Raw genomic sequence first — 72,089 nt, forward strand, 5'->3', positions numbered from 1 at the left:
TGAGCAATGTACGATCTTGTACAGATAACAACGAACATCAAACTTCCCACTATTGATGCATATAGCACTCGAGACATCTTCATCCTCTCTGTTTCATTGATAGGACACATCTTAGAGGACAAATTAAAGTTCATAGGAAGAGGGGTCGAAATTGGTTTACTATCTTTTATGTTGAAAAGTTGCAAGACTTTTTTTCAAATAAGTGTTATGAGAAAGCCAAATAATTCTTTTACTTCTGTCTTGGTGAACTTGCATCCCTAGAATCTTATTTGTTGGTCCCAAGTTTTTCATATCGAATTTCCTAGCCAACCGTGCCTTCAATCCTTGGACTTGATCTTTGTAGGGGTCTGCTATCAATATGCCGTCCACATACAACAGAAAAATGATATAATCATCATCAGAGCTCTTGAAATATGTACAAGAGTCTACACTCAGTCTGTTTTATCCAATGTTCATGATATAGAAATCAAATCTCTTGTACCAACACCTCAGCGTCTATTTGAGATTGTACGAAGATTTGTTCAACATGCAAACCAAGTTTTCTTTGTCTTTTTCCGCAAAACCTTCTTGCTGGAGCATATAGATTTCTTCTTCAAGATTTCTATGAAGAAATGTTGTTTTCACATCTAGCTGTTTTAGATGTAGGTCAAACACCGCACATAATGTCAGAACCACTCTGACGGTTGTAAGCCGAATCATAGGAGAAAATATCTCATTGAAGTCAATGCCTTCTTTCTGAACATATCATTTTACCACCAATCTAGCACGATACCGCTCCACTTGGCTATTACCATCACGCTTGATCTTATAGACTCATCTCTTTCCAATGGCTTTCCTCTCTCGTGGTAGTGTAACAAGATCTCAAGTTTTATTTCTGTCTAATGCCTCCAACTCCTCTTGCATTTCTATCATCCACAAAGATACATCCGAGCTTTGAGTAGCCTCGTGCAAACTCAATGGCTCACCATCCTCTGATAATAAACAATATGCAATGTTGCTTTCAGTGATATAATCTGAAAGCCAACCTGGAGGTGTTTTGTCTCAAGTTGACTGCCTCACATTGAAAACCTCATACTCAACATGTTCTTGTTCTTCGTGCTGTGGTACTGCTTCACAAGAATTTTGACTTTCATTCGTCTTATTTTCCACCTGAAATATAGTAGTTTCTGAATTCAGTGTACCTTTGTCTCCCTTTACTTTATCTTCCTCGAAAATAACATCTCTGCTGATGACAAGCTTCAAGCAAAACCTTTTTACTCCATCAGCATAACCCAAGAAGATACATTTTCTGGATTTTGAATCCAACTTCGATCTTTCTTGCTCATTGTACAGAACGTACACAGGACTTCCAAATGTATGCAAATAGAAATAATCTATCGGCTTCTCAGTCCACATCTCCATCAGAGTCTTCAAATCAATCGCCCCTGAAGGAGAACGATTGATAATATAACAAGCGGTTTTGACTGCTTCTGCCCAAAATGACATGTCTAGACCCGCAGTCCTCAACATAAATCTTGTTCTGTCCAACAAGGTTCTGTTCATCCGCTCTGCTACTCCATTCTATTGAGATGTGTAAGCCATCGTTAATTTTCTTTTGATGCCCTCAGTTGACAATATACATCAAATTTGTCACCGGTATATTCTCGTCAATTGTCAGTCCTCAAACACTTGATTTTCTTTTCTGAATCAAGTTCAAACCGCACTTTGAAATCTTTGAAGATCTGGAAAGCGTCTGATTTCTTCTTGATTGGATATACCCAACATCTCCTAGAAAAATCATCAATAAACGAGACAAAATATCTCGCTCCTCCTAGGGATACAACCGGTGCTTGCCAAGCATCTGAATGAATCAACTCCAATATGCTTTTGCTTTTGGCAGTAGAAGTGCCAAACTTTAATTTACGTTGTTTACTGGTAACACAATGCTCACAAAAGGATAATGACACTTTTGTATGTCCCGGCAGCAGCTTCCGTTATGAGAGAATTTTCAACCCTCGTTCTGACATATGCCCGAGATTTCTATGCCATAACATTGTTAATTCTTCTCCTGAACCAATTGATGCAACAGCTAGTTTCGCCTCTTTGTGTGTTTCTCCCAAAAGTACATACAAATTTACAGCAATTTTTTCCGCCTTCATAACCACAAGCGCACCCTCACAATTTTCATGACCCCATTCTCGATACGGGTTTTGCACCCAATGTCATCCAATTGCCCCAAGACAAAAGATTCTTTGTCAGTCCTTTCACATTTCATACATCTTGTATGGTGCAAATGGTGCCATCAAACATTTTAATTTTGATAGTACTGACCCAAGATATTTTCAAGGCATGATCATTTCCCATGAATACAGATCTTCCTGAGACCGGTTCACAATGATCAAACCATTATCTCCGAGACTTCATGTGCCACATCGCTCCTGAATCCATAATCCATGTATCACAAAATTTGTGTCTGCCTTTTGCAACTGTTGCTGTTTCGCTGAATAATATTTCACCACCGCCTGAAGTAATAGCCACGTTTCCTTGATAATTTTTTTCGATACTCTTACACTCTTTCTTGAAGTACCCTTTACCGTCACATTTAAAGCAGTAAATATTTTTCTTCTTACTTCTTGACTTTGATCTACCTTGCCTTTGGCTCCCACTGGAGTCACGGTCCATAAATCTTCCTCTTATCACCGGCAAAGCCTCTGTCTGCTTCAAAGTTACCAACATATCTTCCTTATTCTTGCGCTGCCTTTCTTCACCAAGAACCGCAGTTAAGACATTGTCGAATTTTAAAGCCCATAAGAATATTGTTGGTTATGTTGATGATAAGTTAATCATATGAATTTGGTAGACTCTGAAGTAAAAGCTCCGCACGTTCATTTTCTCCTATTTTATTCCCCATGGAAGTGAAATGAGAAAATAGAGTATTTAGTGTGTTGATATGGTCGGTCATCGATGAGGATTCCGCCATCCGAAGAGTATAAAGCCTTCTCTTTAGGAAAATCATGTTGTGTAAACGATTTGACCTCGTACATCTTTGTCAGAGTATCACAGATAACTTTTTCTGTTTTTATCTCAGAGATACTTGACAATACTTCGTCTGCTATAGCCAAGTGTAAATTGGCAATAGCATTATCGTTCATCCCATTCCACTTTCCATCATTCGTAATTTCCACTTGTCTATCTACAATAGTCACCAAGCAATTCTCCTTTCTTAAAACTTCTTGTATCTTTATTTTTCATAGCATTAAATTGCTTCCGTTGAACTTTGTTATCTCGTACCAGTCCGCCATTATGTCTACAACAATTTTAGTAGACTGGACAAAATAATCTCGTCTTAATAAAAAAAATCTAAAAAAACGTTTCTGATGTGGAAAATCAGTCTAGGCTGCAACCACAGAGCATACTCAGAATTATAAGAAATTTTAAACCAAGGCTCTAATACCACTTGTTGGTTCCACGTACGGCAATTTGAGATAATAAATATAAAAATAAAGAATAAACTTGACACCAATATTTACGTGGAAAACCCCTAAAAATTATTAGGGTAAAAAACCACGGGGAAGATGAAAAATTTCACTATAATATTTTATGGTGTATAACTCACTCACTGTGTTTTCAAAGAGAACACGCACTCTCTTAATACATGAGAACAAAACACCTCACAAATATTATAGAACTAAGCACTCAAATGCTATAAGATGAGAGAAAACTCGAACAAATGATGATTTCAGAATGAAAGGGGGAACTCTATTTATAGAGCCCCTTGTCCGTGTGAAGACGCATATAAAACGCGTCTTCTTTTTTCTATCCGAAATAACTGACCACCATGTTTTTATTCAAAAATTCAGCCAACTTTTGTTAACTTAATGACAATTGTTGATAATTTTTTGTTTCATCATAATTTCTTATTTTTTTTATCAACCATACCAGAATTCAGTATATACACAATTTTCAATTGGGAAAAAGTTTGTCTGCTTTTTATTTTAATCCCACAAGTCATCGAATATGATTTGGTCAATTATTGATTTTTTCTCTTTTAGTCTTTTTCATTGATGTCTTGAAGTGACATCGGGATATTCATAACATTAAAAGATATACGAAAAACTGCAATTTTGGTTATTTTTTATTTATTATTGTCCAATTTTACTTTTAGTCATGTGAATTTTAATTTTTTTTTCAATTTTATTATTTTTTATCATGTCGGAGTTACGTAAGCGTCACATAGGTGCAACATAAGTTTCACGTTGGAAGAAAGGGAGAAAATATAAGAAAAGTAGCAAATCATCTCCAAAAATTCAGAAACATTTACACAACAATCCTCTTTCGTCCAAAAATATCGTGTGTAGGTGATGCAACAAAATCATCAATCTATTTGCTCAAAAAATCAAGATCAACGGATAATAGTTTTTGGAAAAATTCCTGAAACTTGTTTCAAATAGCTACTTCCATCAAGTTTTGTCCTTTTTGAACGATTTTCAAATCTCTAAAATTAAATTTATAGGAAATTATCTTTGCTTTGGATTGAAACCGAGAAGAAAGTAAGCTACCAAGATGATATTTCTCTATCATAAGGTTTCAATCGTCAAGTTCATTACCGGTTTTTCTTCAATTATGGCCATTTTAGCATTCGTCTTGGAATTTACAGTAAAGCTTCATAAACTACTTATTTATTCACATTTTTATTGCATTATTATATCATGTTTCTTTTATTTTATTGGTCATATTATACTTCATATTGAATTTTTAAACTTATTTATTCCTGGCTGGTTATGATTGAATAACTAAATGAATAAGTGACTGAATGATTGGATCCCAGGACAACGGTATATGTATCGGATTGCTTGTTCACTAGACAACACAACTTCGAACTGAAATTGTGAGTCCAATGAACAATGTGTTTCAGACTTGGTATATGGTTCTTCTGAACAACATGACTACGGTTCGGAAATGTAAATTCAACTTGGATTGTAAATGATCGGTTGTACGGATTTTACTTGAGTATGTGAGAAAAGTGATATACCGAATGTTTGTGGGAGACATCTCTTTAGCCCACAATATTCACTTCAGTGTCCTGAAAATATTAATATTTGATTTGTTAACTATATGTAAGCCCAGTTTATTTCCTCATAAGTCTCCAAAGAATTAATTTTTTTGTTTCTATTTATTTTAAATTCAAAATACATGATTTCAAGACTTCGAATAAGATGGAAATTGAGAATTTAAATGTTGGCTTATCAAGACTGTGACTTTAATGTTAAATTCGTATTTTTTTATTTTGTAAAGTTAAGGATGATATGCGCTTTCAATACTGTAAGTTAAATTGATAATAGTGATATTATGATACAGGGGCCCACAAACATAGTCTTATTCTGTGTGTATCAAGCAGTGTTTATTGTTTATGCCCATTACCATTGAGAAATCCAGAATCAACTAGATTGTTCTAGCAACTTCTTTCAAATTTTTTGATTCTTTTTCTCAGCAACACTATTTTGCTGAAGGGTTCTAGCTGTAGAAAACTTATGTGGGATTCCCTAATCATCTAGATAAGATTAAAGAATTTTGTTTGTAAACTCAGTGCCGCGATAACTTCAAATCCTATCAACATTTATCATTTTGAATAAGTTTTAGAAATTTGTTCAGCTAGGCACTAGCATGATCTTTACCGCTTAAGAAGATTACCCATATGAATTTTGAAAATCATCAATAATAACAAGAGTGTGCTTCATTTCTCATAATCTTAGTACTAATATGGTTTCGAAAAGATCCATGTGCGATAGTTCTAAGCATCTAGAGGTCATTTACTCCATTTGTTCTGAAAAATATATCTGAATTGCTTGCCTAACTAACAAGCTGAAATAACCTTATTTTTACAACTTGATATTTGTCAGACCAATAGCCAAATCTTTCTTATACACATTATTAATTTATTTAAAGTTCGAGTGATTAAGCGTCTATCATTATTAACAACTACAAATCAACTCGGTGAGACTAGATAATTGATATTCCAATCAATTTTATATATATTGTCATTTCTGAATCGTGTCAGTAAAGTTCTATTATTAGCATCCTTAATTAATCAGTTATTTTTATGGAATTCAACTAAGTAACCATTATCACATAATTGACTAATAATGGTTAAATTATAATGCATATTTTCAACAAGTAAAACAACATTAATCACAACATTTTTGTGGGTATTCTTACCCTTACCCACGGTCTTACCCTTAACGTTCACCAAAAGTGATCTTGGGTCCCTCATATTTGATCAAATCTATGATCATTTGGGCTTGACTAGTCATGTGTCTTGAACATCTATTGTCCAAGTATCAGACTGAATTTTCTCTTTTTTTGTGGACAAAAATATTATTAACTAGTACAATCATATTTGGGTTCAAATTATATTAGTCTTTTTGGAACACACACTTGAATCAACCTAATTGACTGACCACTCTAGTTGTTCACAAATAGTTGTGCATAAATATGCTCGTGATGTACTCTGTCTGTGTTACTGAGCAAATGTTGTTTCACCATCATCGCCTGATTTTCAGCATGTATCTCCTTTGAACAGGCTTGTTGTTATAGTATTGGTGATGCTTACCCTTCGTAGAGCTGTACCTTGCCAAACTGTACTTGAAACAGACCAGTTAGACTTGGTAAAAGAACTCTCAGGTGTATATCTAATACCAAACTTTCTACCTATGTTCATTAGTTCAGCAGGCTTCTCAAGTTGAGAAGTAGGATCCTAATATTCATATATTGCATAAGATCTTACAAAACTAATGAATTCTGTTTTGTCTTTGTCTACACACACTTGAGATTTACTGCTAGTGAGTTTATTTTCATTACTATCAAAGTCGATACCTGCCCTGTCTCCAAATGACTTTTGTAATTATTGCATTTTCTCAAGATTGACTAAAGACTTGTTCCACATTTTGATCAGTTCAAATAATTTCTTATTCTCGTATGTTAGTTGTTGTTGGAAACTTAATTTCGGTGGTTTGACAAAATTAGAGATCAAATCAGTTAAACTAACTGATCACGAACACACGAAGTAATAAACTAAAGTTATCAGCCGAACTGAATCTACTGACTGATCAGTTGACATATTCAATTGAAAGATTACCCATCGACTTATCAACTGATCATTCAGCTGAACACGTCATCAGTTGAAAAGGACATTCAACCGACAATAGTACAAAGCAGACTGCAACTCGTAGTGGGACGCCGCATATAAGAGAATACAGTGTACGAATATCAAAAGAATGTTGACATGGCAATCAATGGATACAAAATATTCAAATTGTATTTATTATTACCGTTGGAAGAAAGCCTATAAATAAGCAAGAAGAGCAGATGAGATGCAGAGCTAAAAATTACGATTCATCCATTCACTCAAGCTTGCTTTTATTCTGCTAAATTTATCGCTCTCACTTGAGATTCAAAAACTTCACACTCATCAGAAATATTCGTAGCATTTGAGGCTACTTTTTGAGCTTATTAGCACAAACCTCTGTATTACTTATATCAGTTGTGCTAAAATACAGTTGAAGAACTGTGAAAATTGTTGTTAACTAAGAGTTTCAGTCTTGGCAGTGTTAAGTCCAAACTGAAGTGGGTCTGTACAAATTTGTATTGATCAAAGTCTTTTGGTGCATATCCTATCCTTGTGATAGAAGGGGTGACGTAGGAGTTATTCAAATCTCCGAACATCCATAAATCCTTGCATTATTATTTCAGACATTTATTCTATCTTTCAGTCAGTTTATATCCGCAACTATATTTAGTTAAACTTATTGTCATCGATCGACAAGATTTCTAAGTTTCAGTTTATCACAAAACTGATCCTTCATTCGAAGAAGGCTATAAAAATCGTGAGTGTTTATTCAAACCCACCTTTTAAACACTTTTCTACCTATTAGCCGATCCTATCAAGTGGTATCAGAGCTTAGTTGATTCTTGTCTCAGAATATTCTCACTTACATCTGATCAATATGTCTTCATTCAACAAAATACCTATGTTTTCCAGAGAAGACTTCGATGATTGGAAAAATAAGAATGCAGGCTCATCTAGCTGCACAAGTTGATGACATGTGGTATGTCATCACTGATGGTCCAATGAAGATATTAAAAATAAACACTGCAGTTGCCATCACTGACGGGGCACCCCAACGAATAGAAAAGCCCAAAGATGAGTGGACAACTGAAGACAAAAGAAAAGCAAACTCTGATAATATGGCTAAGGACATCTTATACAAAACGCTGGACAAAGTCACGTTCAGCAAAATCAAAATGTGTAAAACAGCCAAAGAAATATGGAAAAAACTTATTCAGCTATGTGAAGGAAATGAACAAACCAAGGAGAACAAGCTATCTGTTGTTGTTCAAAAATTTGATAATACCAAGATGAAAGCAGGAGAGTCTATGCACGAGTATGATGAAAGAGTCAGCTGCATCATCAACGAATTAAATGCACTTGGAAAAGTGTACTCAAATAAAGAAGTGGCACTGAAGGTAGTAAGAGGTCTTCCCAAAGAGTGGGATGTCAAGACCATGGCTATGCGTGAATCAAAAGATCTTAACAAAGCTGAACTACATGATCTATTTTCTGATATAAAGGCATATGAATTTGAGCTACAAACCAGAGAAGGGGAACCTTCTACACCAGCTGCCACAACGGCATTAACTGCTGTCAGACAAGAATCAACTGGTTCAGTTGACAGATCTGCTGATCAACTTAGCAATGATGCCATGTCATTGTTTGTCAGAAAATTCGGAAGGTTCATGAGGAAGAATCAAGGAAACTTCCAAAAACAATACCAGAAGAACCAATCCAAAGAAGAATCATATGTTTGCTACAACTGTGGCAAATCAGGTCATTACATAGCAGACTGTCCTAAGCCTAAGAAGGACAGTCGAGGATTAATTGAAAAAGCAAAGAAGCCATATAAGCACAGGAGAAGGACTAAGGATGACAAAAGATCATCCAAAAAGAAGCATGAAGTGCTCCTGGCTGAGGAAAGCAAATCAAAGTGGGCTGAAACTGACAGTGATGAGTCAGAATCAGAAAGCCCAAGTAGCTCAAGTGATGATGAAGAGGAAATAAAATGCTTGATGGCAGATGATGCTGAACTAGATTCAGTAAGTGAACAGGTATTTGATTTTGGCTCAACTAACTTCATTCGTGAGGAACTCATTACCACATTGCATGACATGGTAAATGAGTATCACAAACTGGCTCGATCATTTGAAAAGGTCAAAGCTGAGCAAAATGATCCCAGTGACAACAAAACTGAAACTGATAAGTCAGTTGAAGTGTTAAATTTAAAAGGGGAGATTGCCAAGCAAAACGCTGAACTGATCGAAAACCAAGCTTTGATATGTCAGTTGAAAACTGAGATTTCAAAAAATTCTGAACTGATTCAAACTTGGAGTAAATCTTCAGTTACATTAACTGAAATACAGAATGCTCAAAAATCAGTTGCTGATAAAACTGGTTTAGGTTTTAACAGTCATGTTGAAAACTCTGCAAGTGACACTCAGCCAAGGTTGAATAATAACAAAGGAAAGTATATTACCTTTGTAAAGTCAACCATGGTAAATGAACATTCAGAACCAAGTAAACCAACTGTTCAATCGACTGAGAATAAGAACAAAGACAAATGATATGGTATTGGATATAACTCAGAGAGTTCAACTGATACAAGAAACTGGTATCCTAAACGATTCAGTAACAAATATCAGTACTCAAGGAATGGCTATTACAACTACTACAATAGTAAGCCAGTTCAAAAACGGTATCAAAAGAACAGTCAGTTGAAAAAGAAAATAACTCATACCGTCTCATCTTCACACCACACACATACTGCTAAAAAGTCGAGAAAAACCATTTGGAACACATAAACTGGGAAGTCAATTAGACCGATCCAAGTCTGAGTTCCTAAAGGACTAATTAGTTTAGGACCCAAATGAATATGAGTACCAAAGTTATATAATGTGTGTGATTGCAGGTAACAGGTACAACAAGAGAATCAACTGGTATCTAGACAACGGTTGTTCGCGACATATGACAGGAGATTCCAATTTGCTATCTCAACTGATCAAGTATAATGGTCCAAACATCAGTTTTGGAGATAACTCCAAAGGTAAAACTGTGGGTAAGGGTAATCTTATCTATGATAACTTTACAATTAAAGATATTTTGCTAGTGGAGAATTTGAAGTATAACTTGATAAGCATTAGTCAGTTATGCGACAATAATTTCTCAGTTCAGTTTGACAGACACACTTGTTTAGTTAGAGACTCAACTGATGAGGTCATTCTAACTAGAAATCGTTGTGGAAATACTTACAAAGTCAGTTGGACTGAACAACCTTATACACCAGTTTGTTTCATTGCTTCCAAATCTTCTAAACACTGTTTATGGCATAAGAGATTGAAAAAATTAAACTTTAAATCTATTGCATATCTGAGTAATCATGATCTTGTAACTGGTTTGCCCAAAATGAATTTCTCTAAAGATAAAATTTGTTCAGCATGTCAGTTTGGTAAACAAGTAAGATATTCTTTTAAAAACAAGGGTTGTAAATCTTCGTCCCGATGCTTAGAACTGTTACATATTGATCTATTTGGTCCTATACCAGTCATGAGCTTAGGGGGAATAAAATACACCTTGGTGATTGTAGATGACTTTTCAAGATTTACTTGGGTTATATTTCTCAAATCCAAAGACCAAACTGCTGCACAACTGATCAAGCTCTTTAAAAGATTACTAAATGAAAAATCAGTTTGAATTGATAGAATCAGGTCCGATCGAGGAACTGAATTCATCAATCAAATTCTTTCAAAGTTTTTAGAAAGCACTGGAATTAAGCATGAGCTCTCAGCAGCTAGAACTCCTCAGCAAAATGGTATAGCTGAGAGAAGAAATCGGACCCTTAAAGAAGCTGCTAGAACAATGCTTGCTGATTCTGGTATTTCTCAAAGGTTTTGGGCTGAAGCAGTAAACACTGCGTGTTATACTCAGAACAGATCAATGATTAATAAAAATCATGTGAAAACACCATATGAGATCTGGCATGGAAGAAAAAGTGTGGTGTCTTATTTCAAAATATTTGGCTGCAGATGTTTTGTACTCGATAATGGTAAAAGTCATTTAAAAGCTTTTGATGCTAAATCTGCAGAGGGAATATTTCTTGGATATTATTTAGTTAGCAAAGCATATAGAGTCTTCAATAAAAATTCGTTAAATGTTGAAGAATCTATCCATGTTGTTTTTGATGAAACTACACTGACTAATAAGCCAACTGATCCAGTTGAGCTAGTTGATAGATTTACAGATATCAGTTTGGAGGATGAAAGTGAAGAAGAAAATCATATCAATCGAAACATCCTTCAAACACCTGAACCAGAAGTGTTAGATCAACCAATGGGACAGGAAGCTGTTCCTAATAATCAGTTGGTGGAGCAAACAGATAATATTCAGTTGCCAACTGATACAGCTCCAACTGAAACTGAAAACATTCAGTTACCAACAGAAGCAGTTGCTGATACAGAAGCAGCAAACACTGAACTCAGATGGAAGAAATCACATCCACCAGAATTGGTGATAGGTGATCCATCTGACCCGGTAAGAACAAGAAATCAAATGCTTAACTTGTTTATTCATTCTGCTTTTGTCTCACAATTGGAACCAAAGAAAACTGACGAGCCCCTTGCTGATCTTAACTGGATAAACGCTATGCAAGAGGAGATAATCAGTTTACCCATAACAAAGTCTGGAACCTAGTTCCAAGACCAATTTCTAAAACTATTATAGGTACAAAATAGGTGTATAGGAACAAACTGAACGAAGATGGTTCAGTTGTGCGCAACAAAGCAAGGCTAGTAGCACAAGGATACAGGCAAGAAGAAGGAATTGATTACGATGAAACATATGCACCATTTGTTAGACTGGAAGCTATCAGAATATTCCTTGCTTATGCATCGTTCAAGAACTTTAAAGTCTACCAGATGGATGTAAAGAGTGGATTCCTGAATGATCAGTTGCAAGAAGAAGTTTATGTTGAACAACCTCAATGTTTTATCAATCACTCTTTTCCTAATCATGTCTATTATTTGAACAAAGCTTTATATGGTCTTAAACAAGCTCCAAGAGCATGGTATGAGACACTTTCAAAATTCTTAATTGATCATGATTTTACCGTTGGATCAGTTAATAAGACATTGATCAAATTTTCTAAGAATGATCATATTTTACTTGTTCAAATTTATGTTGATGACATCATATTTGGGTCAACTAACCCCAAATTATGCGAGAAATTTGCTAAGATTATGCAGGACAAATTTGAAATGAGCATAATGGGTGAACTTACATTTTTCCTTGGTACTGCAAGTGAAGCAACTAGAGACTGGTATTTTCATCAGTCAAACTAAATACACGAAAGAGTTGCTCAAGAAATTTGGCATGAAATCATGATCAGCTGCAAGTACTCCCATGAGTTCATCAGTAAAACTGGACACTGATCAAGGGGGAATATCAGTAGAGGCGACACTCTACAGAGGTTTAATAGGTTCATCATTGTACCTAACTGCCAGTCGTCCTGATATTGTATTTGATGTCTGTATGTGTGCTAGATTTCAATCAAACCCTAAGCAATCGCAATTTTCAGCTGCCAAACGTATTTTAAAATATCTTAAAGGTACGCCAAATGTTGGGTTATATTACTCTAAAGACTCTTCTTTCAATTTAGTTGGATATTCAGATGCAGATTATGCAGGATGTAAGCTAGATCGTAAAAGCACCAGTGGGTCATGTCAGTTTCTAGGAGACAGACTGATCTCCTGGTTCAGCAAGAAGCAAACATCAATAGCTACTTCCACAACTGAAGTAGAATATCTTGCTAATGAAAGCTGCTGTGCCCAACTGCTTTGGATCCAGCAACAACTGAAAGATTATGGAGTTATTGCCAAAGAATCACCCATATTTTGTGACAATACTAGCACGATTGCTATAACTTATAATCCAGTTCTTCACTCAAGGACCAAGCACATAGATGTCAGGCATCACTTCATCAGAGATCATGCCTTGAAGAAAGCCATCAGACTGGAGTATGTTTCAACTGAACAAGAAGCAGCTGACATCTTCACCAAACCACTACCCGAGACTAAGTTTTCTTACTTTCGCAATATACTTGGCTTAACTGATTTAACTTGATTATATCAAGGCCATTACCATTCTCTTTTCTTAACTGAGTATGTTACCATATGTTAATTGTTTAGTAAGTTATTTGCCAGTTTATCACTTCAGTTGAAGTATTTTCAGTTGAATAATATTCATTTAAACATCAGTTTATATGCTGAAAAGTAAAAGACGACGATAAATCAAATATTTCATTTATTATAATTGGAGCGTACATTTTTTATTTCCTTCTTAACAGAAGACAACCACGAGGTCAACCAACCGGTTAAAACCCCTGTGGTAGTCTTCAGGAAACCCTCTGAAATAGCTATGCGCTTCAGAGTCCACTTCTCCTTCTTCAACATCAGCAGGTAGACACCTTCATCTGTGAAGATGTCCACCTCATCAGCCACGCACAAACAGTCGCCGATATTTTTTCATTTGTGCCACCCGTTCGGGGGTAGCAACTGCTCCTTCCTGTTGGAGGAGCTGAAGATCTTGAAGCTTCTGCTCAAATCGGAGAACTTTGTGGAAGACTTCATCTTCCATAGCAGTCTTTCTGGTCTCCAGTGCTGCATCCATAAACTCGTCAGCCATATCTGGAACCTTTGAGCTGCTTGCACCTGCCATTTTGTTCCTTGAAATATTTAGTTGCTAATGTGTTAAAACTTACCAAACTACTTCTATTTATAACACAGGCTTAAAGCAACTGAAGAGACGTAATCAGTACACTTCGACGTTTTATCTTCTGAAGCATAAGATTTATCTTATTACGTCAATATATTTGTCGTTTAAACTTTCATAATTTAAAACATGCATTTATTAAGGGGGAATATCGATTTTAAGAGGTTAACTGAGAAGACAGTAGTTAAGTGAATCTTCATCTGAAATGAATCAGCTTCACAACCTGATCGTTCAGTTGATAATTTAGCTAATCTTCTCATATAAGTTAACTAATTAATCGTGTTTTATTCCAAATCAAGTGACGTGACTGTCAGTTTTCGCATTAAATGATGAACAATGTTTTAAAACGTGGACCCACTTGAACAATTTAAAATTGTACACACGTTTGTAGTACACATACACACTATTTTTCAAATTTTCATGGACTGACACGTGTCCAGAATTTGTACAGTCACTTACATATGTACCTTTCCCCGCTTCAATTAAGTTTTTCCTTACGCGAACTTTACTCTTCAGAGCAAATTCACATTCAGAGTTTTTATCTTGCAAAATTTCAGATTCCCCGACTCGTAGCAATGGCAAACATAATTCCCGCACATATTCTAAATGCTATGGCTGTCGACTTTGAATCTATTCTCTCAGTAAATGATGTCGATGTCAAGAACGTCTTTCTGAAACTAGAAACAGTCGGATTAAAGATATTTCTGGGACAATCTTCTCTGGAACTTTATCCACAAGAGCTTCATGATTTCTACTCAACTGGTTACGTTACTATTGATGGAAACGTCACTGCTACTATCAATGATCAGTTGCTGACCATTTCTGAAGAATCCTTTGGCGAACTACTTCAACTGCCTACTGATGGGCTAATCCATCTCTCTGAGGTAAAAACTTCTGATATTGAAGAAATGCAGTCTCTTCTGTCAGCTGATGGTCGAAAAATCAAAGTTTCTGATCCAAAGAAAGAGCTCAAGCCAGAAATTCAAGTACTGGCACATATTTCAGCAAAGGGGATACTAGCTAAAGCTAGTTCATTTGCTGCTCTTACTCTTGAAAAATTTCCAGTCAGGACGGTGATCATGGCTGAAAAAAAGGTAAACTGGAGAAATATTATTTTCACCATTCTAAGAAATATGCTTCAGTCAACGAAGCAGTCACGGGGATATGCCGTGCAAATCAATTTCGACTGAAAATGAAGGGGCTAGTGGGTGATACTGCTGAGAAATCATCAAAGTTCAAAGTGTCCAACGATAAGATTGTACAGCCACCAAAGGCCAAATTGAACTTGTCACCTGAGCAGTTCATTAAGATAGAAAAGAAAATTGGGACGGGAGGAGCTCCCAAATCGGTCAAGAAAGCAAAAAAGGAGGCCCAAAAGAAGACAATCAAGCGCAAACTGATTGTCAGCAAAACTGATTATGAGAGGACTCCTTCTCCCAAAATAGTAAAGAAGCCATGAACCTTAAAGTCCAAGCCTGCTGCTATAGATGGAACCATCCCAACTGATCGACTGATGCAGTCAAGAGCTGAACAGCCCATTGAGGCTGTCCCACTGAAGGCCATTCCAACTGAACCCTCAACTGAGGATCAGTTGCCTCTCTCTGCCATCCTGCCGAAGAAGAAAGTCACTGAATCTGGTGACAAAAAGTAGCTTGCTATAGTTAAGGCTCCACCAATCGCTATCACTGGTTACACTTCCTTACCTCCTCCCAGACCAAAGGGAATAGTAATCAGAGAACAAATTGATGCAACAACAACTGGGTTGAGCATTCCTCATATTCTAACTGATCCCAAAGGCAAAGGGAAGATGCAAGAACAACCCAAACCAACCAATGCGGTTCAAACGCATATTGATCTCATCTGGAAAGAGATCAACGATTTTGCAGCAGAGAAACTCAAGACCTACAATGAGTGGGTCAAATTCAGAACTAAAGTTTTTGCTAAACAGCTTCAGTCGAAGACTAAACTAAAGAAGTTTATTCAACTAGAGGCTACTGTTCTGAGAGTAGTCAAAGCTTCAACAGTTATTCAGGGTCTAGAACGCAAAACATATCTGTTTGATCAGCTGAGAGCCAAGAAGCTTCAAAAGATTGTTGTTGAGTTGCGTCAATATTTTGATCCTTCAAGTCCAACTGCTGTCAATGACTCAGCAGCATACAATCAACTGGACTCAGATCTTATCTGCTTACAGATGCAAATAAAAGATTGGGAAATGGGTCAAGAACTCATCCTTCCAGCGACTGAACAAGACTTATCATCTGATGAAGAGCTAGCTGGAAAGTCAGTTCAAGAGCCACCCAACGACTCAGCTGTTGAAGTCTCTCAAAAGGCAACTGAACCTTCCACATCAGCTGCTCCACCATCCTCATCTTCACTTCCTCAATCTTCACCTGAAGATCTACCACCATATACTGAAGCTGAATTGTCTCTAGCAAAACTAGATGAGGTCATCAAATCAGTCACATAAGATATTCAGCTAGACACTTCAAGATCAGTTGAAGATTTGCTTACAACTGAAGGACCAGCTGAGGAGCTCAATTTTGATCAACCAGAACAGCCAATTCTGTCAGAAGTTGTGACTGAACAGGAAATTTTGAGTCAAACTGTCAGAAAGTCTCTCAGTTAGCTGCAGAACCAGTTGTTGAACCAGCTGAACAATCATTTGTTGCTCCAACTGGAGAAGCAGTTGTCGAACAAACTGATGAACCATCTTTTACTTCTGCTCTTCCATCTGTTTCGTCTCCTCCCCAGGACCATTTAAATGAAAATATTTCAGAGATAGCTGTGATTATAACAGAACCAACTGACGGTGCGATAGTTGTATTTAATCAAGAACAAAGAGAACAGATCCTAGAAACTTCTGGAGCCATGTCTCCTAGAATTTCAGACACTGATGTCCTGTTTGAAGAACTCCAAACCGTTCAGTCGAACCTACTCAGTATGATGAATGCTGTCTCTGCAATAAAATCTACTCAGCTTGCACATACCTTGAAGCTTGATTCAAATTATGAATTCACAACAGACAGAATGAATCAGCTTAACAAGAGTTTATCTACTCTTTATATTCAAACTGAAGAAATCAAGAAAGACAGATTGTCAACTGAATCGCATTTCCAGACTCAAGCCCTAGTCGGCAGGCGATTTGACTTTCTTGAACAAAAGGTCACTAAAAGAATTGACTTGCTGTAGGACATTATGATAAATGCAGTATCAGATATTGCAGCAGACGTCCGCATATTCACAAGAAAAGTGGATGTGCTTGACAAAAAGGGGGAAATTATTAAAGAAACAGAAGAAGACAAAGGAAAGAATAAGAATGTATGAAGATCAACTCACTTCAGTTGAATGGTTGAAGACTTGAAGATTTTGTATTCTTTATTCATTGTACGAATCTGTACATTGAAAAATGTTATTTTATCTACAATGAAATTGAAGACTATTTCAAGATCAGTTGATCAGTTCATACTTTACAAAGTTTGTCAAACACCAAAAAGGGGAAAATTGTTGGAAACTTAATTTCGGTGGTTTGACAAAATTAGAGATCAAATCTGTTAAACTAACTGATCACGAACACACGAAGTATAAACTAAATTTATCAGCCGAACTGAATCTACTGACTGATCAGTTGGAAAGTGATCAGTTTACATATTCAGTTGAAAGGTTACCCATCGACTTATCAACTAATCATTCAGCTGAACACGTCATCAGTTGAAAAGGACATTCAACCTACAATAGTACAAAGCAGACTGCAACTCGTAGTGGGACGCCGCATTTAAGAGAATATAGTTTACGAATATCAGAAGAATGTTGACATGGCAATCAACGGATGCAAAAGATTCAAATTGTATTTATTATTACCGTTGGAATAAAGCCTATAAATAAGCAAGAAGAGCAGATGAGATGCAGAGCTAAAAAATACGATTCATCCATTCACTCAAGCTTGCTGTTATTCTGCTAAATTTATCAATCTCACTTGAGATTCAAAAAGCTCACACTCATTAGAAATATTCGTAGCATTTGAGGCTACTTTTTGAGCTTATTAGCACAAACCTCTGTATTACTTATATAAGTTGTGCTAAAATACAGTTGAAGAACTGTGAAAATTGTTGTTAACTAAGAGTTTCAGTCTTGGCAGTGTTAAGTCCATACTGAAGTGGGTCTGTACAAATTTGTATTGATCAAAGTCTTTTGTTGCATATCATATCCTTGTGATAGAAGGGGTGACGTAGGAGTTATTCAATCTCCGAACATCCATAAATCCTTGCATTATTATTTCAGTCATTTATTCTATCTTTCAGTCAGTTTATTTTCGCAACTATATTTAGTTAAACTGATTGTCATCGACCGACAAGATTCCTAAGTTTCAGTTTATCACAAAACTGATACTTCATTCGAAGAAGGCTATAAAAATCGTGAGTGTTTATTCAACCCCCCTTCTAAACACTTTTCTACCTATTAGCCGATCCTATCAGTTGTTGATGCTCAAATTATACTCACTCAATCTTGGTTTTCAGCTTTGCAACTTCTGTCCTTAGAATTGACACTTCCCTTATTTGTTCTTAGTTAGGCCCCATTTAGCCTTAACTTTCTCGGACGATTGAGATAGCCTCTTATACTCATTAACCATATCATGAAGTGTTGTAATAAGGTCATCTCGTGTTAATTTAGTTTAGTTAAAATCATATACCTCTTCAATGATGGATTCCGTCTCGGCATCTTCCATTGGGCAGTGGACATATTCTTCATCACTGCCAATATTGGAGCTCTCTGATTCAGATGAATCAGACACAGAGTTCGTCCACTTACTTTTTTTTCTCCTGTACCACCAACACTTTCTAATCCCTGTTATATCAAAATGACTTTTGTGTGGGGTCCCTTAGCTCCTAATCGTTATTACAATGCACTTTGATTAGGGTTAACTAATTACAGCGGAAAACGAGCTTAAAATTTCTTTACAATGAGCCCAAAAATATCTCTTCTATAATTTAAATACTGAAAATAGTATTTAATCTCAAATCATAAAACATGCCCACACGTAATCAAAACCAATCATATACAAACAACTCATATCCTCGGGACATGCCCCAGGTATATAGATACATATACATATATACTGGAAACAAGACATAAACATAAAACCTCAGCCCAAGCTGTGGCTCCCTCCAGAAGTACCCTCTCCGGTCTCCTGATATCCTGGAGTACCTGTCATTGTCCACACACAAAGACAACAACAGCCCCCCTTGGGGGTGAGCAAAGCTCCGTATGGAACAACCAATCATATATACCACAAGTATCTAAACAATGATATATGGTATGCAATGCATGTATGTCGTGGAGGTATCAGGTAATATGCCCATCCACTGAGCACGTGTCATATCCAATCGAATCGCTATCAAATCAATGCTCGAGCTGGCACACCGGCCAATATGGGATACTCGTATGATAGCGTCGGCAAAGCGCCATCAAATCCCAAATCTCATATCCAATCATATGGGGCCACAATTGTCTATGCTTTACGGGTCATATAATACCGGCATAGCGATTGTGTTCACAAACCCCGGAATCCAATCAAATCATATCAGGGTATCCAAGGATCATAGCTCAATGTGCATGTCATGTATCGATGTATGCATAAAATGATGTGTGTTAACAAAACATTTATTTTATACATCGATATCTCAATCTCAATGTCATGTATGCCACATCAATCAACAAATAAGGCATATAGACACATAATCTCATTCCAATCATTCAAATCAATCCGACATATATCATATAATACAGATACCTGTCGTATGTTACCCGATCGCAACATACCTCAATTCTTCGTTTCCAGTTGATGTAGCCTGAAGATATCGATATTACACTTTATCTACATCAATAACATACTCATTCCAATCAATAACATACTCCAAAATCATTAATATGAGTTTCAAATATCATTTGAAACTTCAAAAATTCATATCAAATTCAAATCATATCATAATTCAATTCCGACTTCGAATATGAGTTTCTTGTCGGTTATTCTACTACATATCAGAAATTCAACTTCAAATACATGCTATTCCAGCACTTTGATATTTAGAGCTGCTGGAACTAGAAGAAAATTACCTCAGTCAGAAGCCCTCGACGCGAAGATCACAAATATATAATTTGTTTCGCGTTTAGACAGCGTTTCGAAGTCGATTTGGAAGAAAGAATTTCGAAATCTCTCGAATTCCCTCGAAGTTATCGTATAAGAAATGAAGAAAGAAAGAACAAAATTCTCATTCTTATCCTCATCTCTCTCGGGCTCGGGCGGTAGAATTCTCGCGCCCGAGCGCGAGACATTCTGTCCCCGGCTTTTACTAGTAGGGTGCTCGGGCGGTCACAAACTACCGCTAGGGCGCGGCATGTTCTGTCCAAATGCCACTTGCTCCGCACTCGGGCGGTCACAAACTACCGCTCGGGCGCGAAGTGTTCTGCCCGAACACAATTGTCATATACCCTGGCGCTCGGGCGGTCACTTTCTATCGCCCAGGCGCCACACGTTCTGTAAAGTTATTTGATTTTTGTACTAAGTTGGCGTCCGGCCTCTCCACTCGAGCTCTTACAACGTCAATTCATATTCAATATTCATTTTCTCAATTTCATTGTCATAATATACATCAAATGTATAATCACATATCAAATTCCTGAATTATCGATAATCACATAAGATGTACGATAATACAATACACGGTCCTTACATTTCTCCCCTTCTTAAAAGATTTCGTCCTCGAAATCTCAAACATCTTTATATACATAACATTGGCAAACATATATATGTTATCAGTTATAGTACATGTCAAAGCTAAAATCAGTAAAAGGATCAGAATACATCGAATACAATGGAACAGATGGATTAGCATCAAATAAATGCGGATATGAATCTCGCATTTTGCTCTCCAATTCCCACGTCGACTCTTCAACACCATGTCGTGTCCATTGCACTCGTACTAGAGGAATCGATTTATTACGCAATATCTTCTCCTTTCGATCCATAATACGAACAGGTTGTTCGACATAGGAAAGAGAAGGATCCAGTTCAACCTCGTCAGGTGCAAGTACATGTGATGGATTCGGTTCATATTTCCTCAGCATAGAAACATAAAACACATCATGAATAGCAGATAGAGCTGGTGGCAATGCCAATCGATACGCAAGATCACCAACTCGATCCAGAATCTCGTGTGGACCAACATAACGAGGAGATAATTTCCCTCGCATGCCAAATCGAACAGTGCCTCTAAAGGGAGATATTTTCAGAAACACTCTGTCACCTTTCTGGAATTCCAAGGGTCGCCTTCGTTTGTTCGCATAACTCGTTTGACGATCCTGAGCAGCTTTCATCCGATGCCGAATCAACTGAACCTTATCGTTCATTTCCTGTATCATTTCAGGTCCAGTCAATTGTCTCTCATCAATCTCATCCCAGAATAACGGTGATCTACATCGTCTCCCATATAGCCATACCGATACTCGTCTGAAAGCTATTATTATAAGAAAATTCAACCAATGGTAAGGCATCCTGCCATCCCATTCTGAAGTCCATTACAATAGCACGCAACATATCCTCTAAAGTTTGAATCGTACGCTCAGTTTGGCCATCAGTTTGAGGATGATAAGTAGTACTCATAGCCAAACGCTTACCCATCGCCTCCTGAAAACTACCCCAGAATTTAGAAGCAAATCTGGGATTACGATCAGATACAATCGAGACTGGCACACCATGCAGTCTCACAACATTCTCAATGTATAAACGGGCCATTCTCTTATAAGGATAAGTCCGTTCATACGGAATAAAATGCGCAGATTTGGAAAGACGATCAATAATCACCCAAATAGCATCACAGCCTTTGGGCGAGCGAGGTAAATGAGTCACAAAATTCATAGCAATATGTTCCCAATTCCATTTCGAGATTTCAAGACTATGGAGCAATCCTCCCGGTTTCATTCTCTCGGCTTTTACTTGCTGGCAGACAAGACATTTCGAAATAAACTCAGCAATGTCCTTCTTCATACGTTTCCACCAGAATTGAGCTCTCAATGTAAAATACATCTTTCGACCTCCAGGGTGAATACTGTATTTGCTACAATGTGCTTATCGAAGAAGGACAGATTTAAAATCAGAATCATCAGGGACTACCAGTCGACCATTAAGTCGTAAAGAACCATCAGAAGAAATCTGGAATCCAGATTGATGTCCTGCCGATACCAGTTCTTTCGACTTTTGGATCTGAGCATCGCTTCGTTGGGCCTTTCGTATCTTCGATATCAAATTCGGCTCAATTTGCAATGCTGAGACAGTGACAGAATTCCAATTCGAGTGAAAAGTCCAACCAGAAGTACAAATATCCTCGTGTACTTTGGTGACATTGACAGAAGCTAACACAGAATCATGAACTTTACGGCTCAGGGCATCCGCAGTAACATTCACCGATCCAGGGTGATATTGAATCTCACAATCAAAATCCTTCAAGAGATCCATCCACCTGCGCTGTCTCATATTCAAATCAGATTGAGAAAAGAGATATTTCAGACTCTTATGGTCCGAATAGATAACAAAATTTTCTCCGTACAAGTAATGGCGCCAAATTTTTAAAGCAAACACAATGACAGCCAATTCAAGATCATGAACAGGATAACGTGTTTCATGAGATTTCAATTGACGAGACGCATAAGCAACCACTTTGCCATGTTGCATCAGAACACAGCCCAAACCTTTACCAGACGCATCTGTACAAACCACAAATCCTCCGGTACCTGAAGAAATAGTAAGCACAGGTGCTGTGGTCAATCTCGTCTTCAATTCAAGAAAACTAGCTTCACATTCATCTGACCAAATGAATCGCTGATTCTTCTGTGTCAGTTTAGTAATAGGTTTAGCTATTTTCGAAAATCCTTCAATAAAACGTCGATAATATCCCGCTAAACCCATGAAGCTACGGATCTCAGGAACATTCGTAGGTCTTGGCCAATTCAACACAGCTTTGACCTTCGAAGGATCAACAGATATGCCGTGTTTCGAAATGACGTGGCCTAAAAACACCACTTGTCCATCCAGAACTCGCATTTGGACAATTTAGCATACAAATGACTAGTACGAAGAGTTTGAAGTACCAGTCTCAGATGTTCAGCATGCTCCTTTTTCAATTTCGAATACACAAGAATATCATCAATAAAGACGATAACGAATCGGTCAAGATAATCTCGGAAGACACGATTCATTAAGTCCATAAAAATAGCAGGAGCATTCGTAAGACCAAAAGGCATAACCAAGAATTCATAGTGGCCATACCTCGTACGAAAAGTAGTTTTGGGCACATCTTCGTCTCGAACACGTACTTGATGATACCCAGAACGAAGATCAATCTTAGAGTATACAGAAGTACCCTGAAGCTGATCAAATAAGTCATCAATACGAGGAAGTGGGTACTTGTTCTTCACAGTAGCCCGATTCAATTGCCTATAATCAATACACATTCGCATCGTACCATCTTTCTTTCGAATAAATAAAGCTGGAGCTCCCCAAGGTGATACACTCGGTCGAATATATCCCTTATCGAGAAGATCCTGTAATTGTTCTTTCAATTCTTTCAATTCCAATAGTGCCATGCGATAGGGAGCTTTCGAAATAGGCGCAGTCCCCGGCACAAGATCAATACTAAACTCAACTTCTCGATGAGGAGGAAAATCAGGAATCTCATCGGGAAATACATCCGGGAATTCTTTCGCAACAGGAATCTCAGATAAAGAAGACTCCTTCTTCGAAATATCAATAGCGTAGATAAGATAACCCTCATCTCCGCTAGTACAACAATCGGGACATTTCCAAAGAAGATACCAATGGAATTTTGGCTTGAGAACCCTTGCCATAAAAATTCCACTTGGGTCAATCAATCGGTCGAAATCGAACCACTCCATGACACAATCAACAGTAGCTCGATTTGTCATAAAGATATCCATGCCAACAATACAATCAAAGTCGTGCATTGGGAGGACAATCAAATTCAGAAATACCACATTATCCTCATATATATCAATACACAATTATGCACAACTCTTTCAGACAAAATAATCTTCCCTGCTGGCGTGGCTATCGACAAAGTATCATACAACGGGGTACACTAAATATCGTGAGATGCAACAAATGCATGAGATATGAATGAATGAGATGCTCCTGTATCAAATAAAACACGTGCATGATAATAGCAAAGCTTGCAAATACCTGCAATCACGCCTCCAGGAGCTTCTCTCGCCTGATCCTTAGTCATGGCTTACACTCTCACTTGGGGAGGAACTTGGGCACTCTGACCACCCGATCCTCGATATCGTGGGACACTTGACTGCTGAAACGATGGAACAGGAACAGTAGGTCTCGTCATACCAGGGCCACCTCTAAATCCTGGCTGGGGTTGAGCAGAAGTCGTACCCCTGTTCGGACATACTCGAGAGAAATGGCCTTCCTGCCCACATTGATAACAAGTACCAAACATACCTCGACACTGCTCGATAGTATATTTACCTCCACAATGGCTACAATAGGATGCAATCACAGGACCCCCTTTCTGTGATCCACTAGAGCTCGAAGAAGACGAAGAAACAGAACCAGTCTTCTTGAACTTCTTACCTCTTGGCCTCAAAGTAGGCTGCTGAGCTGACACCGGAGGTGGAAGCCTCGGCTGCCTTGGCTCGTTCAACTGTCTCTGCGTAGCTGGTAGGCAATCCAAAAACAACATAAGTATATAAGACAGGATGTAATCCATTTACAAACCTGTTATATTTTGCCCTCGCATTCCCAGCTACATGAGGTGCATACTTCAACAGAGTAGAAAATTTCGAAGCATACTCCGCAACGGACATCGTTCCCTGCTGCAGATTATTGAATTCATTCTCCTGAGCAGTATAATAGGAAGGAGGGGAATACTGCTCCAAAAACTGGACCTTGAAGACATCCCAAGTGACTTCAATCCCGGCCTCTTTCAATCCAATCTCAGCGGCTTCCCACCAAGATTTAGCTCGGTCCTTCAACTGATAAAGAGCAAGTTTCAGTCTCCGAGCCTTGGAAAACTCAACAATATTAAACAAGTGCTCGATATCCTTCAGCCAGGCCTCAGCTCTTTCAGCACTCTCAGTGCCAAAGAACCTCGGTGGTTTCAGATCCTGGAATCGAGCCATCACAACATCCATGGACAACCCTTCAAATTGCCCAACAATCCTCTCAGTACTGCTACTCGCAGTTTCATTTGTTGGATCCATCTACAAATCAAAAGATGAATATCACAATTCAATATCAATTTCATAATCTCATCATCTCATATCATCAATCTCATCAGATACTTACTCGAATCAAATCAAGTAGGAGCAAGTAATACAAATAAATCAAATACAAGCGCACAATTCATTTGTGCCTATTCAAGTGTACACAAAACTCAATCGAGCATTCCCAGCTATGCACTGATACCATCTAGTGTGGGGCCCTTAGCTCCTAATCGTTATTACAATGCACTTTGATTAGGGTTAACTAATTACAGCGGAAAACGAGCTTAAAATTTCTTTACAATGAGCCCAAAAATATCTCTTCTATAATTTAAATACTGAAAATAGTATTTAATCTCAAATCATAAAACATGCCCACACGTAATCAAAACCAATCATATACAAACAACTCATATCCTCGGGACATGCCCCGGTATATAGATACATATACATATATACTGGGAACAAGACATAAACATAAAACCTCAGCCCAAGCTGTGGCTCCCTCCAGAAGTACCCTCTCCGGTCTCCTGATATCCTGGAGTACCTGTCATTGTCAACACACAAAGACAACAACAGCCCCCCTTGGGGGTGAGCAAAGCTCCGTATGGAACAACCAATCATATATACCACAAGTATCTAAACAATGATATATGGTATGCAATGCATGTATGTCGTGGAGGTATCAGGTAATATGCCCATCCACTGAGCACATGTCAGATCCAATCGAATCGCTATCAAATCAATGCTCGAGCTGGCACACGGGCCAATATGGGATACTCGTATGATAGCGTCGGCAAAGCGCCATCAAATCCCAAATCTCATATCCAATCATATGGGGCCACAATTGTCTATGCTTTACGGGTCATATAATACCGGCATAGCGATTGTGTTCACAAACCCCGGAATCCAATCAAATCATATCAGGGTATCCAAGATCATAGCTCAACGTGCATGTCATGTATCGATGTATGCATAAAATGATGTGTGTTAACAAAACATTTATTTTATACATCGATATCTCAATCTCAATGTCATGTATGTTACATCAATCAAGAAATAAGGCATATAGACACATAATCTCATTCCAATCAATCAAATCAATCCGACATATATCATATAATACAGATACCTGTCGTATGTTACCCGGTCGCAACATACCTCAATTCTTCGTTTCCAGTTGATGTAGCCTGAAGATATCGATATTACACTTTATATACATCAATAACATACTCATTCCAATCAATAACATACTCCAAAATCATTAATATGAGTTTCAAATATCATTTGAAACTTCAAAAATTCATATCAAATTCAAATCATATCATAATTCAATTCCGACTTCGAATATGAGTTTCTTGTCGGTTATTCTACTACATATCAGAAATTCAACTTCAAATGCATGCTATTCCAGCACTTTGATATTTAGAGCTGCTGGAACTAGAAGAAAATTACCTCAGTCAGAAGCCCTCGACGCGAAGATCACAAATATATAATTTTTTTCGCGTTTAGACAGCATTTCGAAGTCGATTTGGAAGAAAGAATTTCGAAATCTCTCGAATTCCCTCGAAGTTATCGTATAAGAAATGAAGAAAGAAAGAACAAAATTCTCATTCTTATCCTCATCTCTCTCGTGCTCGGGCGGTAGAATTCTCGCGCCCGAGCGCGAGACATTCTTCCCCCGGCTTTTACTAGTACCGCGCTCGGGCGGTCACAAACTACCGCTCGGGCGTGAAGTGTTCTGCCCGAACACAATTGTCATATACCCTGGCGCTCGGGCGGTAACTTTCTACCGCCCGGGCGCCACACGTTCTGTACATTTATTTGATTTTTGTAATAAGTTGGCGTCCGGCCTCTCCACTCGAGCTCTTACAACGTCAATTCATATTCAATATTCATTTTCTCAATTTCATTGTCCATAATATACATCAAATGTATAATCACATATCAAATTCCTGAATTATCGATAATCACATAAGATGTACGATAATACAATACACGGTCCTTACACTTTTTGTCATCCTTGTATCTTTTCTTTTTGTCATGGGACATCTTTTCTTTTTCAATTGACCTCTTCTTCTCCTTATTTGGTTTGGGGCATATAGCTATGAAATTTCTGGTTCTTCCGCAGTTGAAACAAACATTGTCCTCCTAAATGGACTCTTTCTTGTGACAATTTCTTTGGTTAGAACTCTGAAAATTGCCCTGATTCTTCCTTAAAAACTGTACAAATTTTTTTATCAATAATGACATTACATCATTCCTCAGTTATTCTATGGAATTTCTTTTGAAACAAGAGACTCAATTTTTTCGACAACCAATGCTTTAGTCACATTCGAAGTGGACTCTCACCATTAGTCCTGATTTCAAGTTCAAACTCATAATCTTTAAGAAATGCAAACAGATCATGCAATTCTAGCTTATTTAAATTCTGATTTCTCGCACGACCATTGTTTTGACATCACATTCTCTTGGGAGTGCCCTCATAACTTTCAAGGTTATTTCCTTGTTTCCATATTATTTCCTAGTGAATCAAATTCAACTATTACGCTACTGAATCTCTGATAAAAATCAAACATTGATTCACCGACCGCCATCTTGATACTTTCAAACTTATGATTGCAATAGAAAGTTTGTTCTCTTTCGTTTGATCATTGTCCTCACATAGTTGAATCACCTTTTCTCAATATCCTTGGTAGTTAAGCACATTTTAATCTTGATGAATGTGTTCTTATCCAGTTTCTTGTATATAATGTCCTTAGCCACATTATTTAAATTGGCTTACTTCTTTTCTTCAATGGTCCGTTCCATCCTTGGTTTTTCAACATCTCTAGCGCACCTTCTGTAATTGCAACAACCAAAATCTTCATTGGTTTGTCTATTTTGACGTACCATATATCATCATCTTGAGAAACTAAATGAGTATGCATCCTTATCTTCTAGTCATCGAAATATTCTCTAGAACATGAGAATCTTGTTGAAGAGACCATTATATATAGTTGATGTTTCGAGACAAGATTTAACCTATCTGATACCATTTACTAGGATCAAGAGATTGATTAGATGTGGGTGAATAAGAAATCTACACAAAATCTCTGAAATTCTGTTGGGTTAGAAAAACTTTGAATTTTTATTTCTTGTCGGTTATGCTTAAGAAATCAGTAAGGTAACTGTACAAAAATAGTCTCACTGAATTTGTTGAAAAATATAATCTGTAATGCTCAAAGATAGTAATAATGGGAAAACTAAAATAAAATACACAACACAATTATTATTGGAAGTTCGGATAATTAAATAATTATACTTCTCCCCTTCTTTCGTTTTCGAAAGGATAACACTAGAAGATTTTGGTCATTACAAACATTTTACTACAACACACTTCAGCAGAGTTTATTTTTGGCTTATTGAAACTCCTAGCTAATCTCACAAGTTGCTCAATCTGGTCAGTAAGATTTTTAATTTCAGTTACAAGTATTTTCGAACAATAAACACTTAGCACAATCGATCTTCAAAGATGGGATATGGACACTTATTTTGTGCTTCAAAATATACTTGATCAGTTAGGCTCTGAAAACTTAGATCACATAATTTACAATTTATACAGGGCTCGTGTAAAAATGTAGAGTCTGAATGTCCACGCAGCTAATCTATTTATAGTCAAAGATCTAACGGTCGACCTTCTAAATCAGATATCCATTCAGATATAGTAAATGTTGTGCCACATCATCGTCCTTTTTAACAAAAGGTACATTCTAGTAGTAAACATGAAATCTGACATTTTAATCGATTAAAAAGCTGTTATAGTACGAAGGATATTTATCTGATGATGTCAGTTGGGCTCTGATCCTCAAAAGGAAAGTTCTAAAAAATTTAGAGAATGTTTCATTAAATGCATGACTGATTTAGTTTGATAGAGCAATCATTAGACCTTGTGAATCAGTGACCTTTGATATTCAGTTGACTACCAATAATCAATTACGTTTTAGTTCAGTTTTGTTTGGGAAAACATTTACTCATGAGTTTTCAGTTTTCTCTTAAGAATTCGTCCGGCTATGTTCTTTATTAAATATCCTTATTAATTTAGTAGCCTTTTTGTTCAGTCACGAAAATTTATTTGGTCCAACAAAGTTGATTAGGGTAAGCTCGTATAAGTGACAAATATTGTTATAAATCACAAATAGTCATGTACCCACAACTAGTTGTATCGCTAAACAATTGACGATAACACAAGCTCTAGTTTCCATGTTTATGTTGAGATAATCAAATTCAAATAGTCGAATTTGGTAATTGAAGTTTGATGTGATCAAATATTTTATCTTGTGAAGGAATCTATGAGAGTTTACTCACTCTTTGAAGGACAAATAATAGGCGTTCAACCGAGTTCAGTGAGCTTGTCTCTGCACATTAAGATATTTGCTAACTCACTACAATCAAGCACGACTAAGATAACTTTTATTGCTGCGAAAATACATTGTTGATCCTAACATGGAAGTTCAAATAGTAAGTACGACTTATAATAAAGAGTGCACTTGCCAAAATTATGTGAAAGTGTTCCAAAATAGGCAATTGCCATAAATATAATAAGTAGTTCAGAAATAGATTTTACATCATAATAACGAGCTATTTAAACTCGTTACATCGGTAATATCGGATCTCGATGAAGATTATGATGACACCACTGTGATGGACTCAAGACACAAGGGCTTGGACAGTCCAAGCCAATCAACCTTCTAGAAAGAGTTCTAGATAGAGACTGGGTTACTGTTAGAGCACCCTTCCTTGATCCGATCTAGAGCGGTTACCCGATTACGTAAGAAGACTTCACCGTGGGAGTTTAGAATTTTAGAAGACAGAGAAGAACAGAGATTGGAGTCAACAAATTTTTCGACCCCTTTCTTTCTTTTTATTCCACTATTTATACTTCAGTACAAAGTTGGCTTTACAAGTAAAATCTTGTTTCTTTTCTACGCTTTACAAAACATTTGTTTGCATACACAGTAAGGCTCAATCAATTCCTTCTAGCATTATTTATGGCTAATAAAATCCACCAACTATCTCGGTGCTCCTTTCATACGTGTGGGCCGCTGTTGGTTCCCTCTTTCCAGTATCGTATCATTTCCTTCCCCTTCAAAAAGCACCTTGTCCTCAAGGTGGAATTCCGGGTATAATTGGCGAAAAGAATTTAAATCTTCCCATGAAGTTTCTTCCAACGGCAATCCCGACCATTGCACTAGTACCTGTGAAGACCAAGAATTCTGAAGTCGAACTTTGCGATAGTCTAAAACAGCCAATGGAGTAAGTAAGGGTTGGTTATCGGTGACAGTAACTGGCAGTGGCCAAGAGGGGACTCTCCCCGGATTCGGGCAAAATTTAAGAACGGAAATATGAAAAACAGGATGTATTTTGATTTCCTTTGGTAGATCCAGCTTGTATGCAACCACCCCAACACGCTTGACGATTTCAAAGGGCCCATAAAAACGCTTGCTCAACTTAGTAAATTTCTGGGTGCCGAGAGAAGACTGCTTATGGGGCTGTAGCTTTACATAACACCATTGCCCCACCTCGAAAACCTTATCTGAGCGATGTTTATCAGCGTGGAATTTCATTCTCTCTTGGGACCTTGACAGATTGTTACGTAGGGTGGAAAGTAATTCATCTCTATCCCGTAATAATGCATCTGCAGCCTCAATGGCAGAGGCCCCGGGAACATACGCTGCTATAGAAGGGGGAGGCTTACCAAACACAGCTTCGAAGGGCATCATTTTGATTGAAGAATGAAACATGGTGTTATAACAAAGTTCTGCCCATAACAAGTAGCGAGACCATTTTGCAGGCTGATGCATAACAAATGCACGCAAGTATTGCTCCAAACATCGGTTAAGGACCTCCGTCTGTCCATCCGTTTGTGGGTGATAAGCACTAGACATAGCCAAGGAAGTGCCACTGAACTTGAACAACTCAGACCAAAACTTGCTCAAGAAGATGGGGTCTCGGTCCGAAACGATACTCTTTGGAAAAGCATGATGTTTGACCACGATCTCAACAAACAAGGAGGCCACTGTCGAGGCTGTAAAACCAGACTTAAGGGTGTCAAAATGTGCATATTTGGAGAGTCAATCGACCACCACCAGAATAACAGTAAACCCATTGGAAGAAGGGAGCCCCGTAATGAAATCCATAGAAATATCGTCCCACACGTTCATCGGGACCGGTAAAGGTTGTAGTAACCCCCGAGATTTGTGCGTGCCATATTTGGTCTGCTGACACACAACACATTCTGCCACGTACTGCTGAATATCGGCTTTCATCTTCTCCCAGTAAAACCCAGGAGCAATTCGAGCCATCGTCTTGCGCACCTCTCCATGACCCGCAACCAGGTGTGTTATGGAATTCGAACAACACTTTGGGAATAATGGTTGAAGAAGGGCTGAGACAAATCCTATGGCCTTTATAGACGAACCCATCCCTGATGTAAAATGGAGTATGTAACAAGGTGGAATGGAGTGGAGATAAGGTTTTGATAATAAGGGTCAGTGACCACTTCTGCCTTTAGTTGGTCAATGAACTGAAAAGTGGGCACAGAGAAGGCAAAATTTTGACTCAAGCTAGGATGAGGGGAGGGGTCGGGTTCAAACTTTCGAGATAAGGCGTCAGCCACAATATTAGATTTTCCCGAATGATAGGCAATATCGAAGTCATACCCCAATAGTTTAACGAGGTATTTTTGTTGTTCGGGAGTGTGAATAACTTGGTTTAATATTTCTTTGAGACTATGGTGGTCGGTTAAAATAGAAAAGTGATGACCCAGCAGATATTGGTGCCACTTAAGAACAGCTCGGGTGACAGCGAACAATTCTCGAACATAAGTGGAAGCATTACGCAAATGAGAAGGAAGTTTCTTGCTGAAATAAGCAATGGGATGATCCTGCTGCATTAAAACAGCTCCGATGCCCATGCCCGACGCATCTGTTTGAATTTGAAATGGTAGAGAAAAATTTGGCAGGGCCAAGATAGGGGCATGAACGAGAGCCTGCTTGAGCTGGTCAAAAGAGTTTTGGGCTGCTAGCGACCAAGCGAAATTATCTTTTTTTAAAAGCTCGGTGAGTGGATAAGCAACAGTGGCATAGCCCCGAACAAATTTTCTATAGAACCCCGAAAGCCCTAAGAATCCTCTTAAAGCCTTCAAATTCTTAGGTGCTGGCCAAGAAAGCACAGCCCTGACTTTTGAGGGATCTGGTTGGACCCCTTGAGCAGAAACGATATGCCCCAGGTAGTCAATAGAGGTTTGAGCAAAGGAACACTTGGATTGTTTAACAAAAAAAGAATTATCTCGCAGGCACTGTAAGACAGTGGTGAGATGAATAAGATGATCATGAAAGGATTGACTGTAAACTAAAATATCGTCAAAGAATACGATTACGAATTTACGAAGGAATGGTTTGAAGATAAGATTCATGGAGGCTTGAAAAGTGGCAGGGGCGTTAGTGAGGCCAAACGGCATTACCAGGAATTCAAAATGGCCATCATGGGTGCGGAAGGCTGTTTTGGGGATGTCAACGGGGTTAACACGTATTTGGTGAAAGCCAGCTCTTAAATCGAGCTTAGAAAAGATAGTTGCACCATGTAATTCATCCAAGAGTTCATCTATAGTAGGGATAGGAAACTTATCTTTAATTGTGACATGGTTAAGGGCCCGATAATCCACACAGAAGCGCCAAGTTCCATCCTTTTTTTTGACCAATAGAACTGGAGATGAAAAGGAACTTTGGCTATGGCGAATTATGCCCGATTCGAGCATTTCAGTAACAAGCTTTTCTATCTCAGCCTTCTGCGAGTAAGCATACCTATAAGGCTTAACATTGACTGGTTTGGTGTGAGGGAGTAAATGAATAGAGTGATCAATGGTGCGATGGGGTGGCAAGCTGTTCGGTTCCATGAAAACATCCTGGTACGACTGTAGGATAGGTGCTAATGAATCTGGCATCGAAGGAGTGGAAGTACCAGCAGAGGCTGAAGCCGACATAGCAATTAGTTGGAAACATTGAGCAATACTCTCAGTTTGTGTCAAACGCCGGAGTTGATGTGATTGGACTTCCTCCACCTGTAACAGTGGTTCGCCTTGTAAGCGAACTAATTTGTCGTTATACAAAAACTCCATATAGAGCTGCTTATAGTCCATGATAATGCGGCCCAAGATCTGAAGCCACTGGACCCCTAAAACCACCTCTGCCCCCTGCAACTGTAGCACATAAAAGTCCACCTCAAATGGCTCATCATTCAGGTGAATAATTGTCTTCGGGCAGTACCCTCGACACTCCATGGTCTCCCCATTGCCAATCAAAACCGAAAAATGAGATGAAGCAACAATAGGAATCTTCAAAAACTTGACAAGACGTTCTTGAATAAAGTTGTGTGTACTCCCCCCATCAACTAGTGTTTGCACCGGTAGCCCCGAGATCCTCCCCTTAAGTCGTAAAATCCGAGGACAAATTTGACCAGCCATGGCATGAAGACTAATTTCAGGAAGTTCACGCTCCTGGACCGGAAAAGGTTGTTTAAAGGATACCTCCTGGATGCCACCGTCTTCGATGGTCTCATCTTCCTCTGTCACAAACAAAAACAAATTCCTTTTGCACTTATGACCAACAAAAAGTTTTTCATCACAATTATAACACAGCCCCTTCTCACGTCGAGCAAGCATCTCCACTGGCGTGAGTTTTTTTATGGCATAAGGTTGCTTTGGCCCTGGTTGAATGGGAAGTAGCGGGGGAAGTGCACCTGGTGTTGACATGGAACGGGGAATAATTGGTGGTGCCTTATCACACCCACTAGGATAAAACATAGTGGAATCAGAGAACTTGTCATCATACAACTTAGCCAACCCCATAGCTTGAATTAATGATTGTGGCCTGTAAACTTGAGTTTCCTTCCGAATATCACCTCGTAACCCCGAGACGAAACAGCTAATTAAAACATGTTCTGGCACGCCTAGAATATTGTTAGCAAGTTGTTCGAATTGATGTTGATAGGTAGCCAAAGTCCCTGTTTGTGTGAGCTTACTAAGCTTTCCAAAATGATCTTCATACTCGGACGGACCAAAACGTTTGTTGATCGCAACTAGAAATTCCGACCAGCCGTGAATCAAACCATTACAACTCATCCAATCAAACCAATCCAAAGCATCCCCATCCAAATGAAAAGAAGAAACAATTAAGCGCTGAGGTTCGGGTGTTTGGTAGTAATCAAAGTACCTCTGGATTCGCGCAACCCAAGCGGAGGGATTTTCTCCAGAAAAACGTGGAATATCCACACGCATTGATTTAGAGAATTGTGGAAACTCACGAGCGGTGTCCGAGCGGGATTCAGGATGTGGTTGTGGAGTTGACATGGACATCGAAGAATTGCGTCTCCATTGCTGCTCAACCTTACCGTCGAGTGCTTGCAATCCAACGGTAAGCTCTTTCACTGAAGTCGTCAATGAATCGAGACTCAAATTCTGTTTTTCTATAAGAATCGCCTGCGATTCCTGAAGTGTAGCGAGCTTTGCTAGATTTTCCTCCAGTCGAGCAAACCTAGTTCCTTCCGCCATTGAAGACGAGAGCACCAATGTAGCACCCTTCCTTGATCCGATCTAGAGCGGTTACCCTATTACGTAAGAAGACTTCACCGTGGGAGTTTAGAACTTTAGAAGACAGAGAAGAACAGAGATTGGAGTCAACAAATTTTTCGACCCCTTTCTTTCTTTTTATTCCACTATTTATACTTCAGTACAAAGTTGGCTTTACAAGTAAAATCGTGTTTCTTTTCTACGCTTTACAAAACATTTGTTTGCATACACAGTAAGGCTCAATCAATTCCTTCTAGCATTATTTATGGCTAATAAAATCCACCAACTGTCTCGGTGCTCCTTTCATACGTGTGGGCCGCTGTTGGTTCCCTCTTTCCAGTATCGTATCATTTCCTTCCCCTTCAAAAAGCACCTTGTCCTCAAGGTGGAATTCCGGATATAATTGGCGAAAAGAATTTAAATCTTCCCATGAAGTTTCTTCCAACGGCAATCCCGACCATTGCACTAGTACCTGTGAAGACCAAGAATTCTGAAGTCGAACTTTGCGATAGTCTAAAACAACCAATGGAGTAAGTAAGGGTTGGTTATCGGTGACAGTAACTGGCAGTGGCCAAGAGGGGACTCTCCCCGGATTCGGGCAAAATTTAAGAACGGAAATATGAAAAACAGGATGTATTTTGATTTCCTTTGGTAGATCCAGCTTGTATGCAACCACCCCAACATGCTTGACGATTTCAAAGGGCCCATAAAAACGCTTGCTCAACTTAGTAAATTTCCTAGAAAGAGGGAACCAACAGCGGCCCACACGTATGTAAGGAGCACCGAGACAGTTGGTGGATTTTATTAGCCATAAATAATGCTAGAAGGAATTGATTGAGCCTTACTGTGTATGCAAACAAATGTTTTGTAAAGCGTAGAAAAGAAACACGATTTTACTTGTAAAGCCAACTTTGTACTGAAGTATAAATAGTGGAATAAAAAGAAAGAAAGGGGTCGAAAAATTTGTTGACTCCAATCTCTGTTCTTCTCTGTCTTCTAAAGTTCTAAACTCCCACGGTGAAGTCTTCTTACGTAATCGGGTAACCGCTCTAGATCGGATCAAGGAAGGGTGCTCTAACAGTTACTGCCCGAGTTTTTACTTGGCAACCCGAACGCTATTTTTATGTTTCTGACTTTGTTTCCGAGCTTTTCTTTGTCAATTATCATCGTATCTCAGTCGATATCAACTTTCAGAATATTTTAGGATGCCTTGATTAATTTTTGAAGTAATAGACTCCAATTGTTTATTTAAATAAATTAGATCATAACAATGCGAGTTACTAAAATTGATCCAGTCCAGTATGATTCAGTATTTGTGAGTTATTTTAGCTCTAATATTTACTTTTATATTATCCCAAAATTATCTCAAATGATTGCCAAATTTCAGGGCGTTACACGTCGTGTCTACTACCATCCATTTTCCTTTATAATTCGACCAAATCTCAAATATTAGGACATTTTCAATTAATAAAATCTTAATTAATTCATTTAGCTCTTAATTAATCATCGGGCTCAACTGAGACCACCTCACTTTATATATATATATATATATATATATATATATATATATATATATATATATATGGAGTGTGAAGTAATACATAAATGTAGTGTGAAGCAATACCTTTAACATAAAAAAACATAGATCGATTCAAGTCATAAACTCATCTCACAAAATTTACATGTGAGATGATCTCATAGAAATTTTTATTTTATAATAAATCAAATATTTTTTTATCATGAGATGGCTCGATTCATTCACGTTCGTTGTCTATATTGAAACATCTTTGGACCAATTGAGAATGAAAATAAAAATTCCATTTTTCAAGCATGCATTATAATAATTTCACATGAGATGCTTAAGTAATGTATAAACGAATTGAATCAAGTGAATTTAAATAAAGTTTTGAGGATCGAACTAGGCTAAACTTAGATAAAATCGAGTTCGAGTTTGCTTAAAAGATTGAAAATTTTAATATTTTTGATCGAATTTGACTCAAATTGAGAGTTGAACTTTACGAGTGGTGACTCAAATAAATATATTTTAAACTTTATTTATTTTGGAGTAGCTAATGAACATATTCTAATATTTGGAATCTATCAGGAACCTGACATTAATCTTGGTGGAAATTTGTATGGTCATTGTCAGTTCCTCCTAAGGTTCGGATTTTTTTGTGGCGAGCATTACACAACATTATTCCATCTCGCGCGAACCTGCTGCGGCATCATGTTCCCGTCACAGATCAGTGTCAGTTGTGTGGTTATGGTCATGATTCAACCGAGCACGCTCTGGTTTGGTGTCCATTTGCAAAGAAGTGTTGGAAGGATACAATTTTTCATCTTTTTCTGAAACAGGTAAAAGACATGGATTTCTTGGATACATTCATCCGAATGAAAGCAGTGTTAAGAAAGAAAGATATGAAGGTTTTTGCGATGCGCACCTGGGCTGTATGGCATGATAAATTGCGGATTTTGCATGAGAAGGTGCCTGGATGTGCTCAATTGGATGTGGAGTGGAGCGCCTCCCTTTTGAAAGACTTCAAGGAAGCTCGGGAATCCTTAATTACCGCACCTGCTCCGAAGCCATTACCCCAACTCGAACGCTGGACGAGACCACCGGTCAACACCTTGAAACTTGAGGTAGACGCGGCGGTTAATTTTGACACTGGTGGTTATTCGATTGGGGGCATAGTGCGAGATCATGATGATCAAATATTGTTTGCCTTCGGAAAAAGAATCTCTAAGCCACAGTCGGTGGTCTTCGCTGAGCTCCTTTCAATAAGAGATGGGATGAGGCTGTTGGAGGAACGTGGGATCGAAGTCCATGTAATTATTATTGACTCTCTGCTGGCGGTGCAAGTAGTCATCAACCCAGCAGAAGATTTAAGTTATTGTGGTGCACTGACGTTGGATATTAGGAACTCATTGGACAGCTGCATTGATACCGATCTTAGACAGATTGGCAGATCGGCGAATCGGGTGGCGCATTCACTTGCATTTTTTTCGCTTTCTTCCCTACTCCTTTTGTTTGGGAAAATGGGATTTTTTCGTTTTGGTTGGTGCTTTATGAATAAAATTACAAACTGTTAACATAAAAAAAATCTTAAATCAAATTGAATACGATCCAAAATATTAAAAAATTTGAGCTTCCGATGATTCTCGAACTCGAATATACGTCATTGTAACCTATCAAATAGTTGGTCGATGAAAACAATTCTTCACAGACAAATGTATATTTGATGAGGAAGTGGGTTCTGTCTCCGCCTACTTCATAGCTCATTCATCCCATTTCTTCACAGCGAAGGACGAGAGATCTAATGGCAGAGACTGTGGACAAAATCAAGCTGGGTTCACAGGGATTGGAAGTATCCAAACAAGGGCTGGGCTGCATGAGAATGTCATCTGGTGACGGGCCGTCGAAGCCCGAGCCCGAAATGATTTCCCTCATCCACCATGCCATCAACTCCGGCGTCACGTTTCTTGATACCGCAGACATCTATGGCCCCCACAAGAACGAGATTCTGATCGGCAAGGTTTTGTGTTCTTCTTTCCTTTGCTTTTGGTGTTTTTGCTATTTCGTTTGTTGAAAAGCACATGGTGTTGGGTTTGTTTTATTTTTTTAATATGTCTGATTGTGGGATTATCATCAATTTGCGTATATAATTTAGGTTTGGCTATCAATTTGAAAAATGGGAGAGAGTTGTTTACTTCAACAATGGAGTTATTTAATAACCAATTGGTATTTGAAAAGCTTGATATATAATTCGCACTTTGGTTTGCATTTGTGACACAACCAGGCTTCAAAGTTGCCGTTTTTTGTATGATTTAAACTGTAGTGGTGCAGATTGCTGCATAGAATATTATGATAATTTTTTTCAAGTTTAATCAAGATTAAAAAACGCAGTGCTGCCCAACTTACTTCTTTTTTTCGGGTTTGACTAAATCATAAATTGTTTGAAATTAAGCATTTGTAATAAGTGTAGGCTCTGAAAGGAGTATTGAGGGAAAAAGTGCAGATAGCAACCAAGTTTGGGATAACGTTAAAGGATGGGAAGATGGAAGCACGTGGTGACCCTGCTTATGTTAGAGCCTCATGTGAAGCGAGCTTGAAGCGTCTTGATATTGATTGCATTGATCTCTATTATGTTCATCGGATTGATATCCGTTTGCCTATTGAAGTCACGGTGAGCAATGTTAACTAGATGATATCTTGAGAGGAAAGTTTACGAGTATAATGTGCAATTATTGTCTCTCCCTACTTTTTTGTTATATATACTTGTAAGTAAGATGATTTTCTCCAAGTTATGTGTTTTTTGTTGATAGTTTTCGGTACGCTGATTGAGCTTTTGGATTTGTTGGAAGAACGGAATCTTGCATTGAGCAGGATTGGCATATGCCGAAGTAATAGCATAATGAAGAAATTCAAGATGTCGTATGTGTTTGGGGCTAAATAATTAGTGAAAGAGATGTAGACCCAATAGTTTATACTCAGAGTACCCAACTTTAGCTATGACATGTTTTTGGGGATGAACAAAAACCTTTGCCTGTTTTAGCCACAACTTTGGAATAATTCTACTTATGTTTGTTTTTTGATCATGGCCAATTATATATTCTGTTTCCATTTTTCGATATTTTGTTTCCCATGATAGTCATGTTCTCACAGTTTCACTGATGCCATGGAAAGTGTGAACAAATAACCAAGATAATGATGGGTTATGATTCATAAAAGTCTTGGGATATATCTGGCTTTATAGGCCTACATTCACTCATAAACATCATAGCCCTGGATTAGCAAATTCGAGTGTCAAGGAATTGAAGTTATATGATAGCCGTAATTTAACTTGATATCACAGTGTTTTGTTTTGAAATTTATGGCCAAGTTTTATTCGCCTTGTATCTTGTGGCGGCTCGCTGATATCATATCCTTTTGCGTGTCTTTCAAGATGGGAGAACTAAAGAAACTTGTTGAAGAAGGGAAAATAAAATATGTTGGCCTCTCTGAGGCTTCTGCTTCAACAATCAGAAGAGCTCATGCCATTCATCCCTATAACCGCTGTTCAGAATGAGTGGTCCTTGTGGTCTAGGGATTTAGAAGAAGAAATAGTTCCAACTTGTCGGTGAGTCCCCCCCCCCCCTCCCTCTCTCTCACACACACACACAGACACAAACACACATGTTGTGTGTGCTACTGTGCACGTATTTTCTACTGTTCTAGTGTATAGAAAATAACCTGATTTTGTTTTCTTTCTGTTTTATTAATTCCAGTGAACTGGGAATCGGTATCGTCTCATACAGTCCACTTGGACGTGGTTTCTTTTCATTGGGTCCTAAATTGGTAGAGAACTTACCAGAGAATGATTACCGCAAGGTTAGAGCATTCCCACAACTGTGGGACTACCCTTTAGAAAACCATGACGTTATTGATTATTTAGGCATGAAAAATTTTCCTAGAATCATGGTCTTTTCATCCATCAACTTGTTCCTAATTCTAGCTTCTCTATTGTTTCTTGTTAAATCATTTGAATTCACAATGCTTAGTTCACTGCTAAGGATTCTAGCTTCTCTATTGTTTCTTGTTAAATCATTTGAATTCACAATGCTTAGTTCACTGCTAAGGAACCAAATCTATCTATTGAAATCACAGGGAGGGGGGGGGGGGGGGGGGGGGGGGCTCAAATTTTATATCAGAATAGCTTTTCGGCATACAAGGAGCATGAGTTTGCTCATTCAAGTAATTAATGTGTTAAGATTTTTTCCATTCAGACTTGGAAGAAACCTTAATTATTTGCCTTGTAACAGTTTTCTTCTCAATCCTTAAGTTAACATGAGTGCATGACCTTAAGTAAGAATCATGACTATAAATTGTATTGTGAACCAGTAGACTGACTGTCACATATGGGCGTATTAAACTCTTATAGACCAATTTAGCCCCACTGAAAATGGATTTATCCCTCGTAAACTTTCTAAAATGCACGATTTGGTAGTAAAAATTCAAATTGATGGGTTAAGAATAAGAAGTTTTTGTTTTGATACTTTTACACTGAGGTAGTGTCGAGGGGCCCATCAATGTTCATAATAATGCTACTTTCCTGATCCAAAATGGATGGAAACCATTCTATGAAGTCCATCCATCCATCTTCTGCTTTTAGCGGAGGTACACGATCTATTGGCCTGACAGTGCTATATCTGACTGTAATGGGGGAGAATCAGCCCCCTTCATAATTTAGGGTACTCGGTAAAGGTGGTTTGGTGCAGTAACTCTTGTATAAATCATTATTTCATAGAAATTATTTTACTAGTGCTGTGACCTATAACATGTTCAATGAAATGATGCATTTGATGGAATAATTTGAGTTTATTCATCAACATTTTGATGGGAAAGTCTAATCTACAATTTGATTGTGGTGGGATGTTTCAAGTTTATTCTTGATGTCATATTTCTTTACATTCTTCATGGCCGTGTTAAAGAATAAAGGTAGCTATCCTAAATAGCTAAAACTACCTGCGTTTATAATGTAACATCCTATTATGCAGAATGTTCCAAGATTCCAAGGAGAAAATTTTGAAGCTAACAAGCTTGTATACGAGCGGATTTGTGTGATGTCCACAAGAAAATGTTGCACCCCGTCACAACTAGCATTAGCTTGGGTACAACACCAAGGAACCGATGTTTGCCCTATACCTGGCACTACCAAGATCGAAAACTTCAACGAAAACCTTGGATCTCTGTCTGTGATATTAACTCAACAAGAGATGGCTGAGCTCAATTCTTTAGCTGATGTGGTCAAGGGAGACAGAAGTCCCTTCATGGGAAGCACTTTTTTCAACTCGGAGACACCTCCATTCTCTTCTTGGAAAAATGAATAGGAATCTGTACACGGCATGTTTTTTCTACCTCTTCTAAAGTTGGTGAATCCAAAATATCAGCCGATTAAGCACAGAATATTTGTGGTAAAATGTGAACAAATCGTCCAAGAAGATCTCAGTTTTAGTATGGACTCTTGAACTTTTCGATAATTAGCTTGTAAAATTTCACTTGGTGATATCAGAACCAAAATTGAAAAGTTTAATGTTTGTGTGGCTTTGAATAAATAAAATGGCTAATCTCATTTTCTTTTAGTTGTTTCGTCTAATGTCATGTTGTAAATTTAATATTTGCGAACCACATGAAGTGGATCGTTTTTGCTCGAGAACCATGCTAAGGTCCCTTCGAGCCGAAGTGAACGAAGTGGCCATTCACACAGCCGGTGGCCCAATAATGCTCTGCCCACGATTTCGGTTCACATGGCATGTCACACTGTTCATCCCGTGCGAGTTATCTGATTAGCGTAGTTTGCAAACTATTGTATTATTTTATGGGCTTATTCTGTGTACAACGAAAAGTAATAAAACATTCACAGACATAATATGTTTCAATCTAATTAATTCTTAACATTTTTAATTATTTAATATGATTAATATTAAAAATGAATTGTCTTGTACTTTTGAATTTAGAGAATCTTGAAAAATAAGAATGTTGAGATGTAACGTTTATAGGTGAGTTATAAATATACTAATTTAAAGTTAATTAAATATAGTGATTTTATTGTCGATCCGCTCACAACTACCAAAATAGTTATGTTAAATAACTGATGCATAATGATGTGATCCGGGTGAAATGAGTGAGCCGGGTCGGATGCTCCACCGAATCTACTATCAAGATGTTGGGAAAAATAAGAGCAAGACGTCTGGATTAACAACTTGTTTCCCGGGATAGATGTTAATCTGCAACCAAGAAGGTAACCACGTGAATGAGCGTCGAAGGGGTGTACGGCGTGACCACTCCGATGCTTAAGTAAGTGGAGAACTCAAGTAAAGAACCAATGTAACCAAGTGATGGTTGTGAGATTGATGTGGAAGGTGAGTAGTAAATGCACAATAAATGAGTGTATCCAATATCTGAATAGAGAGTAAATGCAAAGAGTGAACCTGATATTTATAGTAGGAGATGCAATGATGACATCGTTCTTTGTGTTGGAGCATTAATTATAGTAGGGCGGCTGATTATACCCTATTATTCTGACATGTCAAATCTCATACTAGTCACATCCAGCCTACTTGATTTTGTCAACCACTTGCACTGGTGTCAGAGATAGGTCGGCCGCACACACCCTACTTTGTCGGCGTAATTAATTTATCGAAATGGCCCGGGTAAAATTAGGGATGTAAACGAACCAAACCGTTTGTGAGCTATTCGAAGCTCGATTCGATAAAAGCTCGTTTGAGCTCGTTTAATGAGGCTCGTTAAGATAAACAAACTAAACTCAAGCTTTACAGTATTCGGCTCGTTAGCTCGTGAACATGTTCATTGGTAAGTTCATGAGTAATATTTTAGATGAAAAAATAATAGTTTTGATATTTGATTGATTGATTTTTCATATTATTTAAGAAATATATAGAAAAAAGCTGTTAAATTTATTTATTATAATAAATTTACAAATTTTAATAAGAATAATATATATATATTTTAAATATATAATTTACTTTTTCATTAATTTAATGAAAATTTAAATGTATAATTCATATTTATTAAGCTTGTTTAGGCTCGATAAAAGTTTGAATAAGCTCGTGAGCCATGCATATATTCGTTAAATAAAGCTCGAGCTCGGCTCGATTATAAACGAACCAAGCTCAAACATTCAAGAGTTCGGCTCGGCTCGACTCGATTATATCCCTAGCTAAAATGCCTCTCGGGCATTTACGTGAGAGCCCGGGCATCTCATAGGCCGGGTAGTTTAAGTCCGAGTGTTCCAATAGCCTGGCCTTTTGACTAGCCTCCCCATAAAGTTTCCCTGTCAAGTCATTGTCAACGTCCCGGGCAGCTAGAGACCTGGGTCTCCATTCAGATTATCATCTTATTGACCCGAGAATAATCTGCCCTCCTGACCCGGGCATCACGAATGGCTCGGCTCCATGTCCCGGGTTATCTCGGAAAATATCCATGACCCAGGACATCCCGGGATATCATCACTCATTCCTTAAATAGTCAGGCTAGAGTCATACTCGCTGTCCCGATCAGTCCTATGTGCCCGGTCAGGAGAAACACTTGTCGTTTAGTCCCCCGAAACGATAGGGATGATGTCACCCTATCAATGCTGACGTAAGCCCTAGCATTAAAATCTGTCATAAGCTTTTCATATTCCGAGAAGATAAATCATCATGACGTCTCGAGCTTCGCTCTTGTTTTTTCAAATATCCCGCTCAATCATACCGCTCAATTTCCTAGTCTAATTTAATCTGTCGGATTCACTTTTGATCAATGGTGAGGATTAACTCCCCCTCCTATATGTAGTAGTTCACTGGTTTTTCAAAAATCATTTGCAAATTCAAACCAGTGGCCAAACTCTGCCGAATTTCTCTCTCAAGCTTTCCGACGTGCAAGTCTTACTTCCGGTGATCTCTGCCACCACTACCGTCTTTATTTCGTAAGTGCCTCCCACTTCCTCTTTTATCCTTTTTCATCATGTCCAATTCCACATCCTCCACTTCTGGCAAAAATGTCTGGGGTCAGTCGGAGGATAACTCCCCGACTCCTTCTGAAACTTCTGTCCATATTCCCGTAGCTATCCCCATCCCTTCCTCCCGACTCCTTTCACAAATACAACCAAAAGCATCTTCTTCTCGACCTACTGGTCCCCAGGGTAAGGGGAAGGAGAAAACTGCGGGGCCACTGTGGTTTTCCACTGTGACTTTCAACCTCCGCCCCGGGGCTTATGAGGAAATCAGGTCCCTGGGAGCAATCCCCTCCACTTACAAAATTTTGATTCCCAAGCCCAGCGATCACCCGGACACTCCTCCCCCGGGCTTCCAAACCTTCTTCATGGAACAGCTCAAGAGCGGGCTTCGATTTCCTATCCATAATTTCTTTGAAGGGGTTGCCCGATTTTATGGGCTCCCGATCAATCATCTCCACCCAATGCCTTTCGAATTATGGCAGTCACCTTTATTTTATTTCGTATAAAAATTTATTAATTAATTCTTCTTTCTTTCATTTCTTCTATTCCTGTCGCTTTAATGAAGGGGTCCTTTCTTTCATGGCCCGCATAAAATACAGATTTTTGACAGACATCCCTTCCTCTCTGAAGGGATGGAAAATTTTTTTTTCTTTTTGCAACTCCCAAGTCTCCCCGCGTGTGGCACGGGTTTCCTATCCTCCCTTCCCGATCAACCTGAGCTCCCCCGAGACTACAAACTCCTTCCCCCTTTCACCCAGGCTTGGGACGCGATTGAGGGTCAATCTTTCCTTTCCTCAGTGCTAATTGGGGGGGGGGGGGGGGGAGGGGGGGGGATAATCTGGTGCATTATGGGATCGGATCCCGGCCTAAAGACCCTGTGGACCAGATGATCGACGAATTTAGCCAGGCTGGGTCACAGGCCAGTAAATTATTTTCCTTTTCGCTTTTGAACTTCTCTTTTATTTCCTGTTTCTGACTTTTATATGATGCAGCTGAAGAAGAGATGATCAGGGCAAGCCTCTTGGAAGCAGCTGCCAAAAAGAAGGCCGAGCAGCAACAGGCTCGGGCAGAAAAAAGGGCCCGGAAAGCCCAAGAGCAGGAGGAACAACAAGCCCGGGCAGAGGCTGAAGTCCGGGAAACAGAAAAACGCCAGGACCAGACAGAGATCGAAACCCGGGAAGAGGCGGTGTCTACCAGGGAGGAGTCCACCTCTCTGATTGTTGAAGAGGACCCGGCTCCCCTAAATCATCGAAAGAGGAAAGCTGCCCAGGAGCCTGTCCTTGAGACAGTGACTGTGGAGGAGGGGCTCGAGGTACCTGTCCAGCCACCTATTCTTCCCGGTTCCTCTGCCAGTCCCATTCACCTTGGTGGAGCTCCCTTGGACTTGCCAAACCTTTTTGGTGATGAGGTGAGCACGGATCTTACCAGGATGGTGTGAGGTTTTCTTCGTCCCATTGAGGTGGATCATCTTAAGGGACTCCACCCGAACCAGAAATACGAAGGGGTTTCCCGGTCCTTCTCTGTAAGTACCATTCTTCTCCCTCTCTTTTTTTTGGTCATTAACGATTCTTTTTTTGACTAGCAGGGCTTGCAGATGCTCATATCTGCATATGAACAAGTGGCTCTGGCAGCCAAAAAAGCCAATCAACAAGCCTTCTCCTCCCGCGAAATGCATGATAAACTACAAGGAGAATTGATCAGGATGCAGGAGATCCACGAGTATGTCCTGGCCCGGGAGAAAGCTAGCTGGAAACAGCAAGTGGACTTGGCCCATGTAGAACTGGCTGAGGCCCGATCAGAGTTAGAGTCTTTCCGTAAAAAGTTTGACGATTCCAAAGAGAAGGCCAGGCTAGAACTTCAGGCTGCCAGGGAAAAGGTAGCATCTTCCCGGGAAGAAGCAGCATCCGCCCGGGCCCGAGCTGAAGAGATGACATCTGCTCTGGAGACTTTGAAGTCCTCTCAAGATGAAAGGGTGTCCCAGTTTTTGAAGTCCAGGGAGTTTAAGAAGATGGTGGCAGACAAGGCCTTCCCTTACTTTGACCTGGGCTTCAACAAATGCCTTGAGCAATTTCAGGAGGCAGGGCTCGTTCCTCCCGACCAAGAGGACTTCCCTGACTTGGTCATAGCTGCAGCTTCCCTCCCGGAAGAAGAGGAGGAGGAGGAGAAGGCCCCCAAAGTAGATTAGGATTTATTTTTTATTTTTTCTTTTGTCATTCCCGGGCTTCCGGGCACTTTGTCAATTTTCCCAGTATTAATAAAAATATTTTGCTTTTATATTTCTTGCGTTTAATATCTCCAAGTGTTGCAAAGCTATACTTCAAATATCCTTGTAGACTTTAATTATCATTTCACCAAACATATTAATAATCGGGGCATAAGTCTTTTGGGTTTAATAGTCAATCGGTCTTGATATAAGCAGGGTGCGGGTCCCTGGGCTTAGGAAGTGACCTGGGTGCAGGTCCCCGGGTCAGGGTACGGGTCCCTGGACGTAGGAGATAACCGGGGTGCGGGTACTCGGGCCAGGGTACGGGTCCCTGGACTTAGTAGATAACCGGGGTGCGGGTCCCCGGGCCAGGGTACGGCTCCCTGGACTTAGTAGACACTTCCTTGAACAATTTCTTTATTTGATGTATAAGCAACAGATACAAAAGCTTCAAACATAATATTTCTTCAAATGAAATGCATTCCAGGGTCTTATAAGGGTATGTCCCTGAGAGTCTTCTAGATAATAAGCCGCCCCCGAGCTAAATTTCTGAATTACTTTGAAGGGTCCTTCCCATCGTGCTTCTAATTTCCCCACATCACCCACTGGCTTCACCTTTTTCATGACTAAGTCTCCAACCTGGAAGTCTCGTGATCGAACATGCTTGTTATAGGATTTCATTATCCGGTTGCGATAAACTTCCATTCGAATGGCTACCCGGTCTCTTTTTTCTTCAACCAAATCAAGCTCAATGGCCTTTGTCTGATCATTGTTGCTTGGATAAGATTCTATCCAAGTGGAAGACTGTCCGATCTCCAAAGGTAAGACTGCTTTTGAACCATAGACTAAGCTGTATGGAGTTTCCCGGGTAATTGTTCGGGGTGTAGTCCGATATGCCCACAATATACTCGGTAACTCCTCCACCTAGTCTTTTCCTTTCCCATGAAGCCGGGCTTTCATTGCTTGCACAATGATCTTGTTGGTTACCTTAGTTTGGCCATTGGCTTGGGGGTAGGCCACTGAGGTGAAGGATTGAGTGATTTTCATTTCTTGACACCAAGATGTGATTTTCTTTCCCTGGAATTGCCTTCCATTATCTGAAATCAATCTTTGGGGATGCCAAATCTGCAAATAATATTTTTCCAGAGAAATCTCATGACCTCTTCCTCAGTAATTTTGGCTAATGGCTCGGCCTCCACCCATTTAGAGAAATAATTCACGGCCACAAGAAGGAACTTTTTCTGGGCCCGGGCTATTAGAAATGGGCCCATTATATCCAATCCCCATTGATCAAAGGGACAAGATGCTGAGATGGGCTGCATGCCAGCAGCTGGGCGATGATGAAAATTAGAATGGTGCTGGCAACCCTTGCATTTTTTAACAAGTCGGGCAGCATCTTGATTCATTCCGGGGCCACCAAAATCCGGCTAATATAGCTTTTCGAGACAGGGCAGTTCCACCGAGATGTTCACCACAGCACCCTCCGTGTATTTCTCGGAGGACATATTCTACTTCATCTTCTGATAAGCATTTGAGCAAAGGGCCATGATATGATCGCCTGTACAAAACATTATTTAAAAGGACAAACCTGGGTGCTTGTTTTTTGACTTTCAGGGCTTGAGCTTTATCTTCCGGGAGCTTGCCATGGACCATATACTCAATTAGAGGAGTCATCCACGAACTTGTCCGAGTCGGTGGTACTTCCCCATCAACGGAAAGTACTAACCGGGTAAAACACATGACTTTTCGGGTACTTATATCTGACATAGAGGCAGTCAATTTGGCTAAGATATCAGCCTCCTCATTCTCTTCTCTAGGAATCTGTTCAATGCTCCAGTCGGTTAGAGATGCTGCCCGGGCCGTGATGAGCCCTAGATATTTGAGCATTTTTTCATTCTTGGCCTCATACGTCCCTTTTATTTGCTGGGTGACCAGTTGAGAATCAGAATAAATAATGACCCGGGAAGCACCGACTTCCCAGGCAACTTGCAACCTTGCCAGAACGGCTTCATACTCAACTTCGTTGTTGGTGACCCTGGAATCGATTCTTAGAGCCAACTTGATTTTTTATCCTAATGGAGCAACTAAAACCACCCCAACTCCACACCCCGACAAATTTGATGCCCCATCGACGAAGACTCTCCACACTTCCTCTTCTTCCGGTTGAATCATTTCTATCAGGAAATCCGTTAAAGCCTGAGCTTTTATAGCAGCTCGAGGTTTATATTCAATGTCATATTCCCCGAGCTCTACTGTCCATTTGACCATTCTTCCCGATACTTCAGCGTGTGTCATGATTCTCTCGAGTGGAGAATTGGTGAGAACCACAATGAAAGGGGATCGATTAAGGTGCCCGAATACGCAATGGAAGTTTCAAAAATTTGTTTTTCAACAAGAAAACCGAGCACCCTAATTCTATGATGTGTAGCAAATACGAAAAACACCAAGATGTCATACATAGGGTGTTAAGAAAAATATACCTATCAATCTCTTGAGATTGATGTTTGGCTCCAACTAAGGTGTAAACACCTTAGCTCTTGAATGGCAAGACCCTCTACAAGCTCTCCTTGCTCTTGAACTCATTTCTTCAAAATTACGTCCACCACTAACAAAGTAGAACCACCCCAATTTTGCACTAGAAAAATTCGGGCATTTTTCATTGAGAAGTCTAAGCTTTCCTCAACCAAAAAGAAGAGAAAAATAAGGAGAAAAAGCATGCAATTTACGGCCATCATGTGTGGGAGGGAAGGGGAGAGTTTTCTTGGAGTGTGAAAAAGGCGCCTTTTTGGTGTCCCAAAAACATGTCATGCCTTGGACATGAAAAAAGTTGTCTCCCAACTCTTCATCTCCCCATGCACATTCTATTTGGGCTTGTAACAATTACAAGGCCCATGGACTTTTATTTAAATGTCTCAAACACATTTGAGACCATTTAAACTTTACTTGATTTTACTCAAGCCCACTAGTTTAATAATTATTTCTAATTGGGCTCTACAAGGTCCAATATTGTTTAATTAATTCAACACTTGAATTAATTTAATTATTTGGACTCTACTAGGTCCACTAGTGTTTAATTAATTCAACACTTGAATTAATTTAATTTAGTCCATAATAATGTTGATGAAATCACAATTTTCAAATACATTATTTGTTTTGCCAACTTTTAATTTAGGAAAACTTCCTCAAATTAAAATTTACATTCTCCTTATAGAAGTCATAGTTCTATTTTATTTACGCTTATAAACTCCTTTATAAGCCGTTCAACACATTGAACTATTTTACTTCTCAACGGGATCTAAAAAGTTAGCACTTGTGTGACCCTCAATGGTTCATTGATACAACTAGCCGTGGGTTCACATCTCCATGTGATTCGGGACTAAACATGTCCTTATATGAGCATACCCCAATTGCTTCATTCTTACTTATCAACTCCTTGATAATAAGAACGTCAGAATTCAAGTCTGATAGTACCCAACCAATCATGTTAAACGCCTAGCAGCATCGCTTACATGATTCCCTAGGTATTAAATGATAGTGCCTGCAAGAACCATTCAATTATGGTTAGCGTACAGTACGGTCCCTTCAACTCATATATCCCGACTGATTCGACAACCATTGGCATATCGAGAGTTGTCAATGAATCGATACTATGTGTCATGTCGTAGTTGAATCGATGGTGTAATCTATGAAACCCCTTTCATAATTACCACCATACTCTGATCAGAGATTTCATACTACATATACATGAGATCACATAGGATATCCATACCCAAAGGTAAGCGGTGAATCCCCGACTACAATGCATTGACTCCTATATGTTTCGACAAAACACCCAACCTTGCCACCTAATGACCCCATGAGAGTTGGTAAACAAGTCAAAGTGCAATGCTAGCATATAGAGTCTCAATGTTGTCCCGGGTCATAAGGACTAATGGTGTACAACCATAAACTAGGACGTTTCCACTCGATAAGTAAGAACCACTTGGAAAGTCCTTCATGGTGGGTTGTTCAGTGCACTCTACGAGGAGCACTTATCTGCATGCTCGGACATCACAATGTCCCCTACCAATTAAACATGGTACTCACATTGCAGATACTAGTCTCGAACTCGAGCGGCCTATATCCTTCTTAGCGGCGGCTTGAATCGACTAGGAACTGTTTAGAATATACAGTATTCCAAATATGAGTTTCATGATACTCATCATATGAGCATCTCATATTCTTTCTACTATTTGTATATTCAAGGACTTTATCTATGCAACTAGCATGTGTATACAGATAAAGAAGTGCCAAAACAATAATTTCAAATATTATTAAAATAAAGATTGTTTATACATAGAGTTTCATTGTGAACACTCGGCCAACACTTGGCTCGACGGGCACCTACTCTAACACACAATTGGATGTGAGAGGAAATAATGGCCTCAGCTTTCGGGCAGTCATCACCAGAGCCAAGGCTATTTTTTCTATTTCGCTGTATTTAAATTCTGCTCCTCGAAGGGCATGACTGACATAATATATGGGCTTTTGGTCGGTTTCTTCTTCCTTGATAAGTACGGAGCTAACAGCGTGCTCAGTAGCGGATAAATAAATCCACAATTTTTCCCCGGGCTCTGGTTTTACCAAAACAGGTAACTCGGCCAAATGCTTCTTCAAATCTTGGAAAGCTAGCTCACATTTTTCATCCCAGCCGAATTTTTGTGCTTTTCTCAAAACTTGAAAGAATGGATAGCTTCTATGGGTAGACCGAGAGATGAAACGGTATAGGGTCGCAATTCTCCCGGTCAATTTTTGTACATCCCGGACAGATTGAGGGGAAGACATGTCGATTATTGCTTTGATCTTCTCTGGATTTACTTCAATTCCCCGATCAGTCACCAAAAAACCCACTTCTTACCCCAAATACACATTTAGCCGGGTTGAGCTTTATCCCATACAGTTTCAAGGTGGTGAAGGTCTCGGCCAGATCATGAATGAAGCAGGAGACTTCTCGGGTCTTGATCAGGATATCATCCACATACACTTTAAAGTTCCTGCCTATCTGCTTTTGAAAAACGTGTTTCATCAAGCGTTGATACGCGGCCCCAGCATTCTTCAATCCAAAGGGCATAACTACGTAGCAGAAAGTGCCCCCGGAAGTGATAAAACTGGCTTTATCTTGATCTTCAAGAGCTAAGGAGATTTGGTGGTACCCCTGATAAGCGTCCAGAAAGCTTAATAACTCGCACCCGGAGGTTGAATCCACCAGTTGATCAATCCGGGGAAGTGGATAACAGTCTTTGGGATAGGCTTTATTTAGGTCCTGGAAATCTACATACATCCTCCATTTTTCAGTAGCTTTAGGAACAAGGACCACATTTGAGAGCTACGTAGGGAATTGGACCTCCCGAATATGGTCGGCCCGCAATAGCTCTCTCATCTGCTCTTCAATGACTTTATCTTTTTCCGGGCCAAAATGCCTCTTTTTCTGCTTCACGGGCCGGGATCCCGGAAGGATATTTAATTTATGCTCAGCCATCTGTGGTGATATCCCGGCTAGTTCCTGTTGAGACCAGGCGAAAACATTAATGTTAACTTTTAAACAGTTCAAGAGTCTTACCCGGGTGGAAAATTCAAGATCCCGGGCCACCCGGATATGCTTTCCTGGCTCAATCTCTAACGTTTCTTGCTCTTCTTCTGCAACAAAATGTACTTCCCTTTCCTCGGCCGCCTCCCCCACTCGATCCATTACCTTCTTCTTGTCTTCTCTCCTCGCCTTCTTCTGATCCACTCGGACAGTCTCCCCACAACACTTCCGAGAAGAGGGCTGGTCTCCCTTGACTTCCCCGACTTGCCCTCGCACTGGAAATTTAATCTTTTGGTGATAAGTGGAGGCCACGGCTCTCATCTCATTCATAGCCAGGTCTCCCAAGGATGATGTTGTACGAGGACGGGGCATCCACCACTATAAAGATTGTCATGACAGTCTTCCTCAAATCCCCAGTTCCCAGGGTCAATGGCAAGGTTATTTCCCCCTCTGGGTACACTACATGACCCGCAAAGCCAAATAGGACAGTCTCAACCGCCTCTAATTGATACTCGTGTAAATCCATCTGAACCAATGCTTCCTTGAAGATAACATTGACAGAGCTGCCATTGTCAACGAATACTCTCAACACATCGTAATTAGCCACTCGGGCTTGAATAACGAGAGCATCGTTATGGGGTAGACTAACTCCCCTAAGGTCTTCTGGGCCGAAGCTTATAACTGGCTCATTCCTCCCCCTCCCATCAATTTCTAAGCACTTCCCTCCTGCTTCTTGCTTTTTGAGCCCGGTTGGAATCACCATCTGTAGATCCTCCTGAAATCATTTTTATTACTCCTCGGCTCGGGGAAGGGTCCTTCCTTTCGGTTTGTCTGCTTCTTTCTTCCCGGGAACTTCCCTCCTCCCTCCTACTTCCACTCGGGTTATTTGCGGATTTGCGGGGAGTATTAGGTCCGGGACGTCGACATCTCGGGGGGGATGAGATTCTGGCACAAGACGCCTACCAGACTCTTTCCTTAGTGTTCGACACTCATTGGTATTGTGAAAACTTTCTTTGTGAAAGGTGCATAACCCTTTCTTTTCTAATTTCGATGGTGGAGCTGCTAGATTTGGACGAGGAACCATATCCGAGCTACATTATTGGATTTCCCGATCTCGAGCAATTCTCAAAGGGACGTGGGAGAAATGCCCTGGACCATTTTTTTTGTGAGCTCTCTCCTCGGGTCTAACAAACCCGGTCTCCTCTAGCTCTCTTCAAGGCTTCCCTCTTTTGGTTTTGCGCCTCTTCCATGTTGATGTATTTTTCTGCCCGGGACAAGAGATCTTCGAAGTTCCCGGGCAATTTTTTGGTCAGGGATCGAAAGAAATCTCCCTCCCACAATCCTTGCATAAAAGCAGTATCTTTTGTCTCTCGAGCACATGCGGGGACCTCCAAAGCTACTCGATTAAATCGCTTGATGTAAGTTCTTAGAGTTTCATCTTGGCCCTGCCTTATTTCAAACAGACTGAAGGCAGTCTTTTGTATTTCTTGCTGCTACTGAACTGGTGCAAGAATATTTTTTGAAAGTCCTCAAAAGAATGAATGCTCTGAGTTGCCAGCCCTTCGAACCATCTCTGGGCCGAGTCGACCAAGGTGGTCAGGAATAATTTACATTTGATTTGATCTCCATAGCAATGTAACATAGCCATGTTTTTAAATCGATCCAAATGTTCTTCGGGGTCAGAACTCCCATCATAATCTTTGATTTTGGCTGACTTGAAGTGCCCGAGAAGTGGTTCCCGGACAATGATATTAGAGAATGGGCAACCCTTGGCTATTTGAGCGCTACTTTTGGAACCATCTTGTCCCTCCAATAGTCTCACCTTCTTCCTCAACTCTTCTAATTCCTCTGCACAGTAGGGGATTTAGAACCTGCACTTGACTCCCTCTCTTCCTCCCCTCTTTCTTCCTCCTCTCTTCCTCCCGCGGCTGCTCACGCTCTTGCTCGGGGTGGCTGGAATGATGAGTAGGGGTCTTCTTTGCCAGGGCTGCCTTAACAGCATCAGCTACAATCTTAGTCAACTCCTCGGGTGTTAAATGGATGGTCGGCTGGGGACCATTGGGTGGCTGACCACCTATATCAAAGAGACGAGTGTTGTTCTCTTCCTGAATCCGGGATGTGTCTTGGTTTGCTCTCCTAGTAGAAGCCATATCAACGCCTTGTAACTCAGAATTTCCCACAGACGGCGCCAATGATGTGATCCGGATGAAATGAGTGAGCCAGGTCGGATGCTCCACCGAATCTACTATCAAGATGTTGGGAAAAATAAGAGCAAGACGTCTGGATTAACAGCTTGTTTCCCGGGATAGATGTGAATCTACAATCAATAAGGTAACCACGTGAATGGGCGCCGGAGGGGTGTCTGGCGTGACCACTCCGATGCTTAAGTCAGTGGAGAACTCAAGTAAAGAACCAATGTAACCAAGTGATGGTTGGTGTAGAAGGTGAGTAGTAAATGCACAATAAATGAGTGTATTCAATATCTGAATAGAGAGTAAATGCAAAGAGTGAACCTGGTATTTATAATAGGAGATGCAATGATGACCTCGTTCATTCTGTTGGAGCATTAATTATAGTAGGGCGGCTGATTATACACTATTATTCTGACATGTCAAATCTCATAATAGTCACATCCAGCCTACTTTTTTTTGGCAACCACTTGCACTGGTGTCAGAGATAGGTCGGCTGCACACATCCTACTTTGTAGGCGTAATTAAATTTGGCACGTTTATCAAAATGACCCGGATAAAATGCCTCTCGGGCATTTACGTGAGAGCCCGGGCATCTCATAGCCCGGTTAGTTTAAGTCCGAGTGTTCCAATAGCTCGGCCTTTTGACTAGCCTCCCCATGAAGTTTCCCTGTCAAGTCATTGTCAACGTCCCGAGCAGCTAGAGATCTGGGTCTCCATTCAGAATATCATCTTATTGACCCGGGAATAATCTACCCTCCTGACCCGGGCATCACGAATGGCTCGGCTCCATGTCCCGGGTTATCCTGGGAACCATCCATGACCCAGGATATCCCAGGATATCACATAATAACGTAGTGTATATATATATATATATATTCAATGCTTATGTAGAATAATATTTAAGAGCGATTTTATAAAATTAATTTTAATTGGAGATTCAAAATATAAAAGGTGCATTCAGAAATGCACTTTTTAATATGTATTGAACCAATAATCCTCCATATATGTTACTTCTAAATTATTGGCGTTTTTCATAAATGAAACATCTATTTGATACTGTTGGGGAAAATTGAGTGAGTTGGATAGATAATTTATGAGGCAGAGATGTGTTCTATCCCTATACATGTTGGTGACTGGGTAAGATGAACCCGAGCTGGATAGAATCGACGAAGATTAAAAGTTGAGAAGATTGTTAAAATATTCTATAAATGCAATCTAAGATATGGTATGTGTTAGGATCGATGATGGTGTTTGAAAGGAAGGTGAATAAACACATCATAAAATTTTTCTTCTTCTAAATAACGATGATCTTAACTGGTGTTAGCAGCTGAAATTGGATTTTGGTCTTCCAAGTTCAATTGATAACTGAAAATTCAGTGCAGAAAATGTCCAACCGAACTTTGCGAACCAAAGTCAAATCAGTAAACCACGAACAACAAATCACTAAAAGAAAAATACAACTGAAAGTAAATAACACAGAGATTGTTTATAGAAGTTGGAAAGATGAATCTCTTCTACTTCTCTCCTTCTTCTGTTTCCAAAAGATTTTCAATAAATGACTTTGTTTTTACGATACTTGTAAGTGTCTACTTCAGTAGGAACACACTATTTATTGAAAGTCCTAGCAAAATATTTTCACAATTTGACAAGATTCTGAACAGAAAACTATTTTCAGTTACAAAACTCACATAAATACAATACAAACTTTGAAACACTTGGGAGTGAAGATTCAACTCCTCTGAAATACATTGGGTATCTCTTTTATGCATGTGATTTTAAGTTTTTTCAGCAGAACTTTGAATTTCAGATAGAATAGATAACATATCGTAGTAGTGTCGAGAAAATTTAGTGAATTTTGAGATGTCTTTTTATAGATGATTTGCAACGTTCGTATTTAAACGACTATAATTCATTTGTACTAAGGCCATAACAAAAATAATATTGAATCTTACATGTCATTTGTCTTATTCCAAAAATAGTATGCATCAATAAATACTTGGAACAGTGACATCCAACTGTCATAAGTTTTTGTCTTGTATACTCTGAACATCTCTGATATTTGGATTTTTTTATTCTGATAATATGGATTTACCAGCTAAGGAAACAAATATGTGATATTGTACGACTGATACATTCAAATCTTATACAGATTTTAGGGATTTAATTTTATAATATTTGTGTTTATCTCTAATTATTATCTCTAATTATTTGCTTATTTGAATTATTATTAATATATTTGAATAAAAGAGGGAAAATCCTAGCTTTAGAGATAAGATGCTTTTACAAGAATTCAAAGTCAACAAAATACCTCATATTTTATTAACTTGAGAATATTAATTTTGGAAGAAAATATGTGCACATCTTGATAAAGATGAAGCTTCACATTTTAAAAATAAAATATATACAATCTTATAATCAATTTTGAATTTGACATGAGTTTCAAAGATTTGGAGAGTTAGACCCATTAAGTTGAGTAAAAAGAACGTACATGAGGGAAAGAGAAAAGAACATAAGACTAGGCAGAGAAGTGAGCAACAGTGAAAGAGAGGAGAGAGAACGGAAGGGAAGAAGCAGAAGACTACACGGAAAACAGTAGAAAACTTTCCCTTAAGAACTTGGTAGAAGAAGAAATTTAGAATTTGAAAGAGAGGAGCGAGGAAGACAACTTCAAAGGAAGAATCATGTCAACCACGCTAAGATTTTCTTATTCTTTCCTATATTTTATTCTTATGAATTCCAACATTGTGTCTTTGCTTTGTTTTAATTTTATGGAATAAATTTCTTTATACTAAGACAACGATAGGGTCAAATAATAATTTGTCTGATATTTAGTTTATTTTTAATATATTATTTTTTTCGATTTTAATTATTGATCGATGTATAGTTTGATCAACTATTTACATGTTTGTTGATTAATCATGAATCGGAAGATGATTGTTTAAATATAACAACAAAGACATTATCAACACATGGTTAAACTGACTAGAAAATAGTATTTGGTTTCAGTGTGCAATTTTAGATGAAAACTGAAATTCTACAAAGATTTAATGCATTCAAATCTAATTAAATTCAATTAAAAATAATTAGACTGTTAGATTTAAATAAGTTTATTAACTTGATGAATACTTTAATAAATAAATTGAGGATTTCACCGTGATTGTCAAGAATTAAATAATTAATTGAATTTTCACACGTGTCAACATAGTAGAGTTTGATACCGTTGTGTGTCTTAATTATTTATTTGAAGTTGAATTCCTTCTTGATTTTTGAATCCGTTGTTTTCAGTTGCAATTATTTTATTTAATAGTTTAGATTAATAATTCATATATAATCTTTTTTATTTATTTTGTCTTGCTTAAGTTAAGTGATAAAAATTCTAGTAATTAAATATTAGTCTCTGTGAGATCGATATTTAGACTCATCATCCATTTACTATAACTTGATCTAGTCCGCTTACTAGATTTATTCCCAGCCGAAATCATCGGTCAATGACCGATGATGCTATTATATAGACAGCAAAAATATCTTGATAAATCATTAAGAAACAAGTCTTTCTGAATTTGGTAGACCCTAATAGATCTTCTGAAATAAGTGTGGGGGTATGCTGAAATGAGGATTAATAAAATTTCTTATCAAATGAATTTTAATAGTTCATTTTTTTTACTTAGGACACATAACCAAAACTTATAATTACTTAACAATTTCATTTTTTTTTTGTGATGCCGTAATTATGCACAATATAATTTAATGCGCTTTACACCAATCATTAGAAATCAAAGACAACTCAATCTTAAAAATAATTATGGGGGTTCTAGATTAGGATGCATATCCCTGGCATCCCTTGCATTTGAATTTTCAGGTCTTTCCACCTTTTTGGCATAAACCTCCTTTACATACTTAAATAATTTTAAGATCTGAGCAATGAAGGAGGCTTACACATTATCAATCTTCTCAGACAGTTATTGATGATTCTTCTGCTGCCTGTTTTCTAGTTTATTCAAATTAATCACCATAATAGCTTTAGAGTTAATCAAGTTCCCTTGAATTTGACAGATTGTTTTTGTAAGGAGACAAGATCAACATGAATACGATCTATCTAACGAACAATCCGTGTTCTGCGATTTTCATATCAGTGTGATTATTAGAAACATCGAACTTGCTATCATTAATCAGTAGTTCTAGGGTCTTTCCCAGATGTTCAAGATCTGCTAACTGAGCTTCTACTGGAGGGATATACTCCAATTCAAGATAAGCCACTTATGATCTAGCAAATCTTTTCCTCATAGCCTGAAGACGAGAAGATTTAGCTTCTGGAATCTCATCTGGATGAATAAATGAAGGTTCAGGATCAGCAAATAGTTCGACATCAGAAGAAATCAGTGCAAGCTCAGTTCTAGGTTGAGGAACTTTCGAGTAAATAGCCAGTGCTTGAACATGAGAAGAGCATTGGACATTCTCTTACATAACAATATCACTAGCAATCAATTATTCAGGAGGATGAGGAAAATAGATTAGAAAAACTGGCACATCAGTCATCTCCTGTGGATGAGATTCTGAAAATACAGGGATCTCAAAGGTAGAAAAAGTCTGGAGCAGAGTATCTGGAAGAGGAAGTGGAGCTGAAACTTGTGTTAGAGTAGATGTCCTACAAGTCAACTGTTGGTTAGGGATATTATTGACTCAGTTGTAATAAACAATCTTTATTTTAATATAATTCATTATTTTATGGTTTGTTATTTCTTTATCTGTATACCCATGTTATCAAACATAGATAAAGACCTTGATTATAATTTAATACAAATGAATCGTAATTCGATGTTGAAACTCGTTTGTATACACTGTATGATCTAAATTCGTTCCTAGTCGATTCAGCCGTCTAAAACATGGATAAAGGTCGCTTGAGCTTGAGACTAGCATCTGTGATATTGTGTACTGCATTTCTTGGTAAGGGCATAGAGATGTCCAAACATGCAGATGTGTAGTCATATGATGATTATACCGAACAACCCTCCCTCGAACTTTCCAAGTGGTCATCATTCATCGAGAGGATAAGTCCGTGGCTATGATTGTACACCATTAGTCTTTACGATCCGGGACAACACCGAGGCTCTATATGCTAGAGCTGCGCTTTGACTCGTTTACCGGCTCCAGGAGAGTCATCAGGTGGCGAGGTTGGGTACAGTTGCGACACATATAGGAGCCAGTGCATTGTAGTCGGGGATTCACCGCTCACCTATGGGTGTGGATATCCTATGTGATCTGATGAAATAATAGTGCGTGGAATCTCTGGCCAGAGTATGAGATGTACGTTAGAGAAAGAGTTCTCCAATAGTACATGCGATGCCACTATTTATATTTATCACATAGTTATCGAATTATTATGGAACCCTCGATGAACCAATGGTTGCAGATTCGATCGGGATATATGAGATGAAGGGACCGTACTATACGTTAATCATAATCGACTGGCTCTTGCGGGCACTATCAGTGATACCTAGAGAATCATGGGACGATGCTACTAGACACTTTTACCATGATTTGATGGATTTAATCAGAAATATGATTTCTGACATTCTCATGATCAATTGTTGATATATAGAATGGGGCAAATAAGGGTAAGCCCGTATAAAGGATTATGTCCTGAATCACAAAGAGTTGTGAACCCACGGCTAGCTATATCCCTGAACCATTGAGGGTCACACAATGCACTGGATCGTTTGTTTCAGTTGAGAGAATAAATTCAAGAAGTTGAATTTATATTATGATATAGTAAATTCAAGGAGTTGAATTTTTGATAATTAAATTTTGGGAGAATAAATTCAAGGAGTTGAATTTATAAAATTTGAGAATTTAATTTATTAAATTTTGGAGGTGATAAAATTCAAGGAGTTGAATTTATAATTTAAATAATAAATTCAATTGTTGAATTTATAATGGATTTAATTTATTAAACACAAAAGTTGAGTTTATTAAATATTAAATTAAAATTGGTGGAAAGTATGTTTAATGGCTTGTAGGAGTATAAGTCCAACATACTAAATAATTAAAGTTCTTAATGGACTTTGATTAATTAACTAAACTAGTTAGACTAGCCCAATTAATTAATCAAGCCCATTAATGTGAATTATTTGTATCAAGGTAATGGCTTAATTATAAATAGGAGTAATCAAACCATAACCCTAGTCTCCAACCTCACAATTTTCGAAAACTTGGCCTCCCTTCTCCTCAAATTTTCGGCCACCCTTAATCAAGTTTAGGGTTTGAGCCGTCTCTCTTATTTTTCTCTCCAACGTTAAAACTTCTTCCAAATTTTCTAGTGCAATTTGGAAGAGGAACAAATCATCTGGTCGTGGTTCGTAGGGAATTCATCAAGAGCTATCTCCCCTAACCCCGGAATAGTTGGAGCCTAATGATCTATTCACCAAAGGTATAATGATTTACTTCCTATGAATGTTTTAATTGTAAAAACCATATGAATGTCCAAAAGGATCTTGAAAGTTAAGATCTAAAAAATTTTAAAACTTTCGCTGCGTTTGGACACGTAGAAAACCAAGATCCAACAACTTGATCATGCGGAGGATTAACCATAACCTCATCAGTAGTCAATGCCACTTGGGCAAATGAGTTAAAGACATCATCCACAGTAGATAATGTCAGATCTCTGGTGGAGAGGAGAGAGCAGGACTAGTGAGGTTGAGAAGCAGAAGTTACAGCAGATGACGATGGCGCGGGAGTACTAGATGCATTATCTCTTGGTGGAGACTTTGCAACTTCTTCTACTGACTTAGTATGAATGTTCAGTGGAGCTTGTGCCTTGGAAGAAGCTATGGAAGTGAAAGCCACTCCCATCACCAAAATAATTATCACTAGAGTTTAAAGGCCATTGCTGTGTCGTTTGATAACTGAAACATCATGGAAATCAGTGTGACCCTGATGATCATAATTTGCCTTCAAAGTAGTCAAGGATTCACTGAGCTTTGAAACTTTTAATTTTTCCAAAATATAGGCTGACAAACCGAGTAACGGTTCACATCCTTACCCATTCATCAAAAAATTCAATTTATTGGTCAGCAAATTTATTGACTTCTTCCATATGTAGATATATCTGATTATGCGTAGAGTATTTTTAAGCTTCATCTTCATCAACTTCTTCAAAAAATTGTTTGACAACCATTTTTCCTTTGCCCTTTCTAGAAATAGGGAGAAGCAGTCTAGATTGAGTGGTTTCCGGTAGAGGGCCTTTAATGACAACTCATTTAGGTCTAGGAGCGAAGAGAACGTCGGAGGAGGAAGTATCTCTAGGAGGGACGAATGAAATAGACGGTGTTGTGAAAGAGTTTGATAATTTTGGTTCACAATAAGTGAACATTCGGATGATTGGGACATCATCAATAAGATCTGTAGAGACAGGTGGTCTAGAAGAAATTTCAGCAACAATAGTTGTCTTCATGGGGACCTTAACCTTGATAGTTCTTGTCGTCTTCTTGGTCGGGATATTAATAGGTGGATCAGCAGAGACTTCAGAGGCAGTATCCTCAAAATCACTTTGCAAGATAAGATTCCTCTTTGGTTTCTTCTTGGTGACAAATGCTCAGGCTTCACGAAGTTCCTTCTTCACCGATGCAATGAGAACAATAGAATGTTGTGAATGATGTTCTCTTGTGCCCGAATGCAACAGAAGTTTAAAAATTTTTATTTTATTTTAACAATCAAAATTATTGTTTGAGCACTCGTATGATTTTCACAAATAAACATACATAGGATATTTAAACTTTTACCTTTAGTGAATTTTTCAATTGGCTTTAACTACACCGGTATAAGCGAACGTAGCTCTTGTTGTAAATCATACGCACATTCTTCAAATCTCATTTCTTCAATCTTCAAATCAGGTCCACGACTGAATTACTTGTTCATCTTTCAACTTGCACTAGAAAATATAGAAGGATTTTACGTAGATATTGATATGAAGTTGCCGAAAACAAGGAGAGTGGGAAGAGGTGGCTTTTCCGAAAAATCCCTTGGCTTGGAGGCTAGGATTTCGAAAAAATGAGAATGAATTATATTTTTTAACCCTAAGCCTAATACACACATATATAAGCTTAGGGTCCATTAATTAAATTAAATACTTAATAGGCTTAATCAATTAATTATTTTAGTCCAACTAGTTTAATTAATTAATTAATCTTTTAAAGTCCAATCAAGAACCTTAATAATATGTATATTGGTCTTGTACTCCTACAAACCCATTATACATATACCCATTACATTTAATTTAAATCCTTTACAATTCAACATTTGAATTTAATATTTAAATTATAAATTCAACTCCTTGAATTTATCACCTCCAAAATTTAATAGTCATAAATTCAACTCCTTAAATTTATTTCTCGATGTCTTCTATAAATTGAACCCTTGAATTTATTATCTCAACGGGAACAAAATAATACAGTACTTGTGTGACCCTCAATGGTTCAGGGATACAGCTAGTCGTGTGTTCACAACTCTTTGTGATTCAGGATATAATCTTTTATTTGGGCTTACCCTAATTTTCCCAATTCTATGTATCACAATTGATAATGAGAATGTCAGAAATCATATTTCTGATTCAACCAATCCAATCATGGTAAGAGCGTCTAGTAGTATCACCCCATGATTCCCTAGATATCACTGATAGTGCCAGTAAGAACCAGTCGGTTATGATTAACGTACAGTAAGGTCCCTTCATCTCATATATCCCGATTGAATCTACAAATATTGATTCGTCGAGGGTTGCATAAGTATTCGATAACTATGTGACACATATTTGAGAATAAATAGTGGCATCACATGTACAATTGGAGAACTCTTTCTCTAAAGTACATCTCATAATCTGGCCAAAGATTCCATGCATTATTATTTCATCAGATCACACAGGATATCCATACCCATAGGTGAGCAGTGAATTCCCGACTACAATTCACCGGCTCCTACATACGTCGCAACTGGACCCAATCTCGCCACCTGATGACCCTCCTGTAGTCGGTAAAAGAGTCAAAGCCCAGCCCTAGCATATAGAGCCTCAGTGTTGTCCCGCGTCGTAAGGACTAATGATGTACAATCACAACCACAAACCTATACTCTCGATGAATAATAACCACTTGGAAAGTCCGAGGGAGGGCTGTTCGGTATAATCATCATATGACTACCCATCTGCATGTTTCGATATCTCTATCCCCTTACCAAGAAACGTGGCACACAACATCAATGATGCTAGTATCGAGCTCAAGAAACCTTTATCCACGTTTTAGGCGGCTGAATCGATTAGGAACGAATTTAGATCATACAGTGTTTACAAATGGGTTTCAACATCGAATTACGATTCATTTATATTAAAGTATAATCAAGGTCTTTATCTATGTTGTTCACATTGGTATACATATAAAGAAATAAAAACTATGAAATAATGAATTATATTAAAATAAATATTGTTTATTACAAATGAGTCAATAAATTTCCTAGCCAACAGTTAGCTTACAGGGCATCTACTCTAACAATCTCCCACTTGCCCTAGAGCCAACTACCCATAAACTTTAATCTCATTTCTTCGCGATGCTTCTCAAACAATGGTCCTTGCAAGGGCTTTGTAAGTGGATCAACAACATTTTCTGCAAAAGGGACTCTTTCGACTGATATATCTCTTCTTCCCACAATCTTCCGGATGATGTGGCATTTTCTCAGTACATGTTTGGATCGTTGATGAGACCTTGGTTCCTTTGCTTGCGCAACAGCAACAGTGTTGTCGCAGTACATCGGGACTGGATCAACTCTATTAGGAATAACGCCCAACTCTTGGACAAAATTCCTCATCCAAACTGCCTCTTTGGTTGCAGCATATGCATCAATATATTCAGCCACAATGGTGGAATCCGCAACAGTGTTTTGCTTGGAACTTTTCCAAGAGACAGCCGCACCATTTAGCATGAACACAAGACCAGAGGTCGATTTCGAATCATATACGTCACATTGGAAGCTATAATCAGTAGCCTTCCAATTTCAATTCTCCACTTCCATAGACCATGAACAAGTTTTTAGTCCATCTTAAGTACTTAAGAATATTTTCCACGGCCTTCCAATGTATTGGACCATGGTTTACCTGATATCTTCTTGTAACACTCAGAGCGTAAGCAATATCAGAACGTGTCGATATCATACCATACATGATACTACCAATGACTGACACATATGGAATATGTGTCATAATCTCTAAGATACTCTTGGAACTCGGCACTCAAGTACTCACCACTTCGATTCGATCGAAGTGACTTGATGTTTCGTCCCAACTGTTTCTCTACTTCATTTCTGAATTCTTTGAACCTTTCAAAGGCTTCAGATTTGTATTTCATCAAATACACATACCCATACCTCGAAAAGTCATCGATAAAGGTGATGAAGTAGGCATGTCCATGCTTAGTGGTAGTGCTAAGCGGACCGTACACATCGGTATGGATAAAATCCAATAACCCTTTGGCTCGCTCCACATGGCCCTTAAAGGGAATTTTGGTCATCTTACCTTTTAGACAGGATTCACAAGTTGGGAGAGAATCAATATCAGACATATCAAACATGCTCACTCCCACTAGCTTGTTCATCCTTCTTAGTGAAATATGTCCTAATCGAGCATGCCATAATTGTGCCGAATTTAGAGTATCTTGTTTTCGCTTGTTTGTTGTTGTTATTGCTTGGACATTGTTTAGTGGAATATCTTTCAATTTTAAGGTGTAGAGATCGTTTTCAAGTTCTCCAGTACCAATCAAACATTTATTCTTGTAAATGTTGCAAACACCTTTGCTAAATAAACAAGAATATCCATCTTTATCAAGCATAGAAATAGAAACAATGTTTTAACCAAGTCAGTTACAAACAAAACATCTCTTAAAATCATTGTTTAATAATAAGTAAACATCTCCTACGGCTTTGACAGCAACTCTTGCTCCATTGCCATCCTCAAGAAGGTCTCACCTTCCCTAAGCCTCCTATTTCTTCCCATCACCTGCAAATCATTACAGAGATGTGAGCCACAGCCGGTATCCAATACCCAAGAAGTAGAGTTAATTGAAATGTTTACTTCAATATAGAACATACCGTTTCCAGAACTCTTTTGGGCAAGATATTCTCTGCAGTTATGTCCCCAATGTCCAGGCTTCTTGCAGTGATGACAAATGTCAACAGTCTTGTCAGCTTTAACTGGTGTAGCTGCCACAGCGGGACTCGGAGCTTGCCTCTTCAAGGGCACGTTCTTCTTGGGACGTTGGAAAGAATGCTTCTTTCCTTTCCCATGTAGACCAGTCTTCGCACCAGATGAAGAACCCACATAAAGAACCGACTTCTCTTTCTTGATGATGGCTTCAAACGTAACAAGCATATTCACCAACTCCTCAACGGTAGGCTCCAGCTTGTTCATGTTGAAATTCACTACAAAATGATCAAATGAGCTAGGCAGCGATAAGAGTAACACGTCGGTGGTCAACTCCGAAGGCAACATATGATCCATGCCAACAAGCTTATCCATGAGCCCAATCATCTTTAGGCCATGCTCATGGACCGAAGCCCCATCTCGCATGCGTAAAGTGATTAGCTCCTTGACGGTAGCATGCCTAAGAGGTCGAGTCTGCTCACCAAAGAGCTCCTTGGGATGCAAATGAATGTCAGCAGTACTCTTTGCATCCTCAAAATGCCTCTGCAGCTCATCATTCATAGAAGCCTGCATATAACACTTAGCTCGCAAGTCATGGTCACACCATTCTTTGTAAGTCTGCAATTCCTCAGGAGTGCAGCTAGTCGAATTCTCAACAGGGGGTGACTCAGTAAGTGTATATGCTATCCTTTTCGAATTCAAGACGATTTTTAGGTTTCTCAGCCAATTGAGGTAATTAGGTCCGGTTAATACGTGTTTGTCAAGTATTGCAGATAGCGGATTGCGAATCGAAGACATTGTCAAAAAGTACTGAAAAGTAAAACAGATAAATGTTAATGACTATTTTAAAATATTTAGTATGATATAAAGTTTGGACTTTTATTTCATAAATTTTTGCTCCCACTGTTTTGACATTTTTCACTACCCCTAGTGAAAACGGGAAACTCCTTTCCTCAGTAGGTACGTAAGGTCCAATTAGCAAATCATGATCCCGAATAATATCAGCCAATCACAATTCCTAAGAGGTAGTTTCCAATTGCATCACCATGCAACCCTCTACGTAAACTTTTGTCTCACGCTTGATTAGGACCCAATAATATGACGTCGTTCATCTTTACGTGTCAAGCCTTACCCATCGATGTTGAACCTTAATAGACGGTCGCCATGAGTTCCCTCAATAATATGAGCCGAAATAATGGGAGTTCCACGTAGTTCACATCACCATGTCAATGGATGTCACAGCTTTCCGATGTCCAGGGCCCCCCCAATAATATGAGCCGAGCCTCGAACACGAGAAGCGTTCATCATGCACCCATTGTCGATGGAAGACATGGAAATTATAAACAACTTTATAATTCCCTTTTTCGGGCTTGATATTAATTTTGAATCTTATTCAAAATGAGGGTTTTTAATTTTTGAAAGGTCTCATCATTAATTTTATTTAAAAGCTCGCCATGTTTGATCGTATGTTTGCCGGATTCATGCAACTTTGTTATTATTATAATAATAACGCACATAATCATTATTTATAACATATCATGCATATATTATAAACAGTAAACAAAACAAGGATGATCAATCACCCCAAAACTAATGGCCCGTGTGAGTTAAGCACGGGCCTAGGTCCAATCCTAGGGAAATGCATGGGATGCAAATGCAACTTTTACATTAGCTTCCAATATTTACATGTCTTCGATCTTCATAATCATCAAGGCCACCATCTTCCAATCTTGATCTTCCACTATACTAATATTTACAAATAAATATCCATGGCAAATAGGGATACATCTCATGGGGTGGGAACGGGATATAAACCAAGCCCACTTTATAAATTGATAATTATTACAATTATTTAACACAAAATATCCTAGCACACACCTAGCAAATTGGGCTTGGGCTTTTGATTATCCTTCATGCATAATATTACATATCATACACCATCAATTAATTATCACAATAATCAATTGATCCAATATTATATAACTTGATCCAATCACTAACCGCCACGATTATAAACTAAATTAACAAAGTATACAAACTCCTTTGTGTACTTTCTAATTAATTTATTTATAACCGAATTTCTTGTAAATCACAATTTAATTTAAATAATTAAAGTCCAACTTCAATTATTTATTTCATGAGAAAATATGTACAACTTTTGTAAATTTAAATTTAAGGGCCCAAAAAATCATTTTTCACCAAAAAACATTTTGGCCCATTTAAATTCACAAATTGTGTTAGCCATTTTATGGCCCAACAACTTCAAGGCCCATGACACTTTGATATTACAAAACACTTTTGGAAACCCTAGTTGTCATCGTCGTCGCCGGAGCTCCGTCGCCGGATTCCGGCCAACTTGCACACAATTTTTTTTTTTATTTTTGAATAGGGTCCGAGCAGCCCGAGCAGCCCGAAATGGGCAGCAACATGCTGCCCGAAATGTGCCCCAAAAAGGCCTCGGTTTTGTTGCAAAAAATCATCTCATGCTGTTAGAAATCAACCTTAATATAATATCATGTATTTGCTACACTAAAATTGTAACCATAACTCATGATACCACTTGATAGGGTATCGGTTACGGTGTCCGAATTCACAACAAAAGTTTCAAAAATTGTTTTACCACAAGAAAACCGAGCACCTCTACTAGTTGTGTGTAGCAAATACATAAAAACACAAAATATGACATTCATACGGTGTTTTAAGATTTTTAACTATCAATCTTAAAAGATTGATTGTGGCTTCAACGTAGTTGTCAAACAACTAAGCTCTTCAAAGGATGACAATCTACAAGCTTCTCTTTGAGCACTCCTTGCTCAAAAATTAAGCCCACAACCAACAAGCTAGTTCTCCTCTAATTTTGCACTAGAAAAATTAGAGGATTTTTCTTTGAGAAATGTTTTCTTTTCTCAAAAATTGATGAAAAAAAATTGAAGGAGAAGAACATGCAGAATTTCGGCCACCATATGCTAGGGGAGAGAAGGGAGAGTTTCTTGGTTGTTCAAAAAAGTGTTGTGTATCCCAAATGCATGCCATGTCATGGACGTGGAAAAAGTTGTCTCCCAACTCTTCACCTCCCCATGCACATTTTATTTGGGATTGTAACAATTATAAGGCCCATTGATTTTATTTAAATATCTCAAACACATTTGATACCATTTAAACTTTACTTGATTTTACTCAAGCACACTAGTTTAATAATTATTTCTAATTGGGCTCTACAAGGCCCAATATTGTTTAATTAATTCAACACTTGAATTAATTTAATTATTTGGACTCTACTAGGTCCACTAGTATTTAATTAATTCAACACATTAATTAATTTAATTTAGTCCATAATAATGTTTATGAAAATTATAATTTTCAAAATTATTTATTTGGCCAACTTTTAATTTAGGAACACTTTCTCAAATTAAAAGTTACATTCTCCTTATAGAAGTCATATTTCTATTTTTATTTGCGCTTATAAACTCTTTTATAAGCCGTTCAACACATTAAACTATTTTACTTCTCAACGGGATCTAGAAAGCTAGTACTTGTGTCGTCCTCAATGGTTCATTGATACAACTAGCAGTGGGTTCACATCTCGATGTGATTCAGGACTAAACATGTCCTTATATGAGCATACCCCAATTGCTCCATTCTTACTTATCAACTCCTTGATAATAAGAACGTCAGAACTCAAGTCTTATAATACCCAATCAATCATGTTAAACACCTAGCAGCATCGCCTACATGATTCCCTAGGTATCAAATGATAGTGCCTGCAAGAACCATTCGATTATGGTTAGCGTACAGTACGGTCCCTTCATCTCATATATCCTGACCGATTCAACAACTATTGGTACATCGAGAGCTGTCAAAGAATCGATACTATGTGTCATGTCGTAGTTGCATCGATGGTGTAATCTATGATACCCCTTTCATAATTACCACCATACTCTGATCAGAGATTTCATACTACATATACATATCACATAGGATATCCATACCCGAAGGTAAGCGGTGAATCCCCGACTGCAATGCATCGATTCCTATATGTTTCGACAAAACACCCAACTTTTTCACCTGATGACCCCATGAGAGTCGGTAAACAAGTCAAAGTGTAATGCTAGCACATAGAGTCTCAATGTTGTCCCGGGTCATAAGGACTAATGTGTACAACCATAAACTAGGACGTTTCCACTCGATAAGTGAGAACCACTTGGAAAGTCCTTTACGGAGGGTTGTTCAGTGCACTCTACAAGGAGCACCTATCTGCATCTTTGGACATCACAATGTCCCCTACCAATGAAACATGGTACTCACATCGCAGATACTAGTCTCGAACTCGAGCGTCCTATATCCTTCTTAGCGGCGGCTGAATCGACTAGGAACTGTTTAGAATATACAGTATTATATGAGTTTCATGATACTCATCATATGAGCATCTCATATTCTTTATACTATTTGTATATTCAAGTACTTTATCTATGCAACTAGCATGGGTATACAGATAAAGATGTGCCAAAACATAATTTCAAATATTATTAAAATAAAGATTGTTTATACATAGAGTTTCATTGTGAACACTTGGCTCGACGGGCACCTACTCTAACACCTATATCATTCCCTATGAGCATGATATCATCAACATAAAGTACCAGGAATCTCACTGCACTCCCACTAAATTTCTTGTACACGCATGGTTCCTCAGGATTTTTAGCAAAACTAAATTCCTTGATAGTGCGATCAAATATGAGGTTCCAACTCCTTGACACCTGCTTCAGACTATATATTGATCTCTAAAGTTTGCATACCTTATGCTCACTTCCTACTGATGTGTATCTCTCAAGTTGAGACATATAAATATCTTCTTTGATGTCTCAATTGAGGAATGAAGTCTTTACATCCATTTGCCATATCTCATAGTCATACTATGCTGCTATGGCTAGTAGTATTCTAATGGACTTAAACATAGCAACTGGTGAAAAAGTTTCTTCATAGTCAATTCCTTGCCTTTAAGTATAATCTTTTGCAAACAGTCTTGCTTTGAAGGTCAATACCTTCCCATCCGTCCCAAGCTTTCTTTTGTAGAACCATTTGCATCCTATGAGAACGATTCCCTCAGGTGGATCCACCAATGTCCAGACTTGGTTTGAATACATAGAGTCCATTTCAGACTGCATGGCTTCAAGCCATTTAGTTGAATCAGTATCAGATATTGCTTCTGTAAAATTCATTGGATCACATCCAACACAAGCCTCATCATGACTTTGTTCATGAAGAAGCGTATATCTTGCAGGTGGTCTAATCACTGTATCGGACCTTCTAAGAGCTTGTACTTCAACTACTGGTTGTTGGGAATTAGGTTCAACTTCTACAGTTGAGGGAGCATCTTGAATTTCTTAAAGTTCTATCATCTTACCTTTTCTATCTTTTAGAAATTCCTTTTCCAAAAATGTGGCATTTCTTGAAACAAACACTTTTGCTTCATTGGGGGTGATAGAAATAATACCTAATAGAATTCTTTGGATATCCTACAAAGTAGCAAAAAGTGGATCTACTATCTAATTTTTCTCCCACTGTCTGCTTCACATAAGCAGGACATCCCCATATTCTCAAGTAAGAATATTTGGGAGTTTTTCCCGTCCATATATCATATAATGTTTTATCCACTGCTTTTGTATGGACATTATTCAACAACATTACCACAGTTTCAAGCGCAAAGCCCCAAAATGATGTAGGCAATTTAGTAAATCCCATCATGGATCGAACCATGTCCATCAAGGTTCGATTACGACGTTCAGAAACATCATTCAATTGTGGTGTTGCTGATGGAGTCCACTGTGAGAGAATCTCATTCTCTTTTAGATAACCCAAAAAATTAGCACTAAAGTATTCTCCACGCCGATCAGATTGAAGTTTCTTAATACTCATTTCCAATTGTTTTTCTACTTCAGATCTGAATTATTTTAACCTTTCAAATGCTTGAAATTTATGTTTAATCAAATAAATATACCCATACCTCGAATGGTCATCAGTAAAGGTAATGAAGTAGTATTGCCCACATTTTGTGCTAACATTTAGCGGGCCACAAACGTCTGTGTGGATCAAATCCAATAGACCATGCGCACGTTCCACGTTTCCATTGAATGGAGTCTTGGTCATTTTTCGTTTTAGACAGGACTCGCAAGTAGGTAGAGAATTTATGTCTGACAAGTCAAACATGCATTCTCCCACTAGCTTGTGCATCCTTCTTTGGGAAATATGACCTTATCTAGCGTGTCATATTTGTGCGGGATTTGGATCTTCTATTTTTCTATGTTTGTTTTTGTTTTCGTATGCGCTTGGATATTGTTTAACGGAATATCTTTTAATCTTATGTTATAGAGATCATTTGTTAAGTCACCGGTTCCAATCAAACATTCATTTATCTTTACCAAAAACACAAGAATAACCATCCATATCAAGTATAGAAATAGAAATAATTTTTTAACCAATTCAAGAACATAAAAAACGTCTCTCAAAAATAACTTAAAATCAATGTCCAAAATTAAAGTAACGTCTCCAATGGCGGTGACAGAAACCCTTGCTCCATTTCCTAGTCTTAGAAATATCTCACCATCTCTAAGCCTCTTGCTTCTTCCCATCACCTGCAAATCATTGCATAGATGAGAACCACAACCGGTATCCAATACCCAAGAAGAGGAATTAATAGAAACATTAACTTCAATGTAAAACAT

General features: G+C 38.5%; 3 protein-coding genes and 1 pseudogene across 3 annotated transcripts; 2 read left to right on the top strand and 2 right to left on the bottom strand.

Moving 5' to 3' along the window:
• Nucleotides 1–31,580: 31,580 nt before the first annotated feature.
• LOC142550669 (uncharacterized) lies at nucleotides 31,581–34,721 on the bottom strand. The gene has a single exon (XM_075659745.1). It carries the CDS (start codon nucleotides 34,719–34,721, stop codon nucleotides 31,581–31,583), a length of 3,141 nt encoding a protein of 1,046 aa, XP_075515860.1.
• Nucleotides 34,722–37,103: 2,382 nt separating this feature from the next.
• On the top strand, nucleotides 37,104–37,829 carry LOC142550670 (uncharacterized). Its single transcript, XM_075659746.1, has one exon. The coding sequence runs from the start codon at nucleotides 37,104–37,106 to the stop codon at nucleotides 37,827–37,829; it is 726 nt and encodes a 241-aa protein (XP_075515861.1).
• Nucleotides 37,830–37,878: 49 nt separating this feature from the next.
• LOC142551239 (auxin-induced protein PCNT115-like) lies at nucleotides 37,879–41,858 on the top strand (annotated as a pseudogene).
• A 10,466-nt stretch (nucleotides 41,859–52,324) lies between these two features.
• Nucleotides 52,325–52,765, bottom strand: LOC142550671 (uncharacterized). Its single transcript, XM_075659747.1, has one exon. The coding sequence runs from the start codon at nucleotides 52,763–52,765 to the stop codon at nucleotides 52,325–52,327; it is 441 nt and encodes a 146-aa protein (XP_075515862.1).
• Nucleotides 52,766–72,089: the final 19,324 nt, after the last annotated feature.

This window comes from Primulina tabacum, chromosome 7 (genome assembly GCF_025594145.1).
Source record: "Primulina tabacum isolate GXHZ01 chromosome 7, ASM2559414v2, whole genome shotgun sequence".
Taxonomy (NCBI): Eukaryota; Viridiplantae; Streptophyta; class Magnoliopsida; order Lamiales; family Gesneriaceae; genus Primulina; species Primulina tabacum.

Coding starts and splice junctions, on each gene's coding strand:
- LOC142550669 (XM_075659745.1), bottom strand. CDS start 34,721: ATGGCGGAAGGAACTAGGTTTGCTCGACTGGAGGAAAATCTAGCAAAG.
- LOC142550670 (XM_075659746.1), top strand. CDS start 37,104: ATGGATTTCTTGGATACATTCATCCGAATGAAAGCAGTGTTAAGAAAG.
- LOC142550671 (XM_075659747.1), bottom strand. CDS start 52,765: ATGGTGATTCCAACCGGGCTCAAAAAGCAAGAAGCAGGAGGGAAGTGC.